Source organism: Mustela erminea, chromosome 7 (genome assembly GCF_009829155.1).
Source record: "Mustela erminea isolate mMusErm1 chromosome 7, mMusErm1.Pri, whole genome shotgun sequence".
Lineage (NCBI taxonomy): Eukaryota > Metazoa > Chordata > Mammalia > Carnivora > Mustelidae > Mustela > Mustela erminea.
In genome coordinates, this window is record NC_045620.1 from 30,520,904 (window position 1) to 30,592,232 (window position 71,329).

General features: G+C 47.3%; 2 protein-coding genes across 3 annotated transcripts; both read left to right on the plus strand.

Moving 5' to 3' along the window:
• Positions 1-2,711: 2,711 nt before the first annotated feature.
• Positions 2,712-19,045, plus strand: PRNP (prion protein). Of its 2 annotated transcripts, XM_032351330.1 has the most exons (3): positions 2,714-2,926; positions 5,209-5,304; positions 16,985-19,045. In XM_032351330.1, exon 3 carries the CDS (start codon positions 16,995-16,997, stop codon positions 17,766-17,768), a length of 774 nt encoding a protein of 257 aa, XP_032207221.1. In that variant the 5' UTR covers positions 2,714-2,926; positions 5,209-5,304; positions 16,985-16,994; the 3' UTR covers positions 17,769-19,045. The 2 variants fall into 2 exon arrangements, with proteins under 2 accessions (XP_032207223.1, XP_032207221.1); XM_032351332.1 differs by lacking the exon at positions 5,209-5,304 and having other exon boundaries at positions 2,712-2,926.
• A 17,570-nt stretch (positions 19,046-36,615) lies between these two features.
• PRND (prion like protein doppel) lies at positions 36,616-40,509 on the plus strand. Its single transcript, XM_032351333.1, has 2 exons — positions 36,616-36,710; positions 38,944-40,509. The coding sequence occupies exon 2, from the start codon at positions 38,955-38,957 to the stop codon at positions 39,489-39,491; it is 537 nt and encodes a 178-aa protein (XP_032207224.1). The 5' UTR covers positions 36,616-36,710; positions 38,944-38,954; the 3' UTR covers positions 39,492-40,509.
• Positions 40,510-71,329: the final 30,820 nt, after the last annotated feature.

Genomic DNA, 71,329 nt, shown 5'->3' on the forward strand with positions numbered 1-71,329 from the left:
AAGTATCTCTTCTGCTACCACACTAGATTCAGCACCACACCATTTTCTCTCCTCTGGACCATGGCAAAAGCCACCTGCCAGGACCCATTTCCACTTTTGCCCCATCAGGCCCCATGCAACAACCACAGTGGTCTTTTTGGAACTTAAATCAGGTCATGTCATTTCCCTGCTCCATCTCCAAGAGCTTCTATCGCATTTGATTAAAATCCAAACACCTTGTCATGGACTCTTTGGCCCTGCATGACCTGGTCATTTTCTATGTCGCTTCCTAAATTCCCTCTGGTGTCTGAGGTCAAAGACTCAAACTATATGATTCACACTACGCATTCTATAAATTATTTGCTGAATAAAATAATTCTCCTTTGCATATAAGTAAACTGAGGATTTGACTTCCTTAACTTCTCTGTATTTGCTGAGAAGGATCTACGTGACATTGACCAATACCTTCTAGCCAGCTCACAGGAGATGGGTGCAAAGGGAGATTCTCAAAGCACTTCGTGGTGCTGTGAACTTCAGCACAGCAGGTGCCCAAGAGGTCACAAGAGGAAGCCCCAGAGAACAAACCTTAAATTCCATTCCCCACCAGTCCAGAGAAGGACCTTCCCTGTTCATAATGGGGCGTGATAGTCGTGATGGGGGAGGCAATCCTGAATGAGGCTGGGATAGGAATGATGTCAGGCCATTTGCAAAAGCTTCTTCCTGTGGGCCCCCTACCCCCAGTGCTGTTCATGAGGTCAATGAAAGCCTCTAAGAATCTGTAAGCCAGACCACCAACCTCATTATGGCAGTTTTAAAAAATGGCCCTAAATTCTTGGACAACCTTTCCATTGAGAAGGGAGGGGGTCTATGTCCCCCAACCTTGAATCTGCTTGGATATACGACTACTTTGGTCAATAGCACACAGTGGAAGTGATGTTTGTGACTTGGAAGGCTAGGTGGGAAGTAGCTAGGCAGCTTCCATGTTGTTGCTGGAACTCTCACATCCTAAGAAGCCACGAGAGAAGTCCTTCACACCTGAGACCAGCAGGCTAGGGGAAAGCCAGGCCATGTGGTGAAGCCATGTGTAGGCATTCCAATAGGCACACGAGATCTTCAAGTTTCCTCTGCTCAGGTGCCAGGAATGCAAGTGAAAGACCCTTCCAGGGATTCCAACCTCCATCAGATTCTGAGTCTTCCCAACTGCGGCCCCAGAAGTCATGGGAGAAACCATGTCCCTGCTGTGCCCGTCCATGTCCCTGGGCATTAGTAAATGGTGATGGTTATAAACCACTACGTTTTAGGGGTAGTTGCTACATAGCAACAATAGTCAGATTAGGACATAAGGCAATTGCTTTGGCTCCCTAATCGCTCCAAGAAATGCTGTGGCTTTGAGTTCTCCTGCTGGGAGAACATTTGGTCAGTAAACATAGGATCTTTTTGAGGGAAAAAAAAAAAGGCTGAGTTTCAGGGTCTTCTAACCAAGCTTTATAGAGTCCCTCCTGCCAGAGGGAAGCCTGCCCTTTTCCGCATCTGATCTGGTCACCAACTCTTGGCTCCAGCCCAGTTTAAGACTCAGGGAGATGCTTCTCTGCCTCCCCCTCCCCCAGTTCACCTGGCAATAAGCAATCTCCAAGGAAAGAAATTAAGGCTTGTAAAGTACTGTCAACCTAATCATTATGTAAGACTGAATGGATAAAAAACAGCCACAGTATTGTTGCTTACCACTCCTTTCTAACTGGCCCAAATCTATCTCTCTTACTGAATCACCCCATGGGCTAGCCATCTATGTTTTCCAAACCTATCATTTCCCCTTCCCAGCTGACCTTTCAAATTGCCTACCCACATTCACATAAACATCACCCTACACTGTTTCACATTCTCTCTATTCTCTGGCCTTCCCCTTCCTGCCCACTAGTCTCCTCCCACGTAAGTGATCCACCCGGCAATATAGGTGAGCAATCTAAATCCCGTTTCCAACAGGTGTCTCAATATTTTTAAACCTCTTTTCTTACAAGCTTAGTGGACCCCCTTGCTCATAACAAGGGGACTAGTTGTCCCATTTTTCCCAGGACAATCTTGGTTTACGCCCACCTAATTCATACTGGTGCCTCTTTCACTTTACAAGTGTCCTGATTTGGGTAATAATTTAGACAGTTCCCCAAACCCCAGTTCCCATCCCTCTATCACTTCATCCCAGGCCAAACTTTATAAATGCCTACCTAATTTCTTCACAGGAATAACGGTCCAGAGCATACCATTCTGTTTTATACAAGGTACCTCAGGTAACGTGAGCGGACATTAAATGGAGGACATTTTCCTCATTTGTGAGGTCTAGTCTAAATAATCTCTTTTGCACAAAATAAGGAGCAGAAACTGAGTCAATGAACGAACAGTGATGGCCAACGTCCTTCCTAGGCCTCCACTTGTAAGAACTTACGTGAAAATTCACGAACCCTGGCTGGGCTCAATCCAAGGTAGAAAAAATTTTTTTCCTCTTCAGAAATTTCTGGCTACCAAAGTTCCAGAAATTGCCTTCTGATTCCCTAACGTCTCATTTTCTCCATTATGTAACGGGAGAGTTGGGGCTTCGGGCCGAATTTCTTTTTAAAGATGATTTTACAGTCAATGAGCAACGTCAGGGAGTGATGACACCAGGAGGCGGTATCAGCCGGTGCGATGTGGAAGCGAATCCCAACACGTTTCCACTAAGCGACTCAGACGCCCGGGCACGCTTGGGAGGGGTGCACCTTTCCGCGTGGGCCCGCGCCCGCAGGAGCGCACGAGCCGAGACCGCGCGGTCATTGGTCGGCGCGCAGACCTCAGCCGCGAGCTCCGCCACCTCCCTGCCCCGCCCACGACCCTCCCCCTGGGCGGGGCTTGTCGCTCGCCTCCGCGCCAGTCGCTGACAGCTCGGGCGCGGGGAGCTTCTCCTTTCCGAAGAAGGCAGGTAAACAGCCCGGTGGCCTTTTCAACTCCCAGCGCAGGGCGCGGGCGGGGGTCCGGAGGTCTGGGGGGCGGCGGGGGCGTCGCGGAACCCGAGGGCCCGACCCGGGGTCTCTGGGGTCGGGGGCCGACCTTGGCCGTGAGGAAAGGAGGGGGCTTCCCTGCGGGCGCGTGGCGCGTCCGGCCTGCCCCAGGGTGCGCGTTGGTTAAGGCGGGACGTCTCATGGTTTAGCTTTTCTGGTTGGGCCTGGGGGCGGGGGGAGCGGCTAGCCTGGCCCGTGGGGAGGGATGGCCGTGTGCCGCGTGGTCTGATCCTCCCCCACGCAGGTCCGCGGCGGGAGGGGCCGAAGGTCGGGGCAAGTAGGGGGCGATCGCCTCGTGCGAACGCGGCTGGGGAACCCTCGGAGGGCCGCGAGCGGCTCCGGGGAGACGAGCCGTGGGGTCGTGGGGCTCCCGGCCGCCGGCACGTTGGCCGCCCTACCAGCCAGCAGGCAGAAGACGGGGACGCCCCGAGAGTGTCGGAGTGGGGGTGGGAGAGCGGCCGCCCGCCCCGGGCCGGGGCCGCGGCAGGAGAGGAGTTCGCGGCGCGTGGGGGCCCACTCTGCCGGGGAACTCCTCCCGAGAGGCGGCCGCACCCGTCTAGCCCTCCGCGGAGCAGCCCCGGAGCGGACGGGCGTGGGCGGGGCCTCGGGCCTCTGCGGGCTGGGGCCTGGAGCCGCCGCCTTCTCCCTCTCGGGGGCCGGGGAGTGCCTGGCCCCCGGGGACACATGTCTCTTGCCCCGGATCATGATTACCTTCATGGCTGCGTATTTTTCTTTCACATAGAGCATCACGGCTTAATAAGCAGTTCCCCACATGCGAGCATTTGAGGTGCTTTCCTTTTCCTTGCGAAAAACTCCAGGTGAAATAGGAGTAAAGATTTTTATTAATTACCGGGAAAAAATAGGAACAGAAAGTTGAATACAGAAGGTCAGACTGCTGGAAAAATGAACAACTCTCTCAGACGTTGTTAAGAAGAAAAACAAAAATCACGGGTGAAAATGAACAATTTAACCTACGTGGTAGCTGGAAAGGGAAAAAAGCGGAGAGCTAGGATGCGATTTGTATCTTTTTGTATCTGACACAAATTTTTCGTACATGTAAAAGGAAAGTGAGAGATTATAATAGATAAATTGTATAATAGATAAATGGTGAAATGATGAACCATTTGCAGAATAGAATGCAAATGGAAGCAAGACGATTATCATTTCACATCTATTAAATGAACAAAAACGATCTCAATAGTAGTAACAACCCCTATGAGACAGTTGCCATGAAACTTGCATATTCAGTTATCTGGAGATGCTGTGGGGTGTTGGGCTCAGAAAGGTGGAGCTGCTACTGATTTTGTGACTTCCTGCAGGTCACCTAATTTCCTAATCCTGCTCATGTCAATTCATAAAATAGAGGAAGTGAAACCTACTTCCCAGTGTGTTGCCAAGATTAACTTTAGGTGAAACTGACCATTGGTGTGTATCCCTTTATTCTTTTACTGTTCACAACCCAAGAGGGATATTGTGAAGTGCCATGCACTTTTTTGTAAAGCAATCTGGCAATGCACTAAGAAGTTAGAAGTGGTGACCCAGAAAACCCTACCCCTGGGGATTTACCTGCAATAGAAGAAACATTTACCTGCGATGGAAGCAAACAAACCAACAAAAAGCCATATGCAGGCACACATTGGTGCAGAATGATCTAAAATTAGAACCAACTGGGAAGCAACCTAAATGTACAACAGCAGGGCAGTAGCTCAGAAAATCATGGCCTAGTAACTGGTAGGAGCAGTATGTGACCATTAAGAGTCATGATTTTGGAGCCTCTGATATCTGGGGAAAACTGACAAGTCAGAGTGCACTTATCTAAACTATTTACTCAAATGTGAATGCATGTATGGATAATCTAAATTTTTGGAAAAGCACCAAAAAATGGGCATTTTAATAGAAGTGAGAGGTGATTTTCACATTCCTTTTTTTTCTTGGTGTGTTGCTTTTACTGAATAATACGATTTTTAAAACAGGTCACATATCTCAATTTTTTAAATGTTACGGACCCACCATTTTCTCTGTGTCCTGTTTGCTGGGTTTTTTTTTTATATGACCTCATTTTTTTCAAATATTGTCTCATTTTCTTCTTGAACAGATTTATTAGTGTTTATTAATGTATATATTAGGTTTTTCTTTTAAGGAATCAGTTCTTAGATTTATTTATCCATTCTAGTTTTTTTCTTTTTTTGTGGCTGTTTTTAAGGGTTCCTGAGTATATTTGGAAACAGCTGTTTCAGCCACACCGAAGCAGTCTGTCTTCTCAGAGACACAACTCCAGCTCAGCGGAGCCACGACAGATGTACGTACCCTGTGGAATCTCTTTGGCCTTCTGATGGTTGAATAGTCTCCAACTGTCACAGAAAATAAGGCTCTGGAAAGGCTGCAATCACAGGCCCCTGCTTGGGAGGCCGCTGGGGTCTATGTATGTAACTTCTAGCCATTCCATCATTCTTGCAAAATCACCTTGATTTTGCCAGGAAATGGTCATAGCTTTCCCTACAATCAGGCTGAATTATGTAAGGAAGCAGCCATTTAAAAAATAATATAATAATAATCACATAACGTTTCTGTGCCAGATTAATGCCGAAGGTGACTGTTTACCGGATGACAAAAGGTTTTAGGAGGTGAAAGGTTTTTGAAGCTGTAGTTTTATCTTACCTGTTCTAGTCTGCCTTTAGGATCTTATTTCCTCTCCCAAGGCAACTGTATCAGCTGTGCATGGCTGTGTATTAAGCATTCACGTCGCACTGGCATCTGACCCAGGGATGGTGCTGTATATTGTAGAATAATCCTGGAGTGAATACCGTGCTTGCCAGCGTTTACAGTGGGGAGCATTTATTTTTCTCCCTTCAGTTTGTTAATCCTTTTTCTTTAGCTGTGTTCTACTTACTACTGCTAAACTATCGTGTGATCATTTCCAGGGAAGTGTGCTCTTTCATGAGAAGCATTGTAAATGTAGGTTCAGTGTTGTTTTCCTGAGGCCCTAGTTCTGAAGCCTGGTTAGGAGTGCGATCCCCTAGGAAGCTTTTATTGATCCCCAGATGCCATTGTTGGACACTGTTGGCCCAGGATAGGCTTCAGCAATGTTGCTTTTGAGAAAGCTCTTCTGGTCATTCTGATGACAGACCAGGTTGGCAGTCTTTTGCCCTGTTCAATCCAGGGCCTCAGGGTACCAGTGCAATCCCACATCCCAAAATGATCTGCAAAATGTTGTATGGCTTGCATTCTTTAAGGGGCAGTGTCCTCAAAAAGATTAAAACATGACAAGGTTCTACCTAGCCCTGGAAAGACAGGGAATTTTCCTGGGGTCTATGGGCAGTGGGAGAAGCTGGTGCCAGTTCCCAATTTAACCAGTTAAGTTTCAAGTTATAACATGTTCTAAGTATTAGAAGTTCAGCCCTTGGCACTCGACCATTAAGCTAGTTCCTGCCAGCTCATGTGTAAATGGGAATAGGATGAACAGGGTGATAATCTGTGGATCTTTCTGGTACCTTCTGTCAAGTTCCATTGCTCTGCCATTGTTCATACACCAATGCCATGTGATCCTTACAATGCCTCATGTAGCTTCCCAGTGTATCCTGATAGCTGACAGGCCGAGCATGCCCTAGGTTTTCTTCCTGTTCAGTGATTTTTTTTCTGACTTCTTTTTTTTTTTTCTGACTTCTTAATTGTGAGTATCATTTCATCATGTCCTTTAAAATCCCCTTTGAATTCTGACTGAAAGTGTGTTGATTTGATGGATTACTTGAAGATAAATTGGTATCTTTCAGTATTGGTTTTCCCAAACAAAAACATTGCGTGGCTTGGTTTGTTTTGGCTTTTTGTTTGTTTGCTTGTTTTCTAGTCTTCCTTTTTATGTCTCTCAGTAAAATTCCTTAGCTTTCCTCATATAAGTCCTATTTCTTTTTAGGTTAAATCCTAGATGCTATAAAAAAAATTTTATTGCCATTATAGATGGAATGGCAATATGGAACATTATGGATGGAATGTTTGCATCTGTGCTAAATCTTCTCACTAATTATAATTAATTTGGGGACTTGCTGGGTTTTTATATATGGATTGCAAAAACTGCCACCCTAATGAGCTCACTTATTTATTCTAAGATGTTTTGGGCCAATTTTCCAAATAGGAGATGTAATTGGCTGAAACTTCCATAACAATCAAAAATAAAAGGACCTACTTGCATTTTTGTCTTGTTCATTACACTGATGGGATGCCTTTCCTTCTTCCATTAAGATAGGATATAGGCCATGCATTTGTGGTGGCAATTCTTGATGGAAAGGGACTGCCTGCTAGTTCTAGAGAAACGTTAATAGCTTAAGCTTAAAAAATCAAGAATGGAGGTTGACTTTAATTGAAAATTTTTCAATATCTCCACAGAGTCTTAGCATTTTGTCATCTTAACCTATTCGGGGATTTCCAATTGAGGCCTCTTCACATTCCCAAAATAATCCTTATTGGTCACAGTGTATCCTTCTTTTACTAAACTGTTAAAATCAGTTTGGCGGTATTTTCTTTTGGATTTTGGCATCCTTACTGGTGGAGGCTGGGTGAGTAAGGACGCAATTGCTGGGGTTTCAATCCTGGCCCTTGGCCCCTTGGCTATAGACACTGCTTCTCGGGGAAGGATGCCCTCACATTTATCTCTGCTGAGTTCCAGACTCTTAAAACAATTGCCCAAGTTGATACTCCTACTTGAACATCTCCTAGGTGTAGCCAAGTTAACGTGTCCAAACCACAGCCCTGGGTCTTCTCTCCAAGTGGGACCCTCCACCTGTCTCTGTCATTTCAGGAGATGGCATCATCCCCTAAGCTAAATATCTTACTCGCCATTGTGTCCCCAGCACCCTAGCACACTAGCATAATGCTAGAACCTTAGAGAACACTTAATTATTTGTTGAATGAATCAATACTCTATTGTACTATAAATGTTACACTATAATATGGAATTTAAGACAACTTTTTCCTCCATTTCTTTTATGGTTATTGGTCAGTTCAAATTTTCTATTTATTTAAAAACTGGCATATACTGCTTATTCCATAAATACTTGTTGGCTGAATTAATTCTAAAGTCAATATTTATGATGTATATTTTAACAGAAAAGCAAACCATCCCACAGAGATTTTTTTTTTAAGATTTTATTTATTTATTTGACAGAGATCACAAGTAGTCAGAGAGAGAAGGGGTAGCAGGCTCCCCGCTGAGCTGAGAGCCGATGTGGGGCTTGATCCCAGAACCCTGAGATCATGACCTGAGCCAAAGGCAGAGGCCCAACCCACTGTGCCACCCAGGTGCCCCTCCCACACAGATTTTTAATTCATAAAACATTTGCATTTGAAAGGTTGTTACCCTTTTAAAGTCTTATCTTTCTAAGGTTTTTTGACCTTTCCCATTTCCCACGTGGAGCTCGGCAGTGGACCATGTTTGTATGTGTGTTGCCTTTTCAAGTCACTCGATTTTACTTAGAAATCCCTCGTTTTTCTGGGTTTTAAGTTCTACTTTCATCTCTATATTTCTTTATAATTATGATGCTTTATTTTGAAATTTTCTCTTTCTTCTTTTTTGAGTTGAATAATCATTCAATTTATTTTCATTTTTTCTGTTCAATTATACCACCCACACTCCTTTGATAGTCACGTGGGTTCCTTTATTTCCACACCCTGCCTTCTTGGCATCATCCAGCTCTTTTCTGGTTTTGGTTTGGTTATTATTATTTTTTTTTGACTAGACTGATAAGTGTAAGTGAAACACCTTCCTTTTTTGGTCCCATTTTATCTGATTCTTAATGATTTTGAATATATTCTCAAGCCCTTTTGGCTTTTCCTCTTCTATCAATTATCAGTTTTTGTATCTTCTGGCCCTTCTGTCTATTTTTTTCTATTACTGTGTCTTACTGCTTCTAAGATTTCCTTGTACATTCTGGAAATGAATTTTCTGTTGGCCATAAATACTAGAAATATTTTTTTAATATTTTATTTATTTATTTGAGAGAGAGAACAAGGAAGAAAGCATGAGAGGGGAGAAGTCAGATGGAGGAGCAGACTCCCCACCAAGCAGGGAGCCCGATGTAGGACTCCATCCTGGGACTCCGGGATCATGACCTGAGCCAAAGGCAGTCGCTTAACCAACTGAGCCACCCAGGCACCCCAATACTAGAAATATTTTTACCATTATGTACTCCTCTTAGTTTTGTCCACAATATCCTTCATAACATTAAATAAGAATCCTTATCTTTTATGTCATAAAACTTTTATTTGCCTCTTGGTTTGTACCCTTTGTTTAAAAATCTGTACCACTACCCCCTTGCCCCCACCGGTCATCTCCAGGTCACACAGGCATTCACCTGTGGCTTCTTCTTCTAACAATGTGCTTTTCCCTTTCTCAGGTAGGTTTGTATTCCACCTAGAGTGCGCTCTTGCATGTAGTGTTAGGGATCTAGTTTTATTTTTCTTTGGTTTCCTGGAAGCATCTGCTCAACAGCCTTCCTGTCTCCATTGATTTGTGGTGGCTGCTTTATCATATATCAAGTCCCCTACTAAAGTGTGTGTGGGGGCTTATCTCTGAATGTGCCCTTTTGCTCTCCTTGGTCCGTTGATCTGTTCCTAGACTTTGACTGTGTGGTCTTTATTGCTCTGGCTTTATAGTAGGATTTAAGGTCTGATCCAGTAGATTCCCTTGTCTTTTCTGTTCCTTTTTAAAGCTGAGTTTACTATTCATGGACATTCCTCTCACCTTGTAAGTTTATTGACCTCCTCAAAAAAACCCAGGTGGACTTCGGGTTGGCGTTTTATTGAAATTACAGGTTCACTGGTTGGAGGGGTGGGGTAATTGACAAATATCACCAAGTCATCCCAGTCAAAGCCGTGGAGTATCTTTCCATTTGTTCAGATCATCTTTAGTGTTCTTTATTGGAGTTTTTTATTTAGTTGACAGAGACACAGCAAGAGAAGGAACACAAGCAGGGGGAGTAGGAGAGGGAGAAGCAGGCTCCCCGCTGAGCAGAGAGCCCGATGTGGGGCTCGATCCCAGGACCCTGGAATCATGACCTGAGCTGAAGGCAGATGCTTAATGACTAAGCCACCCAGGCACCCCTACTGGAGTTATTTTTGCTCAAGTCTTATTTCTTCTCAGTTAAGTCAAGCCCTAGATACCTTACAGTTTGGTTTGATGCTGTGATTATCTTCTTTCTTGATTTTTTTTTCTAATTGATTATTGCTGATGTAGAGAAATGCTGTTGGTTTTTGTAGACCAGTCTTCTATCCCACAGCCTTGCTGAACTCTAGTATTGGGGTCTCTTGTCGTCTCTACAAATCTGTTGGGTTTTCTGTGTATGGTCACTTTAACTGCAAACAATGAAAGTCAGCTCTATCCTTGCAGTTCTGGCCCTGGTTACTTCTTTCTCTCTGCCTATGACATTGAACAGAATCTCCAGTCCTGTGGCGATGAACATCCTTGTCTTCTTTCTTTTTTTTTTTTAAGATTTTATTTATTAATTTGACAGAGAGAGAGATTACAAGTAGGCAAAGAGGCAGGCAGAGAGAGTGGGGGAAGCAGGCTTCTTGCCTAGCAGAGAGCCCGATGTGGGACTCGATCCCAGGACCCTGAGATCATGGCCTGAGCTGAAGGCAGAGGCTTAACCCACTGAGCCACCCAGGTGCCCCCATCCTTGTCTTATTTCTGGTCTTAAAGCATTCAGAGGTTATCCACTAAGTATGTTGGTTGGTTTTGTTATATAACCATTATCAAGTTAGGGGAGTTTCCTCCTATTCCTAGTCTGCTAAGAGGGGTTTTTGTTTGTTTGTTTGTTTGGGGGAGGCTTTTTAGTGTTAAACAGGTATTGAGTTTTGTCAAATACTTAATGTCTTTTTTGTTTGTTTTGTTTTTCACTATTTATTTTTTTATTTATGTCATGGTGGGTATGGGAGCTTGAAATCTGGAGCTGATGTGTCTTCCCCTTCTCACCCCCTTGACAAGCACAACTGAGATCAGTCCCAGAAACCTCCGAACTGGGACCATTCAGACGGGCAGAGCCCCTATGCCTGTCTCCTGGCAGCCGGGCCTCCCTCACAGGGCAGGGAGCGAGGGCTCCCAGACACCCACTCAGGGCCTGACTCAAGTACTGTAGCTTGCACTGGACCACCTGTGCCCCTCACGGGTCCCACAGCCCCTACCTTGCCAAGGTTTGGGGGTAGGAGGGGGAACAGTGGCCCCTGCAGGCTGATAAAGCCATTTAGCTTGACTGTGGTTGTGACTGGGCCCAGCATTTGAGGGATGGGTCTAAGGTGTGTCTCGAGGTAAGGTGCTGGGGTAAGCTTGTTAGGGAGGCCTCAAACGTCCACATCTGTGGGATAGAAAGACTTCTTTGCCCACAGCAGACATGGTATCTATACAGTGCATGAGGGAGAGGCATCCAGGGGCTTGACTGGAGGCAAGGAACCCCAGGGCTCCTTCCTATTCCCTGGAGTTCAGGGGCCGCTCTTGGGACCCTGTTGCTTCCTCCGTTGCCTGCCCCAGCTGGCAGAAGGACAGCCATTTGGGGTTGAGGCCAAAGGCCTGCAGTCTCTGGTGAGTAACTCATGTCTACCAGCTGTCACCTTTGGGCCCAGGAGTTGTGTCTCCTTGCCCCTCCTACGTCCCTGGGGGACTGGCTTCTGGTGGGGGTGGGACACAGAGCCCTTCCTTCCTGTGCTGGGCTGCTTCCTGCAGGGCCTGTCAGGTGCCAACAGCTGCCCTGTGGACTGGCTTCATCTCTCTGTAGCTTCCCTGTGGCTTCCGTGAGTGTCTCTGTCTCTTCTGGGCAGAGTGACTTGAAGACCTGCCTCTTCTTCCACGAGTTCTGGGCCTTCCGCTTCTGGCGTCTCATCCTGCAGCTGCTCTGGCTCTGACCTTGTATGTGCAAGTTTCCTTTAGGGAACGCCACCCGCCTTCCCCGGCTCTGGATTGTTCCAGCATTCCTCCAGGTGGGCAGTTCTCTCTGGTGTCAGGGCTATGATTGTCCTTCTGCCCTTCATCGTCTCCAGCCAGTTTGCATCCCCCCGGGCCTTCTCCGCCTGGTGTTCGCATGTGTCTGCCGCCACCTCAGAGCCACTGCGGGACACTGTCCTTGCCCTCACTGCCCTCCACCCTGCAGCAGGGCCCGAAAGCTTTCCTTGAGTGGTTTCTGTTCTACGTAACTTTATGAGATCTGCTGGAGTCTCCGACTGGAGGTCTCCACCATGTCCAAGTTCGCCTTCTTTCCAAGATAGCATTCCTTCTGCTTCCATGGCCCTTCAGGTACATAGGCCGCATCTTCTTTTGCTTCTCTTTAGCCATGGCTGCTTGCTTTCTCTCCGAGGACGGTGCTATTCTCTGACAGAAGGTGGCAGCTTTCTGATAAATGTGGGGGTCCTTCTTCAACGAGGGGAGAGTCCTATAGAAATCATGCCCCCACTGGGGGTCAGATTCCATGCACTTGTTGCTGTAGAGTCAGACTCAGAGCTGGAGGTGCCACCGCGGTCCAGGTCCCAGTCTCTGAAGCCATCTGGAAGCTGCTGCTCCTGGCACTTCTGGCGGGGGCCATACCGAATGGCCAAGGCCACATTTACCCGAAGGGGCGACCCGCTCGGTTCTGCCTGGCGGCTCTGCCCTTCAGGTCTCAAAATGTGCCAGAGGATCGGGGACAAGCCGATCACTTGCAGAGAGTATCTTACAAGAGCTCAGGAGTCCCGTTTCTGTCCCCAGCAATTACACCCACCAGCACTGTCATCCTAGGTGTGTCATTTGCCGTCTCTGAATCTTGGTAGCCGAACTCACAGAGAGTGACAGGTTTGCAGTCTATGATACCAGATCTTCCTCATTTCTTCACAGAGAGAGATTCTCCAAGGTCCCCTGTTAAGTTTTGTGTCCTTCTTACATTTAGAAATGATTCTCTACTTCAAAATGTAGTTGCTGGGTTTAATACTTTCCGTAACTAAATGTTGCTTTTGTGGTTCTCAACCAATTCTAAAATGATGCTGTCTTCCATCTGTTCTGTGGTGAGCCAAACTTCTCCAGCATTCAGCTTTACGGAAGTACAGAACAGCAGCGCGTGCGCACCATGGCTCTGATGCCCCCTTGCCTCCTGGTCTCTCTTGTCTCACATACATAGCTTGAGGAGAGTGACAAGTGAGAGCCGAGCCTTTCATTTATCTCCCTCCAGGCCTCCTTCTCTGTTCTGTGCCTGTCCATGCAGCTGCCCAGTCCCGAAATCCAGGTGCCACCCTGATTCTTCAGACACCAAGCCCTCCAGAAGCTACCTTCCAATCAGACCGTCCATGACCATCCTTCCCTGACAAGGACACCATCTCTAGCTTAGTTACTGCAGGAGCCTGGAAGCTAGTTTCCCCGCACATGTACACACCCTCCACAACATTCTTTCTCAGAGAGAGCCCAGAACTCTTCACTGGTTCCCTAGTACTTTGATAATCATGTCCGGACGACTTAACATGCCTTAGCATTGTCTACTTATAGTAACCCACGGGGATACTCTTGAGACCAAAAAGGGCATTATTAATATTAGCACCAGGCACAACAGGTGTAAACTGTCCCAGGGAAGACAACATGTCTGCTCACCTTGCTGGTGAGGACCTTTACTGCCTGGCCCTGCCTCCTGACCCACCGCGCACTGAGGCTCCTCTTCCAGGAAGCCCTCTGTGATTCCCCCCACCTGCTGGCATTCTCTCTCACCCCCACCGTTTCCACTCCAAATGCCTTGTGGCCCCTTCCACCTCCTACGCCCAGCTTCACAGGGACCAAGGCCCTCTTCTGTGCCTCCTTTCCTAGACAATGTCAGCATCTGCTCACATGTCTCCAGAACTTACAGAGCTGCGACTCTTATAGCCTTGGAGCAGGCGTGTTCAAAGCCAGCTTCCATATTCCTCCCCTTGCAACAGGGTCTTCTTCCTGCCCCGACGGTGTCAGCTCTCCTCTCCAGCCAGCCAGAGACGCCCGTGGCAGGTGGCACATGAGCTCAGTGTTCCTATAACCGGACTGGAGATGTTGGACAGTGGGCCAGTGCAGAGAAGAGGGCTTTGAAAATTCATAAAGAGTGGTTCACTTTTGTAACAGTTTAATTTTTAGTTTGGTTATTATGACTTATTACAGATGTTTCCACACTCATCCATTCATTCAACATTTAATCATATCAGGCTGTGGGCCAGGCACTCCATTTAGGCACTAAGGGCACTACAGTGAACAAAGAGAAACTCCCACCCCAGGGGGAGCCCACACTGCCATGGAGATGGCAAACAGGAAGTAAATAGTAAAATACAGGTGTCAGGTAGGCATCCCCACTCTGAAGGAAAATGAAACAGGATAAGGGGATAGGATGCAGGCTGCTGACTCCGGGAGAGAGACATGCGCAGCCCCACAGAGCTGACATCAGAGCAGACTGGAGCCAAATGAGTAACTGGAGGGGGAGCCTTCCAGGCCCCAGGAGCAGCAAGTGCAAAGGCCCTGAGATGGGAAAGTGCTTCTCAAGTGTGGGGAGCAGGAGGAGGCCAGAGAGAGGTGGGCAGCTGGAGGCAGGTCACATGGCACGGTCAGGACTTGGGGTCTTACCCTGAGCACAAAGGAGTGCCACTTGAGGGGGAAGAGAAGAGACATGGTGTGATCTACTTAAAAAAAGGTTGTCTGAGCCTCTGGGCTGCTGAAGAGAGAACATGGAGTGGGGGCTGGGGAATAGTAGGGAGGCGGGTTGGAGGCTGTTAAAAGACCCCCATGAGAAGCAACAGAGGCTTCACCCAGGATAGGAAGTGTGTTGGCAAATATGACGAGTTTCAGGATTTAGGATTTATTTTCAAGGTAAAGCTGATAACATTTGCTGGTAGATTCATTGTCTGCTATGAGAAAGAGGATATTCAAGAATAACTCTGGAGTGGGGGTTGGAGGGGTGTGCCTGGGTGGCTCGGTTGGTGGAGCATGTGGCTCTCTATCTTGGGGTCGTGAGTTGGAGCCCCACATTGGGCATGGAGTTTACTTTAAATAAATAAATAAACAAACAAACTCTTAAAAAAAAAAAGGATAGGGTGTTGGCTGGGTTTGGCTCATTGGGGTGAATGAAGTAGTTGTTGACGTGAAACCCCATTAGATTGGGAGCCATTGACCGGGGGTGGCACTCTCCCAGTCCAGTTCCCTGTGGTTGTGGGTGGAAATGTGGGCGGCAGGCAGGCGGAGAGCTGGAGCCCCTGAGCACGTGGCGGGGGCCTGCCGGAGACCAGTGCCAGGGGCTGGAGAGGGAGGATCAGGCCAAACGGCCCATCTTAGGACCCTGACCCTCCGACCCGACCCAGGAGAGCCTCCGGAAATCCCGATTGATTGGCCCACTCTGAGCAGTTGAACCTGCTTTCATACCTTTCAAATATATATCTATTTACCTATGGCCACCCGGGTTTTTCAGTAAGGATAGAAGCATAAATGGGAGGAGAATCATTCACTTATTTCATCATTCTCCTTCCCCTGAATGTCTGTGTGTCTTTGATCACGGCCCTGAGAACTGAGCAACAGGGTAGATGAGGCGTTTCATCTGAAAGGAGATTTTTCATTGGACAAGTGTACATTCTGCGAAGGATCATAAATTATTATCGGGGGCAACTTAATTTGTTCATGAATTCCCGAACTGCCAGCCTTTTTCTGTAAGACCTATGTTTCTTTTGTACCAAATATTAGGAGACAATAAGTCCCTCATAAGCCATTAAATGCTGAATTAAGGCTCATTCAGTGACTCGTGAACACAGGCATTTTTATCCCTCTTTAAGCAGCTCTTTTTATAGAAGATGAATTTACAAGAGGGCTTGCAAAATCCGGCATGTTTCCTGTTTCCAAAAAATCCTGTATTGAGAATTAGTTTGAGGAAATTCTTACAGGCACTTACACATTCAGAGAGCGTTCATCCCTTCACTTAACAAGTAACTGTTGTGTGCCCGCTGGGCCAGGCACCGCCCTAGCCCCTGAGGAGAGAGCAGCAGACCAGATGCCCCCCCTGCTGGCATTCATTCCCACAGATGAAGGAAGACAGGAGCCAGCAATTTTCTTCTTTCTTTTTTTTTTTTAAGATTTTTAAATTATTTGACAGAGAGAGAGACCACAAGCACAAGCAGACAGAAAGGCAGGCAGAGAGAGAGGGGGAAGCAAGCTCCCTGCTGAGCAGAGAGCCGGATGCGGGGCTTGATCCCAGGACCCTGAGATCATGACCCGAGCTGAAGGCAGATGCTTAACCCAGTGAGCCACCCAGGCGCCCCAGCAATTTTTTAAAGTTAATTCCTGCAGAGCTCAACTGGGGGACTTACTAACTCCCAGACTTCCATAGCCCCCCCCCACCAAGTTCTCAGAAGGTTCCAGAAAAAAAAAAAAGAAGGTTCCAGAAGGGGCTACACAGGGATCTTCATAGCAGTCCACCCAGCAGCAACCAGGGAATTGTCTCCACTCCCAGCCCCCACACATGGCTGCTCAAGTACAAGGGAATGAGACCCATATTGATGGATAAAGGGTTCCCCTGGGTGTAGAGTCCCCAGGCCCCACAGGAGCAAGTGTCCCTTGGGCACAGCTTCCAGGGTCCCCACAAGGATATACCTGGTTACAGTAACCACTGCCCCAAAGATGCACAAAGCTCTGGCAAACCCACCAGATGTTTTCAGTTTCACCCAGCCCAAACGCAGTTCATCAATCAAGTTATTTTTACCATAAGCAACATTGCTGACATTCCATCTCTTATCAGGTTTCTAGGAAGTAGAGCCAGAAATGATCTTAAGGTCACCTTTGTCCCTAGAGGAGAAAGAGTTGGGTTAATGCTTTCTTTGAAATTACTTTTGTCATAAGTGCCGCAAAGGAGAAGTAGGAGCGGGGAGCCTTGGTGACCAACATGCCGATGCCCTTGCTGGGCATTCATTCTTTATGCCTCAAACATAGGATGCTGACGGCCTCCTCGTTTGTTTTGTTTTGTTTTGTTTTGTTTTGTTTGCAGATAAGCCATCATGATGAAAAGCCACATAGGCAGCTGGCTCCTGGTTCTCTTTGTGGCCACATGGAGTGACATTGGCTTCTGCAAGAAGCGGCCGAAGCCTGGAGGAGGCTGGAACACTGGGGGGAGCCGATACCCAGGGCAGGGCAGTCCTGGAGGCAACCGCTACCCACCCCAGGGTGGTGGCGGCTGGGGCCAGCCCCACGGGGGTGGCTGGGGCCAGCCCCATGGGGGTGGCTGGGGTCAGCCCCACGGGGGCGGCTGGGGACAGCCGCATGGTGGCGGTGGCTGGGGTCAAGGTGGTGGGAGCCACGGTCAGTGGGGCAAGCCCAGTAAGCCCAAAACCAACATGAAGCATGTGGCGGGAGCCGCAGCAGCCGGGGCGGTTGTGGGGGGCCTGGGCGGCTACATGCTGGGGAGCGCCATGAGCAGGCCCCTCATTCATTTTGGCAACGACTATGAGGACCGCTACTACCGTGAGAACATGTACCGCTACCCCAACCAAGTGTACTACAAGCCGGTGGATCAGTACAGCAACCAGAACAACTTTGTGCACGACTGCGTCAACATCACGGTCAAGCAGCACACGGTGACCACCACCACCAAGGGCGAGAACTTCACGGAGACCGACATGAAGATCATGGAGCGCGTGGTGGAGCAGATGTGTGTCACCCAGTACCAGCGAGAGTCCGAGGCTTACTACCAGAGGGGGGCGAGCGCCATCCTCTTCTCGCCCCCTCCCGTGATCCTCCTCATCTCACTGCTCATTCTCCTGATAGTGGGATGAGGATGGCCTTCCTGTTCTCTCCATCATCTTCACCTTTTACGGGTTGGGGGAGGGGGTGTCTACCTACAGCCCTGTAGTGGTGGTGTCTCATTCCTGCTTCTCTTTATCACCCATAGGCTAATCCCCTTGGCCCTGATGGCCCTGGGAAATGTGGAGCAGACCCAGGATGCTATTTATTCGAGCCCCCATGTGTTGGAGTCCTTCAGGGGCCAATGCTAGTGCAGGGCTGAGAATAATAGCAAATCATCATTGGTTGACCTAGGGCTGCTTTTTTTGTTGTTGTTGTCTAGTGCAGCTGACCGAGGCTAAAACAATTCTCAAAACAGTCTTCAAATACCTTTGCCTGGAAACCTCTGGCTCCTGCCGCAGCTAGAGCTCAGTACACTAATGTTCCATCTTAGCCGTGTCTTCATAGCAACTTGGGGAAGTTTTTCTCACCCACTCTAAAAGAACGCGATTGCACTTCCCTGTGCAAAGAGCATTTCTGCCAAATTTGAAAGGAGGCCACATGATACTCATTCAAAAAGCAAAACTAGAAACCCTTTGCTCTTGGACGCAAGCCCGGCCTGCTAGGGAGCACCAATCTGGGGCGATGGTTTGCATTCTGCGGCAGCCGAGGTGTCCAGCGTAAATATTGATGCGACGCTAGACCTCGGCAGAGGATGTTTGCACAGGGAATGAACATAACCAACGTGCGAAAATGCTACAAAAAAATCCCACACTTGGGAGCAGTGTCCTTGGAGGCAAGTTTTCCTTCCTTTTGGGACATTTAAAGCCCCTATATGTGGCATTCCTTTCTTTCATAACCTAAACTATAGATAATTAAGGCAGTTAAAAATTGAACTTCCTTCCAGGCCCCAAGAGCAAATCTTTGTTCACTTACCTGGAAACCAGAATGATTTTGACACAGAGGAAGGTGCAGCTGTTAAAATAACCCTCATCCTAGAAGATTACATCATGGAGAAAACGATCAGTAGACAAAAATGATCACATTTCTTCATTGCTGTCTCGTAATTGACAGAAACCAGAATTATGTCAAGTCCTAGTTTCTATAATCAGCTTTTGAATCAAAGAATGGAAGGCCATCCAAAAAAAAAAAAAGAAATACCTTAGGTCACCCATGACAGAAATACCCATTCAGGTTGGAAAAAAGGAATTCTGTTAACTGTTATTTAAGTAAGGCGAAATTATTGTCCGGATTGTTCGATATCATCAGCTAGCAGATAAATTCGCATTCTGCAGTGTTCCCGGCTTGCACTGTGCGGGTATTTGATGTTTAAAAAAAAAATTATTATATATATTGTGTATGACAAACTTAGAAGTTTTCGCTAGAGGAGTTAACATCTGATATATCTAATGCACCACCAGTTTTGGAAGGTACTAAATACTTAATATGTAGAAACCCTTTTGCGTGGTCCTCAGGCTTACACGTGCACTGAATAGTTTTGTATGATAGAGCCCATGTGTCTTCGAAATATGCATGTACTTTATATTTTCTATATTTGTAACTGGGCATGTACTTGTATAAAAAATGTATAAACATTCGAACTCTTGACTAGAATTAAACAGGAACTGAGTGTGTCCCATGGTGTTTACAGTGACATTCACCGCCGCACCCTGTGTTGGCAAGGCCATGGGTGGGGGGTGACAGGAGCAAGGTGCCACTCGTGGTCCAAGCTCCTGCAGTGGCCTGCAGCCCATGCCCCTAGTCCCCGTCTTGCCTTTAGCGGGCTCCCAGTCACACACCAGCTGCTCCCAGCTGCCTTTTCATTTTTTCCACAAATATCTTACATGTGCTGGGCTCTGGGTAAATGGCAGAGGCACTTAATTGCGGCAGAGGAAGACAGTCCTTCCACCCTAGAAGCTCTTTTTCTGCCCTAGATTTTGAAATAGAGGATTTTCTTTTCTTATTTTAAGATTTTATTTATTTATTTGACAGAGAAAGACAGCAAGAGAGGGAACACAAGCATGGAGAGTGGGAGAGAGAGAAGCGTGTTTCCCACCAATCAGAAAGCCCAATGCAGGGCTCTATCACAGGACCCTGGGATCGTGACCTGAGCTGAAGGCAGACACTTAAGGACTGAGTCACCCAGGCACCCCTGAAATAGAGGGTTTTCTTAACTAAATGCAACTTAACCAGCTTTCAAGTACCAACTTGATTACCCCCTGCCCCACCCCAATATCAGACTATAAACTCTCCCAGACCGTGGGAGCCCCAGGGACAGTCACTTCCTTTGTACTGAAATTCAACACCTTAGGTCTAAAAGATCCATTTGTCAGAGTCCTTCAACTCCTGCTTCATCTCTTTCCTGCTGCTTTGAGAGTGTCAGGCACCAGCCCTAGGGGCACTCGTGATTTTCCTTGGTGGGTTTTCTTCTGCAGCTGAAATCTACCAACAGCAGGAAGTAGTCACAGAAGAGTGGTTGAAATCATACTTATTTGTTAATACCTCAGGAAATGCCAATATTCTGCAGCGATCAGAGCATCAACTCTGTGCTTAAAATGGGAAGATGGAGGTCGACCTATTGAAACCCTATCATTCACCAAACTGCTAGAATAAACAGCCACCAAGTGTCTGAAGTAGTCCTCATCCATAGTGAACCTCAGACTTCATTCTTAACATAAAAATTTCCAGAATGATTTTCATTTAGGGCCATTTATCTAATTATTTAAAAATAAGCTTCATTATCTGACCATCATAATTTCTGAAGAGTAGCCCACTGAGAAGACTTCAAATGTTCAAAGTGTAAGTACTCAGAGGCCAAAGTGAGTAACACCACCAAGCCCCACCGTTTCTTCCTGTTACTTCCAACTCATGTGAATTGTGCTGGAAGAATTTTCTCTTTTGAAAGAAAGGACCCTCTCCCTGCTTGCGTGCATGCTCTCTCTCTAAAATAAAACATTTTTAAAAATAAACCCCTTTTGGGAGGCCTGGGTGGCTCAGTTGGTTAAGCAGCTGCCTTCGGCTCAGGTCATGATCCCAGGGTCCTGGGATCGAGTCCCACATCGGGCTCCTTGCTTGGCAGGGAGCCTGCTTCTCCCTCTGCCTCTGCCTGCCTCTTTGTCTGTGCTCGCTCGCTCTCTCTCCCTCTGTCTCTGACAAAATAAATAAATAAAATCTTTTAAAAAAAAAAAATAAATAAACCCCTTTTATTGATGGTTGATATGAAAAATATTATTTTCTTGGCTCTCGTGCAAAACAGCAATTGATAGTCTTTATCATCTTACATAATGTTACTCATATTGTAATAAACCCAATCATTTTCTCAAGATTTTACCACTTGGGAAGAGTACCAAAGAGTCTTGCCCAGCCTGTCTAGAAGCTCAGAAATGTGCTGTCACCAAGTGTGGAAGGCAATATGACATCCTAGTTTTAGCACACAGGTTCGAAGAGAGACTATCTGAAATCAAATCCCAGTTCTGCCACTTATTAGCACTGTGACCTCAGGCACATTATTAATCTCTCTGTGCCATAGCTCTCTCATCAGTAAATGGCAATAACAAAAATATCCACGTAATAATGCTGTGATAAGTATACGAGTCAATATGTTACTAAAACTCTTAGTAATCAAAACAGTATCTATGGGCACAAAAAAAGACATTCAGATCAAGAGAATAGAATAGAGGGGTGCCTGGGTGGCTCAGTGAGTTAAACACTCTGCCTTCGGCCCAGGTCATGATCTCAGGGTCCTGGGATCGAGCCCCGAATCGGGCTCTCTGCTCAGCAGGAAGCCTGCTTCCTCTGCCTCTCTCTGCTTGCCTCTACTTGTGATCTTTGTCAAATAAATAAATAAAATCTTTAAAAGAAAGAGAGAATAGAATAGAAACCCAGAAATAAACCACACTTATATGGTCAATTAGTCTACAACAAAGGAGGCAAGAAAATACAATGATGAAAAGTTAGTCTATTGATTAAATGGTGCTGGGAAAACTGGACAGCTTCATGCACAAGAATGAAACTGGACCACTGCCTTACACTACACACAAAACTAAACTCAAAGTGGATTAAAAACCTAAATGTGAGACCTGAAACCATAAACTCCTTGAAGAAAACACAGGCAATAATTTCTTTGATACCAGCCATAGAAACATTTTTTCTGGATGTGTTTCCTCGGGCAAGAGAAGCAAAAGCAAAAATATTTTGGGAGGGACCACACCAAATTAAAAAGCTTTCACATAACAAAGGAAACCGTCAAAACAAAACAAGGCAACCTACTAAATGGGAGAAGACATTTGCAAATGTTATATCCAATAAAGGATTAATATCCAAAATATAGAGAGAACTCATACATGTGAACACCAAAAAACCCCAAATAATCTGATTAAAAATGAGCCAAGGACCTGAATAGACATTTTTCCAAAGAAGACATACAGATGTCTAGCAGGCATATGAAAAATGCTCAACATCACTCATCATCAGGGAAATGCAAATCAAAACCACAATGAGTTAGCACCTTAACACTTATCAGAATGGGTAGAATCAAAAAGACAACAAATAACAAGTGTTGGAGAGGATGTGGAGAAAATGGAACGCTGGTACACTGTTGGTGTATTTTGGGGCAGCCGCTGTGGAAAAAGGTACAAAGATTTCTCAAAAAATTAAAAATAGAATTACCTTATGATCCAGTAATCCCATGACTGTGTATTTACCAAAAGAAAACAAAAACACTAATTTGAAAAAATATATATATACCCCTATGTTTACTGAAGCATTATTTACAACAGCCAAGATACAGAACCTAAGTGTCCATCAATAGGTAGATGGATAAAGAAGATGTGGCAGATGTAATATACAATGGAATATTACTCAGCCATGAAAAAGAATTAATCTTACCATTTGCAACAACATGGATGGACCTAGAAGGTATAATGCTAAGTGAAATAAGTCAGACCAAGAAAGATAAATATCATATGATTTCACTCACATATGGAATTTAAGGAACAAAGCAAACAAAAAAGAGAAAAACAAAAAAACAAACTCTTAAATACAGAGAACAAACTGTTGGTTACCAGAGGGCAGGTGGGTGGGGGGATGGGTGAAATAGGTAAAGGGGATTGAGTGTACACTTATCACAATGAGCACTGAGCAATGTAAGAATTGCTGAATTATTATATTGTACACCTGAAACTAATGTAACACTGTATGTTAATTATATGTAAATAAAAAAGAAAATTCTTTAAAAAATAAAAATAAACAAAGCAAGAAAGGAAAAGGGGTGCCTGGGTTAAGCATCTGCCTCCAGCTCAGGTCATGATTCCAGGGTCCTGGGGTGAGTCCCAAGTCAGGTTCCCTGCTCCACAGGGAGTCTGTTTCTCCCTCTCCTTCCGACCCTCCTCCTGGCTTTTGTTCTCTCTCTAAAATAATCTTTAAAAAAAAAAAAAGGAAAATAAAAATTAATTTTAAACTGATTGACGTAAAGTAACTGAGTTGACTCCAGGAGAGGTTTCTGGAGAAGCATCAGGTGTCAGGTTCTATTTCCCCAGCCCTCTCTCTGGGGCTGAGACTGAGGAAGTGTCCTCTGCCTTTGGACAGGAGTGTGGGTCCGTGTCGCTTTCTACCCTCGTGGGAGCCTTCATCCCAGCCAGAACTGAGCTTCCCCAGACTCAGGCCTTGCCAAACAGGGCAGGGAGTAAGGCCTCTGAGGGCCCAACGTTGTCCCACGCACGCCCCAGGCCACCCGAGACACTGGCTTCCCAGAGCCCTCAGACTGGAGCTGTCGGACCCTGTCCTCACCTGTACTTTAAAGGATCCCCGTCTAGGCCTTCACTCAGATTTCATCTCCTACACTAGGTCCCAAGGATTGAGGGTATTGGAACTCTCTGCCAAATATTTGGCCCCGAGCCAACCCCTGAGGCTCATATGACCTCTTATCTGTGCCACCTTCCACAGGTGGCTCCCAGGTGTGCACACCTCCGCCTCACAGAGATAGCCAGGTTGGGGGAGGGAGCTCTGAAAGAACTGGGACACACACACCAGGGGGCCCATACCCATGAACCTGAAGCCTGCACAGGTGCCGGCTGGGTCTCGGTGGGGAGAGAAGAGGGCAGCCGTGAGCTAGAGGCTCCCCTTGTGGACTCTTGATTTCTCTAGGGCCTGTGAATTAGTGGGGGGGGGGGGGGGCAGTCCTGCCCTTGAGCTTCTAGGGAAAGGCACTGAAGGATTTTGCAAGGAAGTCATTAGTTTTTACAAATGTCCCTAAGCCATGAGGTGTTTTGAAGTTCTCAGTCCTGCCAGGACTGGTCTTGTGACGTTCTGAGTTCCCCCAAAAAGGACAGTCAGGAACTTTATTTCTGGTGCCTCGAGCCAAGTTACCTCCCCATCCCGGGGCAACTGTTCCTCATCTTCTTCCCAGGTCTCCACATACAAGTGGTCCAGGTACACTCAGGCTCCCACACCCCTTTCTGATGAGCCTCTAGAAGGTGACAAGTGCCACCAAAATGTCCTGTTAACAGGTACTCGAGTGTGTAGGACCCCACCGGTGAAATGACAGTAGTCTTTTTGCCTCTACCAGGGAATTTGCCAGCACTTGCTTCTAAGATCTGAACCTTAGAACCAATGATGGCCCATCAATTCGATTAAAAAATAATAGTGAGCCAGAATTAATTTTTTTTTAACATGGCTGTGCTTCTGTGCAGTAGAAGGCTGCCCCCAGCTCTTACCCTCAGAAGAACTGTGCCTTACGTGAGCATGTAGAATGCGATTTTAAGTGAAAATTGGAATACAAACTGCTAAGGGCAGTGTCTCCATTTTTTATAAAATATAGAAATAAACCAAAAAACACCTGAAATACACAGCCCTTAATGTTAAATTGCTTATCACTGGGTGGTAGAGGACAGGGGATTCTTTGCTTTTCTCTGTGTTGTTCTTGTATTTTCCAGAAAATTTACAGTGACCAAATATTTCTTTTATTTTTTTTAAGATTTTATTTATTTCTTTGACACAGAGAGAGAGAAGAGCAGAGGGAGAGGGAGAAGCAGGCTCCCCGCTGAGCCAAGAGCCCGAAGTGGGACTCGATCTCAGGACCCCGGGGATCATGCCCTGTGGTGAAGACAGACACTTAACCGACAGAGCCACCCAGGCGCCCCCAAATATTGCTTTTATAACAAGAAAGAGGTCTGCAACTGTTTTTTTTTTTTAAGATTTTATTTATTTATTTCACAGACAGAGATCACAAGTAGGCAGAGAGGCAGCAGAGAGAGAGGAGGAAGTAGGCTCCCTGCTGAGCAGAGAGCCTGATGTGGGGCTCAATCCCAGGACCCTGGGACCATGACCTGAGCCAAAGGCAGAGGCTTTAATCCACTGAGCCACCCAGGCGCCCCTGCAACTGTTATTTTTAATTCCTCTCTTGGCACGTACCAGCCTGGGTGGTGCGCCCTTGGGGAACTTGTCTGAAGCTCCAGCTTCAGGGCACTTAGCTGACCCCAAGCAGAACCTGGAAAAAGGGTCAGCAATCCAAAAAGCAAGCCAGGTCTAAAATGCTGTCCCAAGGGGCACCTTGGTGGCTCAATGGGTTAAAGCCTCTGCCTTCGGCTCAGATCATGATCCCAGGATCCTGGGATCGAGTCCTCCATTGGGCTCTCTGCTCGGCAGGGAGGCCTGCTTCCCCTCCCTTCTCTCTCTGCCTGCCTCTCTGCCCACTTGTGATCTCTGTCTGGCAAATAAATAAATTTTAAAAATCTTTTTTTAAAAAATAAATAAATAATGAAAAAAAGATTAAATGCCTCGTCCCTGAAACAGACCCTCTATTGCTGACTATCCCGTATGTGCCCCGCTTGCATTATTTCAGAGGGGCCAGACCCAAAGGTTGTGTACAGATGGTGTCCCCCTCCAATTAAACCGTGGTCCCCTAGAGGCCTAGAGCGTAGGTCCCCCAAAGCCAGAGGCCACCAGGGTGTTGATGGGCTGGGAGCCTTTTTCTCCTTAACTTTTTCTCCTAAAAAATCTGCCCCTTGCCTCCCTCCACCTGTCTCTAAAAACAAACAACAGACAAACAAAAACAAGTTCATTATCTTAACTTTTGTACTGGACAAAGATACCAATTTTCAGTACCTCCATGCCTTAGCACCCTCAAATGACCCAATTACACTCAGACCCCATTCTCATCGCCTTTCTTTAAAAAAAAAAAAAAAAAAAAGATTTTATTTATTTATTTGACAGAGAGCGATCAAAAGTAGGCAGAGGCAGGCAGAGAGAGAGGAGGAAGCAGGCTTCCTGCTGAGCAGAGAGCCCGATGTGGGACTCGATCCCAGGATCCTGAGATCATGACCTGAGCCAAAGGCAGAGGCTTAACCCACTGAGCCACCCAGGCACCCTCTCATTGCCTTTCTTGCTGGTTATACCATCGCTTTTAGTTTGTTAGAGCTGCCATAACAAATTACCACAGACTGGGTGACTTAAAAAGAAGATTAATTTCCTCAGAGTTCTGGAGGCCAGGAGTCTGAGATCCAGGTGTCAGAGGTGTTGGTCTCTCCTTAGGTCTCCTCAGCTTACACACGGCCATCTTCTCCCTGTGTCCTCATGTGGTCCTCCCTCTGCGTGTCTGCGTCCTGATCTCTTTCCATAAGGACACCAGTCATGGTGGATTAGAGTCTACCCTAATGGCTTCGTTTTAATTTAACTTTAAATTAACTCTGTAAAGGCCCTACCTCCAAATACAGTCATTCGGAGGTTTGAGGGACTAAGACTTCAACCTATAAATTTTGTGAGGACACAATTCAGCCCCTAATGCCGTCTTTCTAGAAACACAACCATGTATCCACGTCACCGTCAACATGGTTCAAAGGCATTCCTGGGACTGTGAGGGTCTTTCAAGGGCCCCACACTCACGTGCTCACTTCTCATAATGGAAATACCATCACCTGTGTGTCCTCAACAGACTGGGCCACTCAGGATTGCCAAGGTGCCCACCCCACAGTGCCCATTGCCAGGGACCTCAGAAATGCTTCTGTTCCAGAGACAGCCCCTAAAAGCCAGCCACTACACCCCCGGGACTGGCACAGAATGAAGACTTTCATGGTCACCCAAATTTGTTTATTTGGCTCCTACTTAAGGAAGATCTAAAAATCTAAGCCCAATAATGTTCCTCCCACACACCAGTACACTGTGAACACACCTGGCTTCGGGTTATGCTGATTACGAGTTAATTAACTGAGTCTGATACCTGGGATAGCTGGCAAGAGTTATCCCCTCATGCCGCCAAATTCAGAATGCGAGGCATGCCCATCGCTCTGCTCACAACGGCTGCCCACACATGGAATGCGTCCATTCGGGTTTGGCCCAAGTTCTTCCTCCCAGGGCCCTAACACAAGAGAATGCCACAGATTCCAGGCTCTCCCAGTTGAGTGCTGGTTGGCCTTGCATTGCTGGACTCACAGACCAAGAGAGCCCAGTGAGGAAGGAGACTGTGTTTCCTTTTTCTAGCCAATGTCACATTTCCCCCATTCCCCTCCATGTCTCTGGATCTCCTTTTATTTCAGCCCTCTGAGGAGGCCCTTCCTCTCCAGTCACTCTGCAGACCCATTTCTCTACATTGCTTCCAGGAGGCAAATCTCTCTCTCTCTTTCTCTCTCTCTCTCTCTCTCTCTCTCTCTCTCTCACACACACACACACACACACACTGGGTTTGTTATATCCACACTGTCACGCAGACACTGAGGCTATTGTAGAATGGCCCAGTAGGAGGGTTTGTGCTTCCCGTTTAGGGCCATTAGGCAGGACTAATATTTCTTCAAGAAACATCTCTGGACCTTTAAAGAATGAAGAAAATAATGAATGCGTGAATGATTACAGGAGAGTAAAGCCCAGACTTGTCCCCATAAAGTCTGTCAGAGATCTTTCTTGGCTTTGAGAATTTTAGGAGCAAGATTTTGCCCAGCCACCTGTGGAAGAAGTCCACTGTGGTTCTACTAAACGCCTGATTTCCACCAGATCATGCTGCCACATTCCCCACAGTCCACCAGAAGATGAACTCATGGAATACACCAGGATGGGCTATTGGGTCTGTCTGGGCAACTTATGGGAAAAGCTTAGTGAAAGCTGCCATCTTGTTTTTGACATACTCACCTGAAGAGTAACTGGACAACAGAAACATTGTTTTATCCCACACCTCCTAGTCTGCCCTAGTAAAACCACACTATCAAATGGGAAAGCATTTGTATCCTACAGGGTGAAGGGTATAGAACCTACCATGTTATTCACCATAAAAAGGCTACATGAAGTGCTGATCCATGCTACCATGTGGATGAACTTTGAAAACATGATGTCAAGGGAAAGATGATGATTCCATTTCTGTCTCTTTATTGTATGATTCTGGAATAGGCAAATCTATAGGGACAGAAAGTAGATTATTGGTTTCCGGGGGTTGGAGAGAGCTGGGGAATTGAGAAGGGAGAGCTGACAGGTACGGGTTTTCTCTCTGGTTTGACAGAAAATATTCTAGAATTAGATAGAGGTACTTGATGAACAGCTCTGTGCTGAATATCACTGAATCTACAACGTGAAATGACGAATTATATGGTATGTGAATTACATCTCAATGAAGCTGTTTATCTTTAGGTTTTTTTTTTTTTTAAGATTTTATTATTTATTTGACAGACAGAAATCACAAGTAGGCAGAGAGGCAGGCAGAGAGAGAGGAGGAAGCAGGCTCCCCGCCGAGCAGAGAGCCTGATGCAGGGCTTGATCCCAGTACCCTGGGATCATGACCTGAGCCAAAGGCAAAGGCTTTAACCCATTGAGCCACCCAGGCGCCCCTAGGTTTGTTTTTTAAGCACAAATTACTTGCCTAAGAAGTAGTTTGGGCAACCCTTTCGGGTCTCCTCCCTCTTTGGGAGCTTTGTACTATCGCTCAATAAACTTTAACACACACACACACACTAAAAAATGCAGTGAGAGGGTAGGGGGCAGGTTAGGCACTTTTTTGAGATTTAATCTAATAACATTTCAGCCCACTCAGTTTTCTCACAGGTGTTCCGGAAAACAGTCTGTACAGAAGCACTAATGGCCTTGGGTCCACCATGCTTATAAATACTTGGCCTGAAGCCTTTTCTGGCCATGAAATCAAAGCCTTCAATATCGAAAGCTGAAAAATGTCATATAATCTTCTTGACCTTCACCAAGGGGAGCACAGAGGCCAGTGTTCTGCATACAGCTTCGTTACCAGTGGCCTGAAAACAACCTTGGGGTGTTTTGTTTGGGAATTATTTGGCCAAGACCTTTTGAACAGTAGAGTCCTAATGAAGAACCAGAGAGTGTTCACGGAAGAAGGAGCTTTTTTATTTAAAAAAAAAAAAAAAAAAAAAAAGGTCTACCTTTCCAAAATTAAAAAAAAAAAAAAAAAGTGAGCCCAGCAATATTTAGCCACAGAGTGCTTGAGTTTATAACCTGTTTTCCTCTCCTTGATATATTACCCTATAAGACCTGCTGATACCATGCATGGACAAAAATCAACTCAAACCCTCTACTTAGTGGCAAATACTAAATTTTCCTCAAGAAAAAGCCATGGTCTTTGATGAATGAATGAATGAATGAATGAATGAATGAATGAATCAGTTAGTCAGTGAGTAAAGAACCTGGGGAATTGCTTCACACACCGGTTTTTGCAATGAGCCTAGTGACTGCCTTTTCTACCAGATTACAGATGACTCCCCATACAGACTATTTTAAAACCTTGCTTCCACCAAATGGAAACTTTTCTCCTGACTTTTCCATCTGCCCTGTGGAGACAGCCCCCACTAATCCTTCTCCACTTCAAAGGGAAGTTATGCAGGTGAATAAGGATGTGCCTTTCCATGCTGTGTGCTCACTCTTTGGCAAGACTAGGTTTTGAGAAATGAAAGCCCTCATGTGAACCTTAGCTTCTGAACGTCCACATTACATCCCTGTCTTACTTACGCTGACCTGCGTGGCCCGTTCAGAGGCCTCTCTGGAGCCTTTATGAACCAGATAGTCCATCTGAATCACACATGTGATGTTTTGGTTTTCCCTCCTTTGGCTCCCCTTCCATTTGGTTTTCCCTCCCACATGTCCACCGGATTCTTCTTTTCTGTGAGTCATTGCACACCTATGTGTCACTTCCACTTGGGGTCAAGAAATCAGAAAAGATGGAAGAGGGACATTGGTTTGTGTCCATTTGGAAAATCTGAAATCCTTCCCTATGGCAGCTAAAGTGAAGGGACAAGAGGACCCAGCCATTTCTTGACATCAAGGACATCCATGCATTGTTCAGGAAGTATTAGCCCTTCCTCTGAACCATAAAAACTGAGTCAAGTGGGAAAACCTGCAGGGCAGAAAAGGTTGTGAAAGAAATCCAACAGAACACCAGAGATGTCAACTGTCCCCGCTTGACCCCTTCCCCCATCCCAACCCTCTTGATGGCAAGCCAGTCTTCCATTTGTGTACCTCTAATAGGATGCTACCCCCAGCCACCTTCATGTCCCTTCAAGAACTGGGATCATGCTCTTCCTCCCAGGAAGTCATCCCTACAGACTTCCAGCTCGAGATCACTACCTCCTCTATACTCTGATAACCCCTGCCTTGTACATACCACCGCAAACACTGAGGCAACAGACTGTTTCATGATCACAAACACCAGCAATCACAACTTAACAACCATCATTTTCCCAAGCCTAATTTTACAAGGTGTATTCAAATGCAGCACAAATCCTTGCCTTATTGTCCCCTTTTCTCACGCTGCTCCCCCCACCTAGAATGTCTTTCCTTCCCTCTCTCCACTCTTCACACAAATTCCTATTTATACATGAAGACCCAACTGAAACCTTTATTCTTCCCATGGATCCTTCTGTGAGTCTGGCAAAACCTATGGACCCTGCATGGAATAATGTTTTTAAATACATCAGATAAATACAGAGGTCACAGAGGAAACCAATGATGCTGAAGTATAATCCTGATTAAATTAAAACTTTTTTCAAACTTGCTAAATAAAATCTACTGGTGGACCTAATAACGACCAAAATTTCATGATGGTAAGTGTAAGGGATATTTCAAGATCTGCTATCCCTACACATCTGAAGGAGGGTGACCCCTTTATCCTGGCTCGGCCCATACTTCCCCAGTTAGCACTGAAAAATCCTATGCGCTGGGAGCCCCTTAATCCTTGGCAAACTGAGACACCTGGTCACCCAACTGTCGTCACAGTTTATTTAAAAATTAAAAGAAATGTCCAAGAGAAGGGCCACCATGCAGCAGGTGCCTGGGGAACACCAGAGCCCTCTTCCACAGCTGAGTCTACATTGGTTGAACAACTCTGGGGAACTGCCAGTTTCTACTAAAGCTGAGCGGACACCTAGCCCATGGCACAGCATCTCCACTCCTGAGCATCTGCCCAACAGAAATGAGAGCTTATGCTCACCACCAGAGGTAAAGGAGAATTTTTAGAGCAACTGCATTCATAATAGTCTCAAACAGAGAATACCCCAGTGTCCATCGAGAGGTAAATAGGTAAATAAATTATGGTCTATTTATACAACCATCTATCATGCAGGAATGAGAAGTGAAAAATAATGCCTCCAGGCAACAGTACTGAGAAATCTCACAAACACAATGGGGAACGAAAGAAGACAACCACAAACAACCACACATGGCATGATTTCATTAGTATAAAATACAGAAGTGGGTGAAACCAGCCTGGTCATTAGAAGTCAAGACAAGTCAAGACTCCTCCGCTTCGGGCAGGGGGAGCCATGAGGGTTTGGAATATCCTGCTGGTTACATAACATTGTTCAGTTTGTGAACATTTATTGAGTTGTGCACTTTTTTGCACGTATGTTTTACTCCAATAATAGCATTTTTTAAAAATGTTAGCTCTTGCATTCCTATTTCCTGCCAGATATACAGGCATTGGTACCAAGAAGTGACTTCAGCCTGCATCTTCCGGTTTGGTTGGCTCCGTGGCTCAGACACTCCTTTTCTCCATCCAGTACGACCTATCTTGACGGTGCTCCAATCCTTCTCCTTTCTCTGTCACAGACCCCGGCTCTGGCGTGAACCTTTTCAGCCCCTGCTAGTGGCCTTCACAATAGTAAATGCTTCATTAGTATTTCTGGCAGGCCAGTAGCGAACATGTTAACACATGCTCAGATGTCAACAAAGCTTTTAGATCTTAGCTTACTGCCCTTTATACTATTTCAAGGCAAAGGATTTTTATTGGGTTCTGTGCTTCCAACACTGGCAAGCAACGTGTGTTAAGCGTGAACAGTGGTGGTGGTGGGGAGGCGTGATACCTCTTACACAAACCTGGAAACATGGAAACCCTTTCTCAGCTGGACTTCTACCTGCCTGAATGATGTCTGATAAATACACCGTTTATCCTCATAAAGGCAGCTTATGTGACAGCAGACTCTATGCTGAACACAGAGCCCGACTCAGGGCTCGATCCCACCACCCTGAGATCAAGACCTGAACCAAAACCAAGAGACAGACACTCAGCCGACTCTGCCACCCAGGGACCCCCACAATAGCTAACCCCTTTCACCTGGAGCAGGCCTTTCTCCTTTGGGACATTTTCTTGCATACTGTGGAGAGAGGACAAGCGGCACATCATATTATTCGGTTAATTATTCTTCTAAAAAACCATCAAAGACAAGTGAGAAAAGTGGTGGGTGGCCAAGTGAGGAACTTCGACATGGTGGCCAAGGCTGGCACTCTCTGCCATCCTTGGGGTCTCCACGCTGGAGTTTCTCCCTTTTCCTTGGGTGCCCCTTTCTGGACCACCTTAAAACACAGACTTCACCCTATTCCCTGTGCCCTAAAGCTTTGGTGGCACTCTCTCTTCTCATTTACAAACATCCTACTCCACGAACATTTGGGGACACAAGATGAGTAACCAACCCCCTTCAGGGGTCCCCAGTATGCCACGAGATTCCCCATCTCCCAAGCCTTACGCATTCCCTCCCGTTCCATCTCCCTCCCCCGCATCAGCTCCACACAGCCCAGCACCTGGCACCTGCTGTGGTCTGAGCAGGAAAGGGCAGCAAACTGCAGGGGAAATGGCCCTTCGATGAGAGAAGTATTTGCTTCCTCTAGGGCCTCCTGTTCCACTTTTAGACAATTTGACCCCAGAGGACTTTCAATGACCATGATAGGTCTTCACATGCTGCCCTTGATTTTTTAAAAAATGAATTCTAAAACTGTTGCCTTTATGCCTATTAGCTTTCCTCTTGCTTCCTCTATATATCATGACCTGCTGTGACTTGGAGGGTTGGTCCTGCCACCTGGCACACAGCCCACCCTGGCAGCTGTGATCCTTGCGCAACCAAGTCACAGATAAGAAGGGATAAAGGGAACTCAGTTCCTTTAGATTCCAGGCACCATGCTATGTGTGGGGCAATTGGAACATGGTCCTTTGACTTCAGTGAGCTCAAATGAACACATGAACAGCGAGGGTGCCCTGTGCAACTATTCAACTACATGTCCAGTGCTCTGGGACCCCCAAAGGAAGAGCCCCCTACTGCACTTAAGAAAATAGTGGGCAAGCTATAGAGGAAGGTGCTATTTAAAATTTATTCAAAGTCATAATCCAAATTCTAAGAATACAAAAGCTGAACATAGTCTATGACCCAGCAAGTCCCCCCTGAGAGTGTACAGCCAACAGAAAAGTGATTCCACCGAGAGGCACATGTCTGAATGTTCACAGCAACCCAAACTGGAAACCCCCCAAACAGGAAACCACCCACACGCCCGCCATGAGGGGAACCAAGAAGATACTGTGGAGTTGTCTCATGATGGAATGAACCATCGGCAGACACAAAAGATTAGCTTCTCCATAATTCTGTTTCTGTGAAATACCAACAGGCAAAGGTAAGCGAGGGTGTCCTGAGTCAGGCAAGAGGGCAGTGATACAATGGGGAGACAGAGAGGCTTTGAGCATGCTGTCATTGTTCGACTTCTCATTACAAGGGTGTGTTCAGCTTTTAAAAAAAATGCATAATGCTGTACCATCAGGATAGCGCTTCATGTGAACAGAAGGCTTCACTAAACAACTGAGTACAGCTGTTTAGACTTCTACGCAACTATCTTGTTAGTATTATTTTCCAAAACACAGTTCAATTATTTCTCTAAGCTAAGGGGAGCCGTGAGCTGCCTTCGCTGCCTTCCCCAAGTTGATGCTGTCCCTCCTTTGACACAGCATGGTCCAAGCACAGGACTGGCACTCGATAAATCTTCAGGAAGCCAAGAAACAGTGGGTGATCTTCCTACACACTAGCCCTTCTGGGAACAGTTCAGCCTGGCGTCTTGTCTCTTAATACCCACTGTATTTATAAATATCTGAAGTTCCCAGATCTCATCAAAGTAGGAACTGATAGAATAACGACCCACTCAGCCATGCTAGACCTCAGCTTTTCCCAACCATTTTTTTTTTTTAATTCACATAATTTTCTACCACTCATTCATTCTAGAAAAATCCTCCGGAGCCCCTTCCCTTGCATCACGGAGCACCCAGCCCAGTGGGATCCGTCTCAGACTCTCTGTTTGATCAAGGATGATCCATAATCAGTGATATTCCTCGAGTAACTGTTGACACCAGAAGACATGATTCACCCGGCCCTGGTGTCTCAGCTCCTGGAGAGACTGGGGCTCTCTCACTGATTCGTTGGCTGTTTGTTTGTTCATGTTTGTAGGTGGGGAGCCGGCGCCAGGCAGAATTGGGGAGCTCTGGACTCTCTGCAGCTGTCTTGCCTTGTTTGCAGCTTTCAGAGTTCCTCCCATCTTCTCGAACACTTCCGTCGTCTTCCATGCTCCTCTGTGCCTCTTTGTTTGCTGCCAAGAGGAATCTGCAGTCTCATCAGCTCTGCACCAACCTCCTACCGCCTTCTGCGCCAAGTCCTCCTCTGCAAGAGAATAGAAAGAAGAAGGGTGGAGGGGCCTGGTGGTGCTCACACCAGATGTGGACGGGCAGGGTGGACGGTACACAGAGTTCAGGACAGGGCAATGGGTCCGCACTGTTGTGGGGGGGGGGCGGGCAGCACAGCCTGCCTGGCGGGGTGACCTTGAGCCTATCTGGCCCCATGACTTCATGGTGTGAAGGAGCTCCTAGAGGATTCTGAGCCCTTTCCAGCTCTAAACACCCCCAACCCTAATTAAGAACCTTGTACTGATGCTTGTCTCTGGATAGTGAAATAGGAAGGTGGTTTTTGTTTTTTGTTTTGTTTCTTTTCTTCTGCATTTTGCAAATAGTTTATAGGGAGCTTGCACTGCTGAAGTGTGTGTGTGTGTGTGTTATGTGTTCACAGGACAAAAAGACTCTGATTCTAGGAAGAAAATAAAACTTAAAAAAAAAAAAAAGGAAATACAATACATTTTAAAAGTAAAGGCAGAGACAGACCCAACTGGAGGCCCCAAATCCCTGCAGGGGTTAGCGGTGGGGGTAGAGGGGGGAAGTGCCCACCTCCGGCATGAGAGGTCTTTGTGAACCCCTGGCGCCATCTGCTGGTCATTATGGGAGAGAACACTTCAGCTTGGTTTGCAAAAGGGCTTTGAAGCGAATCCAGCCAACATCGATGGTTCACAATCAGGATAAAGATCACATTTACTTACATGCTAATCTCACTCCGTACTTTCCTCCGGAATTCACTTTTGATTTCGCATTGCAGTAATAACTGAAATAGAGACACCTGAGTAGGTCCATTCTGTACAAGGAGTAATTATGCACAGCCCCTCCTGCCAGGAGAGCCTGGTTCTCTAGCTGCCTCCTCCACCCCAACACCCCATCCCCAGACCCTCCACCACGGCACCCCCACCTGTCCGAGGAAACTTGCTCCCAGGCCCCCCCCCGTGTTTGAATTGGGTCAGTTTCATCTCCATCTGCGTCTGTCCTGTGGGTGTCCATAGATCTAAACTTCCTGAACTTGGACTAATTCAACATCTCAAGCATTCCTGCGTGACCCAACAGCCTAAAGTGCCAGCCAAGCCTGTCCCTCTAGACAACATGTGTCCCTCTAGACAACATGTGTACCTCTAGACAACATGAACCTGCTTTTCCACCTCCCCAAAGAACGTGGGTACCTTGTTCTCTGAGGGTCCCTGCTGGGAGGGGGCCCCCCCCTAGGGCTCAGCCGCTGTCTCACCCTCTTCTGGACCAAATCCTTCCCACAGAGGCTGCCTGGCCAAAGCCTCTTTGCTGGTGGAGGCTAGTCTGTGGGTGCCAGTCGGCACACATACCAGCAACACCCTCTGTTGTGGATACGGATGGGAAAGCGTTTTCCTTCTAACACTGTTCATTTCCGTTCTACAAGGCACTTCTCAAAACACCAGTCTTAAAAACAGACTTAACCAGACTCTGGACAGATGCCTCCATCCATCTGTCCAGCTGTGACATTGTGGTATAATAATGTCCCCAGTGTCCGGCACCCAGCTTCTAAAACCTTGCAAATTCCTGAGTGTTAGGGGTGATAGGAGTATCTTTGGTTAGAGTATTTGGTCCTTGTCCCCAGTTACTGGCAACAGAGGGGTCTGGAGAGCTTCTAAGACGCTGGTGAACTCATGAGCAATGAGGCAGGTTGTGCCCCCAGACTCTCTGAGCACTCCTGCAGCTGGAACCCTCCAGACCTTCCCCTAATGTACTTCTTCATCTGGCTGTTCCTTGTTTCCTTTGTCATGCCCTTTTTGATAAACTGATCAGTAGGAAGTAAATAAGTAAATGCACACGTCTATACATAAAAGAAAAAAAAGTGAAATCAAAGGCAACTCTCTGAACTTCGTCAAGATCTCCACACAGTGTTTATTTGTGAAGAGGGATGAGGTCTCTCCTCAAGGCAGAGGAGTGTCTGGGAACCCGTGATTGGTCCTGCCCAGCGAGGAGGGATGCCCTATTTGGAGAGCAGCAGGAAAGCCCCCTCCCCCGCAGCTCCTACATAGGTGGGAGGGCAGTGCTGGCGGACAGTGCTGCTGAATCTCCAGAGGCAAGCTTCCAGAGAGAGCCCAAGGTACGTGGGGAGGCTGAGTTTGCGCTGGATTCTGTTTCTGTGGTCAGGGTCGCTCATTTCTAATCAGACTGCAAACCATGCAGCGGTTTCCTGTCTCGCATCTCCTGGAGTGGGTCCCGAGTCAGGGGACACGGACCTGGTGTTGCACCACTGGCTTTGGTGCTTGCAATAAAATGCTACTTTAGGGTTAGCTGGTTGGGATTTTCTTCTTGTTTTCAAGCCCTTGACTATGAAGATGACTTTCCAAGATCACTATGCTTTTATGTTTTTCTTTTAACTTGACACACCTATAGTTTGTGTTGTTATTCTTATTTAACATTTCCCCTACTAAAAGAGTATGGGTTGATGGCATGGAGAGGTGGCCCCCTATTTAAGAGACAAATGAACATTGGCTTCATGCTTGGATCTCTTTAGTGAAAACTGGTCTGAGGTCACTGAGGGGTGGTGGTAGGGTAAGGTGGGTGCTCAGGGTGCTGCCGGACACACTCATGGCCTCCCTGAGCAAGAGGCTAGACCATGCCTGCAGGTAAAGAAAGGTCGGCCAGAAGCCGCTTTGCAGACATCCAGAGGTCACTGGACATGCACGGAGGTTGTGTTTTGCTTTTTTTCCTACATAAGGACCAGAGTCACACCGCATTTGAACATATTAACAGAGGTGGACCTATCACTTTGGGAATTCTGCAGGGAAGGGGTGTTAGGGGCTAAGCAAGCTGACTTTTGAACCCCTTCAATCCTGGCACTGATGGGCTCACAGTGGAACTTCATCTAGGACCGTGGTTCTGGGGTTTCTCATCCATGCTGACCGAGGTCCAGGTGCCGGAACGCCCTGAACAGTTGACCTTGGGAAATATATTTCCACAATAGCTATTGTGATTTCAGGAGACAGATGTGACAATCAGACTGGGGGGCTGGGGGAAGGGAGGGATATCCCTGATGTCATCAGCAGCCCTTCGAGTGCCCAGGCACCACCTTGACCCGGGAGCCTCTGTGCTCCCCCGACCCTCCAATCCTCCCCAGCATTCCGTCTCCTCATGGAGCCTGCTCTTTGCTCAGCTTAGAGCCTGTCGGTGCTGCCCCTCATGGCCAGAGAGTCAAAAGCAAAAAACTTGGGCACCATCCCTTCCTGAAGAACAGAGGGCCTTGGGATATAGCGAGTAGGCATATGGGAACAAGTCGGACAGACTGGTTTCAAATTTGCCAGCCGCTATTGTGCAGCCTTGGGCAAATCTCTTCCCCACTCTGAATCCCAGGACACCTTTTTTTTTTTTTTTTTTTAAGATTTTATTTATTTTTTGAGAGTGAGCAGGGAGGAGGGGCAGAGGGAGAAGCAGATCCTCACTGAGCTAGCATCCCTATGCGGGATTCTATGCCAGGACCCTGGGATCATGACCTGAGGCAAAGGCACCAACTGAGCCATCCAGGCACCACCACCCCGGGACAACTTTCATCTGAGGGAAATAATAATGTACCCACCCTGTGTGAGAATTAAGGCAGTCAATGTTAGTGGCTGATCATAGTAAGTGCTGGGTGAGGGAGACGGTGGGGTCACTCTGTCCCTAGGGTGAGACTGGGAGCCACCTCTCTAGCACATCTTGACTCCTGACACAGAAGGAGGCAGGGGTCTCCTGACCACGTTTCCACCTCTCTCCATCATTACCCTAAAGCCCTTCGGGACTTTCTTAGAATGGATTGCAGAATGTGCCAGAGACAGAGCCAGTTTAGAGCTACAGAATAAAGAGGGAAGATTAACAATACAGTCTGTGCTCAGAAGCCTGTGGTTTCAACTCTTCTGCGTATTTTCCTCCAGAGATCCTCTGATTGGAAAGACTTGGGTGCACCAAAGAAAACCTATATGTATTATGTCATTACTCGCTCATTTTCCCATGCATATTCAAGGCTTTGTAATTGCCAGCTGGAGAATCTTATCTATCGGAGAAAATCAGATCTCCACCCTGAATGCACGTAATTCCAGGCAAAAGTAAGAACCTGGGTATTGACCTAGCCTATGCAACGTGAGGACGGTGAAACTATTCCGCTTTTGGAAAAATGTGAATGGTGCAAGGATGCATTCCTTGCTTAAAATTGCCTGCATGGGAGAGGGAGGCAGGGGAGCCCGCGAATCCTCCCCACCAACCTCCACACCCCCATCCCCACCCGCCCCCCACCCCCCACCCCCCACCCCCCACCCCCCACCCCCCGGGGAAGGTAACCGCCTGGGTTTTTGCTCCTGCAGATCCTGGCACAATGAGGAAGCATCTGGGCGGATGCTGGTTGGCCATTGTCTGTGTCCTGCTGTTCAGCCAGCTCTCAGCAGTCAAGGCCAGAGGCATCAAGCACCGAATCAAGTGGAACCGGAAGGCCGTGCCCAGTACCTCGCAGGTCACCGAGGCGCGCACGGCGGAGACCCGCCCGGGAGCCTTCATCAAGCAAGGCCGGAAGTTGGATGTCGACCTGGGAGCGGAGGGCAACAGGTACTACGAGGCCAACTACTGGCAGTTCCCCGACGGGATCCACTACAATGGCTGCTCAGAGGCCAACGTGACCAGGGAGAAGTTCGTGAGCGGCTGCATCAATGCCACCCAGGTGGCGAACCAGGAGGAGCTGTCCCGAGAGAAACAGGACAATAAGCTTTACCAGCGGGTCCTGTGGCGGCTGATCAGGGAGCTCTGCTCCATCAAGCACTGTGATTTTTGGTTGGAGAGGGGAGCGGGACTTCGGGTCAGCGTGGACCAGCCCGTGCTGCTCTGCCTGCTGGTTTTCATTTGGTTTATTGTGAAATAAGCTTGCAGGCCGGCCGGCTGGCCATGGGGATGAGATGGGGAGCCATCGCTGGGGTATCCCAGTTCTCCTCTAAGCCCCAAACCCTGCGTGCCCCAAAGGTACCCAAGAGCTGTGATTCTTCAGTCCCTCAAGGCGCACTGGCAAGTCTCCCCTGGGGAATCTGTCTGTATCAGGTAAATGTGTGTGTACCGAGCCCCTGCGGACTCTCCCGAGGGTGACCTGGCAGTCCCTGCCTCTTCAGCTCCCCAGGGAGTGTCTGGCATGTCGCATTCTGCAGTAGAAAAATGTTCGCTGAACAGAGAAGAGAAGGTGCCAGGGACGGGGCCATACACTTCTCCGCATCCCCAACCCCTCCTAGAGACAGAGGTTCTTCCCACTGTGTAGAGAAGGAAACTGAGGCTCCAAAAGTTGAAGAGGCTAGAAAGTAGCAGAGCCAGAATGCGACCCTGGTTTGTCCAACCCCAGATCTTCCACTGGGTGCAATCCCAGAGCTGCCCTGTGATTCCTTTAAGGCTCACCCAACCCAAACCCAAACCCAAACCCAGATTTCCACCTGAGCTGATGGCCGTGGATTCTGCTACCTTGCTCCAGGCAGGTTGTATTTAATTCTTCTAATTAAACTAAGACACAGTAAAGGGATGAGATGAACATAGAGGTAAAGAGAGAGAAAAGGCCAGAAATCATGGTGTAAGGTGATCTTGCCTGGCTAAATTCTCAGAGCAGAGCATTTCCACAGCGGGATGTGTCTACTCAAAGATTTCTTTCACAAGAAGGATAAGTGTTTGCTGTTCCTCTCTCTGAAATAGCACCTGGATTTGAGAAAATATTTTTAAATGACACATTTGCTTTGTAACATTCCCCTAGCGCTAGGTGCCTCTTTTTCTGTACCTGTGTGGGAGAATCCTGAACTCTACTCCCTTTACATGGGTCTGCTGGCCAATCGCCAACTGTTCTTTTAACAGCTGTTGGGGGTGGGGCGGTCATTTCTGTGAGCCACTTGTCACTATAAAAAAATAATTCCTTGCCAAAAAGTTTCAAGAGAAACCGTATCTTTAGGGAGACCTAGCAAAGAATTCACTCTTGCCATCAGCAAGAGATGTGGTCCTTGGTATCTACCTCTTATTAGTTAAATATATAGTGCAAAATATGAATATGGCTTAAATACAAATAATGAGTCTAATGCTCTAAGATGTCCCCACAGGCCCTCTGGGGTGAGGACCTCTTGGGGTCCCTCTTGGGGACCCCCAGGAATTGTTGAACCATATTTGGACTCACCAGTTACTGACTATTATCAATTCTCCTTTAAAGAGAGTCTAAAAAAAATAAAAATAAATTTTAAAAAATTAAAAAATAAAAAGAGTCTGCGGAGGGGGGCAGGGATGTGCTTTCTCAGACAGTGTATCCTAAGTATTTTAAACCATGAATGTTGATAATGGTACCTCTCGTTCTGAGCCTCCACTGCTATCAGTGTTCTTCTCAAGGATACTTGTGGAAGGTTTTAACAGAGAAAGTCAGTGGAGGACTTGGGGGCGGGGAAGCCAAGGATAGCAAGTAGCCTTACCCAAGGGGACTGGAGGAGGATCAGTGCTGGAGGAGAGGGGATGGAGGATGCCAGGAGGCCTGAGTCCTCAAGCTGCAGCAGTGCCCTCACCGTCCGCTTCTACAGCCCTGATGAATTCTCGAGCAGAGCGCAGGATAAAAGTACAGACCATGTACAGGCTATTTCTTGCATGTCCGTTTTTTATTTTTAATTTTTAAACAATAGCCAGAAAAACAGGGGTAAAGAAAGAAAGAAAGAAAGAGAAAGGAAGGAAGGGAGGAAGAAAAGAAAGAAAAGCGGCTTACTCGTAGGCCGGTGTTGAAATTTTCAGTCCAGCTCTGCTGAGTTTAACCAAAAGGACACGCAGAGCCACAGAAGCCAAATGACTTCGTTTCTTCAGCAAACACAGGCCAAGATATAATACATGTTCCGTAATTGCTGTCTTTTCTCATCTCATTAACATTTCCAGAAACCAGACTTAAATGGCGAGTGAAGGGCATTTGTGTATGGTGATTCAAATGCCAAGTTTATTCAGGAAGCTTTTAACACGTGCTTGAACATCCTTGCTGCTGTTTATGAACGATGAGGTCCAGGGAAGGCTTTGCGGGCCGGTTTTTCACTTTAGCCAAGGTTGTTGCGTGCCTGCCATGTGTAGGACATTGTGAGGGACGCCTGAATTTAAACGGTCGTTTCAAAGGTGAATAACTTCACCAACTACCGCTTTCTTTTCCCCTCCAAGTGCTGACTTTTGAAAATGCAATTGTTGTAAAAGTGACATTCAAATTACAATAGAAATCCAGAACACCACACCACCCCCCCCTCCCGCCCACAACCCAGTATCTGATCAAGTCAGTGTTTCCAATCTGCCCTCTTATCTCCTAGGCCTTCTCCATTTGCATATATAAATGTACATATCAGCAATGATACTATAGATCAGCTTTCATATTTCAAATATTCTCTTTATTTTACAGAACTTTATTCGATGCTTTTTTCCATTTTTCTATGATGTTTTAATTCTTGCCTCCCCCAACCCACCTCCTCCTTCCTGCCTGATCTGTAGTCTCCACGTTTTCCCTGTGCTTAGGTATATAAGGGAGGGTTGGTTGGTTGGTTGGTTGGTTTAGTTTGATTGCTCCTTTTAAAAATACCATAATTGTTGTACATATCACAATTATCCCTCAGCAATTTGCTTCTGTGGCTTAATGCTGCATCATAAAACTCTTTCCAGCTCAACAGCTAGCTGGTTAGCAAACTTGTCCTTTTCGATTGCTGTGTAATGACTACTCCGCAGTCCAGACAGACCCTGGTTGATTTCATCACTTCTGTTGATGCACCTTCAGGGGGCCTCAGTTTTTCACCACTGCAAACAATAAACATCCACATATATACAGCCTTGCAATGTGTGTCTTTTGTTTCTGTGGACTGGTTTAAATTTAAATAACTTAAAATTTTCTAGATGGGACTATATTACCTTTCCGCATCGCTGGAGCCATGCGCGTTCCCGCCTGCCATGGGGGGTGCTAACCTGTAAGGGGTTTTATTATGTCTTTTGAGTGTAAGAAGCCGCCTCTTCTGTAAATGCTGCTCGAACACCTTCTCCCCTTTACACACAGCACACCCAAATCCTCCCCAGTAATTTCTGACCACAGGACCATTTGAAAAATCCCCAAACTGTTAGTAATTCCCATCCTAAACCTGGCTTGGGGTCCCAGAAGATCCAGGTGAGAAGCCTGGAAAGTGTATGTTGGGGCTTCGGAGGGTGGTTATGTGCACAACTCCGCACTTCCCAAGGGTCAGGGAGGCATGGGGTGAGGTACAGTCCTCTCCTTTTTACCCATCTTTATCAAGCCATAGTAAATGCCCCGCATTCCACTGCGCATGCACTCCAGGAGGGCAAGCCCCAGGGCAGGCGCATCAGGTGCAGCGTTCAAGTAGCCCCTGGCTCTTCCCTTCAGGGCTCCGGCGGCCAGCCAGCCTCTCCCGGACCCTTCACACCCCTTCTTACTTAGGATGCGCTTGGCAACATTTAGAACCCCATCCTGTGGTCCTAGCGACGTTTGTCCCGGTGATTCAAATGCCCTGAGCTTGTCCTGAACTACTTACACTCTCTACCTCACGCTTCCCAATAACAAGTGATGGTCTTGGGGCGCTGGCCCACGGGGTCAGGCACTCCCCGGAACTACTTCCTACCTTGCGGTTTGGTCAGGTCTTGCATTTCCACCCACCATGTTTTTTTCATGTGTTGTATATGGCTGGTCAGGGACACCCTAAGGTGCCTGACAAGTTCTAGCCGCCCTAGCTGGAAGCTCAGACAGCGCTCCGTTGACGAGCAGAAGCGCCTGGGAGACCTAACTGGGTGCCAGTGGCGGGGTGTCTCTCATTCTGCCTCGAGACCATGCCCTCGCACCCAGCCCATGACTCCTTCTCCTATCCTCAGGCTGGCAGCAGACCCCTTACAGCTGGGCACCCAGCTTCCCCAGTGGAAGGGAAGGGAACCAACCTCCCATGTTCCTGAGAATGGCCGACACCAGCACGATGAGAATAAATATTGCCAGCAAAATGGGAATAAGGTACTCTGTCTTCAGGACATCTCCAAGCCCATCCCAGACCTCTCAAAACCAACTCAACAGACTCGGCGGTCTCCCTTGGCAAGTGGGAGACTTCAGACGGAAAGATATCCCATGTACGTGACCATTCGCCTTTTAAAGGGACCTCCCTGGTGACTGCACCCAGTCCAGAGCTGACCGCCCACCCCCCTCCGCACCCCCACCACAAAGAGCTTGTCTTTGAATGCTTAAGTGTCACTGCCTCCTCAAGATGCTTCCCCTACTCTGGTCTGAATTTCTTATCGCCAGCCCCACCTGGACAGCCCTTGGAATTTCCAGATCTTATTTTAATGGAAACCTTTTTGTGGGAAAGCACTGCTTTCTTAAACAATACATATTGCTTTAACTCCAGAGGGCTTAGCTTTCAAGAGTGGAAGGAAGTTGGCAAAAAGCCAGAGAGGAACTTGAGGAAGCTAGAAACAAGTGAGGGTCAGACCTAACACAGCTGGTTTCCTGGGATGGAGGGAAGGGGCGGGAGAGGAGGTTAGGCGGGAGAGGGCAGGGGCCTGGGAGAGAGAATTACACACGGGTTCATCAGAGATGCCATCAGCATTCAACAGGGTGAGGTGTTTTCCCCAGGCCTCCAGGCTCAAGAAACAACCTTCAAATAAAAAGAAAAAAGAAAAAAGAAACAACCTTCAACATCAAAGGGAGTGAGTGTCAAGGACTAAGCAGAAGGAAGGGTCCAGGGTAGGGTCCTGGTTAGCCAATTCCCATATCAGCTGTGTTGTACTTGAATTTCCAAATCCATAAATAGGGTTTCTAATTGTTTTAACTGGTGTTTTGACTCAGGGCTACTTAGTGATCAAGAACAAAATGATGAAGTTACAGCATCCACAACATGGTGATTTCTTTTCTTTTTTATTTTTTTTAACATGGTGATTTCTAAGAAATACATATTTAGTTATCTAGATGAGCAAAATACATTTCTTTTATGTGTTTGATCTTCATCCATGGTTCTTAACTCACAACTCCGCAAACTCTGGAATTTGCTGAGCAATAAGATGAGTGGAAGCGTCTTTTGTCCTAACACTTGATCTCTTGCCCTCAGCTCCTGAAATCGGTTCACAGCCATAAAGATAAAATGGGTGTCTTGTTATTCATCACCAGTCCCTTCATGAGTTTATGTTAATGAGGTGGCTTGGAGCACACCTAAGGATGGGGGCTGGTTGCCGGGGGAATCAACAAAGACTAGAGGGTTGGAGCTTTCAGCACACTCCCACCCCCCCACCCCCCGATTTCTGGGGAGAGGAGAGAGACTGGAAGTTGAACCAATCACCAATGGCCAATGAGTCATCAGTTGCACCCAGATAATGAAGCCTCCATAAAAAACAAAAAAAGCTTCCAGAAGCGTCCACATTGGTGAACACGTGGAGATTTGGGGAGAGTTGTCCATTCCAAGAGGATGGAGGCTCCGTGTCCTTTTCCCATACCTTGTCCTATGCATCTTTTCTCTCTGTCTGTTCCTGAATTATGTTCTTTTATGATAAACCAACAATCTATTAAATAAAATGTTTCTGTGAGTTTTGTGAGCTACTCTAATAAATTAATTGAGCCCAAGAAGGCGTTACTGGAACCTCCTGTCTATAGCCAGCCAGTCAGAAACACAGGTGACACCCTAGCCTGGGATGTGTGTCTGAGTGGGGGTGTGGGGCAGTTTCAGAGGACTGAGCCCTTAGCCTATGGGGTCTGATATTACTAGTATCAGAATTGAGTTGAATTATAGGACATCAAGAATTTAAATAAAAACTTGGGAAGAAAGAGAATTATAGGACACCCAGCTGGTGTTGGAGAATTGCTTGGAGGTGCAGGGAAAAAATACACACACACACACAGTGGAATTGTGTCCACAACCCTTTTAGTATCTCTTAAATGTCTTTTATCTCTCCCTGTGCCTAAGCAAAACCCCACCATCAATTCTGCTCCCCATCATCAAAAAAAACAAAGGGGAGCAGGAGGCAAAGGATTGGTGGGTTTTCCTCAGATCTTTACCCACATGGCACAGCCAAAGGGTGGAAGGACCTCCACCCACCCAAAGTTAAAGGACTTTCCAGGTTCCCTGTCACAAGAACAGATTCTAAAAATTTCCTCCCAGATTTCAAACTTAGTGGAGCACTGACCTGTGCAGTTGGATGTTTCCAGAAGTCCAGCTGCCAGACTTACTCAGGGCAGGACCTGACCCTGTCTCGGGAGTCTTCCCATCTATATTTCAAGGCCATTGGCCCTTTGTAGATGGCTTTTACCTAGAATTACAGATACTTTTTCCTCTGGGCCTATCTTGGCTCCTAACTTACATTCCAAATTGTAGCTAATGTGCCTCATCTTGGGTGTTTTGTGGTTGAATCCAAGTCTTCATCTTACCAACATTTTTTGAGTTCCTACTATGTGTCGATCTACTCTGTGCTGGATCTCTACTGCTGGGCAAGAAAGCCCTGCTGTTGGGGTGTTGAAGCACACACACTCACACACACACACACACACACACAGAGGCCTGCTGGTATACCAGCTCTCTGGGAACTGGAGCGAGATCTGATGTGTTTTGTTTGCCCACTTCCGGTACTCTGTGCCCTGGTCTTAATTTATAAAGGTGACTGAATGACAACATGAAGTGGTCAATGCCATTGAAAGACAAGTATAATGTGACACAATCCCCCTAGAAGTGAGACGCATGGCTCATCGTCCAGGGCAACAGGAGGAACCCCAAGCTTGGGTCAAGAGGCAGAGGCAGGAACAAGGGAGAGCCTAGGTCAGAAGTCTTGCCTTCAGTTTCCTCAGGAAAGGCAAGGCAGAGTGAAGTTAGAGTGAATCATTTCACTGGGCTTTGGGCTATCGTGGTGGTGTCTGGTCTCTGGTCTCTGGACTGGCAGGTGGAATTAGAGGAGCACTGCTTCCAGTGGTGCCTGGACAGAGGAGCATGGCTCTGGATGGATTACCTCGCTTCTTGATGGCAAGCTCCCAGCTGAGCCCTTTGCTGTATCTAAGAATTGGCTGGCCCTGGGACGGCAGTCTCTCCCCATCAGAAAGGTTTTTTTGTTGTTGTTGTTGTTGTTTTCAAATATCAAAACATCACGATATCCAGAAAATAAACATGATTAACGCACCTTGCTAATTCTGAGCAGCTTGTGCAGCATAGTTGCTGCTAGAAGCGGAAGAGATGTGGGCAGTCGCTTCTGGGGAGCCTGTGTGACTGAGTCCCCACACAGCAAACTCAGTTGTATCCCATGTCCTTTTACACGATTCATTCATTCCCCCCGACAGTGTTGATAGCCCTGCCAAATCACAGCTAAGATCATTTCAAGTGGCAGGGGGAGGGGGCTCTAGATGTGTTGAAGATTGCCCTCTGGATCTCTTTTCCCACCGTGGCCCCTGGGGCGGCTGCTGGAGTGCAAGATCATGTGGCAGTAAATCATCACTGACGTGCTATCACGTGTGTGTGACCATGCACGCGACTTGCAGAGACACAATGAGTGAACGAGCCACCGTCGTTCCTTCAGGTTGCAGGAGCCCCAGCAAGACAGTTTTCCAGAGAGGGTGAGTCTGAAAGGATGGATATGGGTCCCCAGGGGAGAAGAGTGGGAAGGGGCAATGTTATGGAAGGCAGGAAGACTTTAGCGTATTCCAGGGGCTTCAAGTCATTCAGTCTGCAGGGATGTTTGTTGGGGGGGTGGTGTGGTGATGCCAGGCTGGAGAGCTTCAGGGGCAAGATCAGCAGCAGTTTCTCCTTGTGTCTCATGTCCTGTCTTGTGTCCTATAGGATAGCACGTCTCAAGCTGGTGCACGAGTTTCTCGGAGATCTTGGGCAAGTGCAGATGTTTCTTCAGCAGTTTTGGGGTGGCCGGAGACGGTGCCGTTGAAACGAGCTCACAGGTGATACCAGCACTGCTCGCCGGTGGAGCACTCTTGAAGGGCAAGCACTCTTGAGAGATCTCCGACTGACTGAAAGGCGTTGGGAAGGTGACTGCCACAGCGGGCCAGTCTTTAGAAAGCCGGCTGTAGCTGCAGGGTGGGGAGCAGGCACAGACAGCCAGAGCTGCGGGAACCCCCCACCCCCAGGGGCACGAAGAGGTTAATTCTGGCGCGGAATGAGTTTGAGGTAACCCATGTGAATCTTGCTTCATGTCTGGCTCCCTGGTCTTCACCCCCTGCCTCACCCAATTCTCCTCCCCAGGGAGGTGCTGGAACCCCCAGAATGTCTTCCACTCCAGCAAACATCGTGGCTCTGGGATGCCTGCGGTGTCTCTCCGTTGTAAAGAATCAAGCCCATGGATGCCTAATGTCACTCACCTATTACACAGTAGAATCATTTAGTTTAAGGGCAAAATTTATTTCAGTAGCTGTCCCCAGAGTATATAAAGGGTGATAAAGGGTGATCATTCATGTGTTCTAACAAAACTTTACTGAACGCTATGAGGGAAATCTGTACAATGTAATGAAATTTGTCAAAATCTTAGTATCTATCACTTTGGGGTACGCACCATCCACAGTGATGGGGAAGCATCAGAAGCTAGAAGCGGCCTGTGAGGCTGCTATGGGAGCTTGCAAGAGGGACAATTAGCTGTTCCCAGGGACGCTGGAGATGACACTTAGGCAGAATCAATAAAAAGTGAGAGAAGAGGGCCAGGAAGAAGAAACCCAAAGACTTCGAGGTCTAGAAAGAAGTGGAAAGTGTGGGCACTGCACACAGCCGCAGGTAACACTAGACTAGACTGTGAGTAGCACAACAGCAGTGAGGAATGAAACAGGGTGATCCCCAGAGAACAGGACACAGCAAACCCTCCAATCCGAGCACAGCTGAGCTCCCAGGCCACCAGGCTCCGCCCACTGGCCCGTCTGCTAGGGAACCCCCTTACAGAGTGGCTTCTGTGTGCGGGGTATCGGTGCCAGGCCTCGGGGTGTGGTGATGGGACCCACAATAGAGGAGATTAGAACACGTCAATGGTGGATAGCCTTGAACTAAGAGTATGATTCTTTAATCAATCTCACGTGTGGGGGCCCTGGGTAGCTCAGTCAGTTAAGTGTCTGACTCTTAGTTTTAGTTCAGGTTAAGATCTCATGGGTTGGGAGATCAAGCCCCACATCAGGCTCTGTGCTCAACAGAGTCTGCTAGAGATTCTCTCCCTCTGCCTCTTTCCTGACTCACACATGCTCGCTCTCTCTCTCTCTCTTTTTTTCTAAAATAAATAAATAAATCTTTTTTTTGATTTAAATTTCATGTATGATCTGCATACATAAGTAAAGGGGATCTGGGTATTAAAATTGGGAGTTGATGTTTGAGACCTAAAAACTAAATGGGATTGAGGCACATCCAAACACACTTCTAGGGGTTCCTGGGTGGCTCATTCAGTTAAGCATCTCTTAGTTTTGGCTCAGGTCATGATCTCACAAATTACTGGAACACAGAGCAACATGGATGATCTCACAGACACTACATTATTAAGGGAAAGAAGCCAAATGCAATAGAGTGCACACCACTGTATGATTCTATTTATAGGAGGTTCAGAAACAGACAAAACTAGTTTATGGCAATAAAGGACAAAATAGTGATTCTCCTTAGAGTAGGGAAGACTGTGAACCGGGAAGGAAGGGAGAGGGGGGAACTGTGTCAGGCATGGAAGTTTCTGTATTTCATTCTTGGTAGTAGTTATGTGGGCACACATACATATGTACATTTTTTCACATAGTACACTTAAATACTTTGCTGTATATAAATTAAACCAGTTTTCTAGAAAGCTCTACAAGCCCAACATTCACTAAAGCGGGTAGACTAACCATTCTGAGTCCTCTCTCCATTCTTCAGTTGGCTACTCCCACTTGTCTGCACCAAGGCTGCCCAGAGCCACCAGGATTCCAGTCACATGTAAGCAGGATGAGTTAAGCCACAGTCCCTGAGGGCAGGGAGTTCTCTGCTGGTTACACATGTGACACCTGCGGCCAGTGGCCAGACTAGGCACCACCTGGGTATCTCAGGGCTGCTGACCAAGCCAGGGGACAAAAGATGAACAAGTCCCTGTCCCTGGGCCACTGGGAAGGCCCAGGCTCTTTGTTGGCTCTGACCAGACACGAGTGGCTGAACAGAGTCTCTGCCTTTGTTCCAAGGTATTGTTAGAATCCGTTTGATGTGGGGCATGAGGGGGACCGCACCTGAGAGAAGGGTGTGGAAGATCTCTGAGCACCAGTCACGGCAGCAAGGCAAACAGCTCTCTAGGCCTTCAGCTGACCTGCAGGGCGGGTAGCGGGGGTCAAGGGCCCCTGGACAGCAGAGTTGCAAAGGTCAAAGGAAGCATGCAAGAAGCAGACCTTTGAGCTGGCTGGGGTCTGCTAGACTCATGCAAGCAGATAGAGCAGGTGTGGGAGCGCAGAGCGATCAGGCTGAAACCGTCTTTGAGTCTTATTCTGCCTTGAAGAGCTCTAGACCAATAGCACCTAACCCAGTCTTGGCACACAGATGGCGCTGAAGTAATACCTTTTTTTTTTTTTTTTTAAACAAGCAGCTCTTCTCAAGTCTCAGGGTCCTCCTTCTGCTGTCTCCAAAGTGTTGCTACAGAATATCCTGAGCTTCACAGCTCTGCCCTGCCCTGCCTGGGGAGGGGGGCAGTGGAAGGGGAGGGTTTGGCGCTTAGTCCAGCTAAGTTAATCAGGTAAATTAATCTTACCTGAAAAAAATACAACACTTGAGAGCAAAGATTCTGGAACCAGAGACCCTGACTTCAAAATCTAGCTCTTCCACATCTGCTGTGTGACCTTGAGGAAACACAGTAACCTCTCAGATCCTCAGGTTTTTGGTATTTTTTTTTAAATCTGTGAAATGGGAACAATTTCTGCCTCACAGGTTTGTTATGAATATGTTCATCTATAAGATAATACATGTAGAATGCTTAGCAAGGTGGCTGACACATAGAAAATCCTTTATAAATGTTCGCTTTTGTCTCAGGTCAGTTTCCTAGGAAGTGGAAAGTGAGAAGGAAATTCTAGCACATGTGATTTATTGGGAAAAGCTTCTTAGGAGAAACCAGAAAGGGAGTAAGGGAAGGAAGGAAACAATAGGGAAGAGATGATGCCAAGCAAAGATATGGGCTCAGCTGGAGTCAGTCCTCAGCCCCATCCTGCAGGAGGCTCTGGAGTGTGAACTTGCATCCCAAGGAGAATGGGCTGCAAGCCTTCCTAGAATGAAGGAGAGTGTGGCCGGAGAGGCCATGAATGCTGCCCAGGGCTGGTTTTCTGGAGAACACTGCGGATAGGTGGGGGACATTGGCAACAGCCAGTCAAAGGGACCCACAGGGATCTGGCCTGGGGATCTGCTACAGCAATTGAACCGCAAGTAATCCTGTGTGTTGCTTCTTGACTTCCGCTGTGTTCCCACGTAGAAGGAAGGTCAAGTATGCCACAATCCTTTGGAAGATCTACTTTCCCCTTGGCTGGGCCTAAACCCAGCTTCATGCCCTGAGGGTCTTGATTTCTGCCATTTGCCCACACTCTTACCCCCTGCCAGGGTAGTACCACCAAAGCATCTCAGTACTTCCCAGCCCCAAGACAAGGGGAGAAAGAAGAGGTCAAGACTCTGGGCTGCTTTCCTGGAGGTTTTCCAGAGTGAACTGGAGCCCGTCTTAGTCATTGTGTTGCTGTGCTTGAGAAGAAATCAGTTTCTCAATAAGACAAAATTTCTCCATCTGAATGGCCAACTGAGCTCCACTCTGGCGGTTTCTTCGCTAGCCCAGGAAGGGCTCAGGATGACATGGAGATCCTTGGGGCACTTCTGCAAAATGAAGAAGTTGGAGAAGCAGAAGACCTGAGCTCCAGCACTGTGCCATGCTTGGGGTCTTTGGGCAAATCATTTCACCTCTTTGAACTTCAGGGTTTTTAGTCCATAATGGTGGGCAGAATACCACCTACCTCATGGAAGTCAAATAAGAGGCTGCATTTGGAAATAACTGGCACAAAATGAAGGTCACTGGCCTCAGAACTCATGAATATATCACTATAACAAGACAAAAAGGTAAGATCTAAAATCGAGATCGTAAATACACTTGATCAAGTCCAAGGGGAGCAGGCTTCTTTCATTCCGCTTACATTTAGGAAACTGTGTCGCTCTGTAGGTTAATTGCTGTCTTGGGCTGGGCTCCCCCAGAAGTCGGTCCTGAGACAAGGATACATATACAAGTACTATATTAGAGAAGCGAACCCCCAAACACTGGAAGTGAGGAAGTAGAGGGGGCATTAGCAGATTTACTCTGCGCGTAACTGGAATTCATTCTGCTCAGACGCTCTGGGAGGTGACGTGTGCTCAGAGAGGCACTTGGGATATTCAGTCAGTTAAGCGTCTTTCTTCCATTCAGGTCATGATCCCAGGATCCTGGAATCAAGGCTGCTTTGGGCTCCTTGCTCAGTGGAGAGCCTATTTCTCCCTCTTCCTTTGCCCAACCCCCAGTCATTCTCTCCCTCTCTCTCTCTCTCAAATAAATAAATAAAAATCTTTAGGGCTGCTTGGGAGGCTCAGTGGGTTAAAGCCTCTGCCTTCGGCTTAGGTCATGATCCCAGGGTCCTAGGATCGAGCCCCACATCAGGCTCTCTGCTTAGCAGGGAGCCTGCTTCCCTTCCTCTCTCTCTCTGCCTGCCTCTTTGCCTACTTGTGATCTCTATCAAATAAATAAATAAATTTTTTTAAAATAAATAAATAAATAAATATCTTTTAAAAAATCAAAGAAAGAAAATGTGCTCAGAGTCATCCCACCTGAGGGCGGGGGAGCTGGGGAATTTATACACCAGCACTCTCATCATTGGTTGAGGACCACTCCCAAAAGGCACTGATTCCTAATATTTCCAGCCTGCCCTTTGCATGGTTGGAGTGGGCTTCAGACAATGCCGGCTGTCTCTTAATGATGAGAGTTGAAGTCAGGAGAAGAAAGAAACACAAGACAAAGACACTTTAGCACTGAGAAAATGAGCCCAATCCAACTTTCAAATTTCTGGGTGCCCACCCATCCCTACTAAGCACAATAGGCCATTCCACCTGCTTTCATAAGGACAGACCATTCTGCAAAGCCAAGCCTGACAAGTAGCTCACCTTAACCTGTGAATCCCAAGTGCTGGTGGCCTTCCCACTGCCAGTCAAAACCAGGAAATAAAGAAATACCTCTAAACTTGCTTCAAGTATTCATTTTTTCTAATTATAAATAGCACACCACAGCTTAGTTGGAAGGTCTGGTAAAAAATATGCTAGAAAACTAGGGCAATCGTTTAAAAAAAAAAAAAAAAGTTCTCTTGTTTAGCCAAAGAGTGTGCATCTGAGCATCAAAAGATGAGATGAGAGTAGCTTTGACTTATAATTATAGCGATCTTTCAGGAAAAATGTGCTTTATCAGCTCATCTTGAGCGAGTGTTAAAGATAATGAAGACGCAGCTAACTATTAGCTTCAGAAACTCCTGTCTCAGATATACAGCCCAAATTGACAAGACCTGAGGAGCCTGGAGGTAGGGAATGACATGTGCTAGAGTCTGAATGTTTGTGTCTTCCCAAAATTCTTCTGCTGAAATCCTCACCCCCAATGTAACAGTATTAGGAGGAGGGGCTTCTGGGAGATGATTAGGTCATGAGGGCGGAGACTTCATGAATGGAATTAGTGCCCTTCTAGAAGAGACCCTGGAGAGCTCCTTCCCCTCCTCTGCCCTATGAGAACACAAAGAGCCAACGGTTTAGTTAGTGTGGTAGCTGACACTACCACACCCCAAATCTGCCAGCCCCTTCTCTTGGACTCTCAGACTCCAGAACTCTGAGAAATAAATATCTGTTGTTTAGAAACCACCCAGTGGATAGTACTTTGTTAGAGCAGCTCAGGCTGAGACAAGATGCAACAGATTTTTTTTTAAAGATTTTATTTACTTATTTGACAGACAGAGATCACAAGCAGGTAGAGAGGCAGGCAGAGAGAGAGAGAGGAGGAAGCAGGCTCCCTGCTGAGCAGAGAGCCAGATGTGGGACTCGATCCCAGGACCCTGAGATCATGACCTGAGCCACCCAGGCACCCAGATGCAACAGATTTTTAATGCTTGTTCTGCAAGTCCTAAACCAGTAGAGGTTCTCTGTCCAAGGTCTCAGGGTTCCTGGATTTGGGGTGCTTATCCTGCGAGCTTCCTACAGAGGGCCATCCACCTGCCCTTGACCCCATCTGAGGATCCCTGATGCCACAAAGATCTCCTGTATCCCATTGTAATGGCTTTAACACCTGTCCATAGATCACACTGAACTATCTTCGTTGGTTGCCATAGCCTCCTTCAATGGATTCCCAAACAGAATATAGATTCCTTAGTGGTAAGAGCTGGGATTTCTGCCTCTTTTGTGTGGCACATGGTGTCTAGTGCAGAGCTGAGTGCATCAGCCCAAGGAATGACTAACTGAATGAATGTCACTATCGTGCCCTAGGAAACCCAGTTTACTCCCTCCGAACTACTCCTACTCCCACCTGGGAGACTGTCATGTCTTAGCAGAACTTAATATATCTTCATCACTGTCGTAGCAACATTTGATAAGTGGCTCATTGTGATCTGGGATGACTTTCTTCGTGTTCCCTCTTGTACAAAAGCCCAAGTACTCCGGAATTTACCTGCACCATAAAAAAGGCAAAGTACAAAATCACTGAAAAGAGATCGGGCTGGTTTATGAGAATACCCTTCAGATGTATCAGAAACAACGCAGTTTGGAAACACGTCTGATTCTCCAAAGAAAGCAGAATGACGTGATCTCTACCATTTGTTTGGATCTACGGTTCCTCATTTATGAGGGCCCTCCAGATCTATTTAAAATCCTCTAAAGATGTTCCACCTTGTCCAGAAGAAGGTCACGGCACCTCTGCCAAGTGCATGAGGTCTCTCATAAGCCGGTCCAGCCTGGTTCTCCAAGCTCACCTTCCATAATCCCAGCACGTGTCTAGAGTCCCACCATATCACCAAACCGTCTCAAGTACTTCCCCCTCCTCACTCCCCCCTGCAGAATTCTTACCCTGCAATTCCTACTCACCTACTGTGAGCAGGTCAGACATGACCTCCAGGAGACCTGTCTTAAGATTCTAGGGGAGATAACTGGCCTCCTTGTCACTTTGTGACACAATTATTCACGTGCTCGTGTCTACGAGTGCACCGTGTCTCCAAACCCAGCCATGATTTTAGTCACCTGGCGTTCCTTTACACAGCTCCTGTCCCCATCCCGCCAGACGGCCTGCAAGGACGAGAGCCCGCAGATGGGGTCTTCAATCTCTCTCTACCTGCCTGAATCCCACTGCCGCTGAGCCTCTTTCCTTCCACTAAGATGTTATCCTTTTGTCTTAAACACCAGCACTTACTCTGATACGCTTGGGGGAAGTGGTTCTCCTGCTGCTCTTCACGCCCACTTCCCAGGCCTGGTCTTCCCTGATACAGGGCCAGCTCAGTACTTGCTCTGAGGAGACCCCTGAGGTCTTCCTAGAGACCAGCCGCAGGAGGAATTACTGTTCCATGATCAGCCAGCAGGGGGCAGTGCAGAAACACACAAACTAAGCTGTTTCGTTTTCAGGTCATCTTCCCTTACAGAGCCCATCTCCCTGGTCTGTGAAGATAGCTTGAGCCACTCCTCAGCTTCCGTGTTTACCTAGATTCTTCTCTGACCCCTAATTTCTATTAAACTATAAAATCCCAAATGACTTTCTGGGTTGCTTGGAAAGGCTGCAAGCCCTTACCAGTCCGTTCCGGATACATGAATTAAATGTGGGCTAGAAATTGTGGAGCCTGGTACTATGTTATCAGATGTGAGTCAGCAAGACTTCTTTTTTTTTTTGCCTGTTACATGCAAAAGTAGAAACGCTAAATAGTTTAAGCTGGGACATAAAGACAAGCGGGTTACTCCCCACCCAGCCCCAGCTTTATCGAGGTATAACAGACATATAAAATTGTAAGTTATTTAAAGCATGTACAGTAGTGATTTGATATACATATTCACTGGGAAAGGACTTTCTGCATCTAGTTAACTAACACATCCATCACCTCACGTATCTATCTTTTTTTGGTGAAAAGACTTAAGTTCAACTCTCTTTATTACACAATACGGTGTCCTCAGCTATTGTCACCATGTTTTATATTATAGCCTCAGACCCTATTCATCTGACAGGTGAAAGTTTGTACCCTTTCCCAACCTCCCTAGTCCCAGAAATGGGTGGGTTTCTAATCCTCTCTGATGCCTTGAGTTCTAGAAAGTACCTGTTTGTATTCTGTTGGAGTGTCTGGATGTGTCCTTTATTTCTTATTTCTTTTAAGATTTTATTTATCTATTGGAGAGAGAGAGCATAAGCGGGGAAGGGGAAGGGGCAGAGGCAGAGGGAGAAGCAGACTCTCCCCTGAGCAAAGAGCCCTACATAGGGCTGGATCTCAGAACCCCGAGATCATGAGCAGAGCCGAAGGCAGACATTCACCCAACTAAGCCACTCAGGCCCCCTGGAGGTATTTTTTAAATATGCTTTTAAATGTACTGTAGATTTCTTTCTCTGATGAATTATCTTTTTCTGAAAAGAATTCTCTAGTGTTGGGAAAACATCAAATCCTCCACGTTTAACCATTTGCACCATAGGACAGGTGTCTTAAGGTATGCTGTCATGGATCTCCCAGAATTTTAAATCATGTCATTTTGACCCTGAAGTTGCAGATTCAAGCTTTTCTGGCTACTGAATGTGTGGCCAAGATCATCTCAGCAAGCTGTCTGAAGCACATTCCCTACTGCGTTATCAGCACCATGAAAAAATGTTTCTATCTCATCCTTTCTTTCAAAAACACGTGAGCACTTTCTTCTTAATACCTGTGGGACACCCTGGTCTTGCGGAACCAAGGCACAGGCTGACCGGTCTTTTACAACTACTGGTCTCATAGTTAAAGTCATGCTGGATAATCAATGAAAACCAAATGCACACCATTGCTGTCTGCCTTTTGAAGTAATAATGTAGACATCCCAGTACAGGAGGGTTTCAAGGGAGTTTTGGACTTTAAAAAAACACTTTGTAAATCGCCAGTAAGAATGATTAACCCACATCTTGGTCAAGGATATTCAGTAGTCTCTCAGACACGCCTGGAGTTGAGCACCCCACCTCCGTGGATAGCTGCAAGATAACCCCATCCTTCCTTAAACACCAAGGACTCCTCTGTTATATACGTTGGGCATTTTACTCTGGCTGATATATTGTCTCCCACAGGGATGCGGGTTAGCAGTTCTGATACAAAAACCCTGGAATTGAATAAATGGCTAAATGGATAGTGCAGAGCGTGTTCCAGGCTCCTCACTGTTTGGAGTGGGAATTCGCAGAGAAGCAAGAGAAGGAGGCTAGAATGACCCATGGGGTAATGGAGCAGAGTTAGAGACACTGGTATGAACTCATGTGTAGCTCAATGTGGACACAGAAGGTTACGTGCAGAAACTTTTATAGATATGTGTCTGTGCTCTGGTTAGTGTACACACATGTATTTTCTTTCTTTGCAGCTAAAAAGGCCTGAAAGAAACAAAACCCCAGTACTAACAAATGGACCAGGCACCCAGGGCTTGGTTTCTGATACCATTTTCCAGTGAGAGGAACCAGGGCTCCTTGGAGAAAGGACTGATTGTATGACAGGAGCAGAAATATACAAGAAGGGCATGGCACCTTGTAGTGCCAGAAAAGAAGGAAGGGCTACAAAACAAACAAAAATCAAGCAAACCCCCAAGCATGGGGCTATATCAAAGGGACACAGGAGCACTGGAAGAGCGTGAGAGGTGAAAACAGTGACAATTTGAGAAACGAAATAAAGTTGTATTGGATTATAATCCAAATAAAATAAAATAAATACCCATAAGGCCATGCTGCTCTTGTGGGTAGAAGAATTCCAAATAATATCTGTAGATACTCTGCCCTCAAAGGGGCGGGGCCTACTCCCTTCTCCTTCTGTGTGGCTGTGCATAGAGACCTCCTTCCAAGGAGGACAGTGTGGGAAGTGGGGCAAGCCTAATTTTACAGTGGAGGAGCTAGGTGATCAAGGTCAACAGCAACAGTGATAAATCACATTGAGAGTGTGAACTGATATCAAGTGAGGGAAATGGTACTTTACCATTGTGGTCTTTCCTCTCCAAAACTCATAACTCAAAATAAATCATGAGAAAACCATCAGACAAATCCAGTAAAGGGAGAGTCTACAGCCCTCCTTAAATCTGTCAAGGCCATCAAAAGCCAGAAAAGTCTCAGAAATTGTCACAGCCAAGAGCAGCCTAAGGAGACATGACCAAAATATAGTGTACAATCATTAATTGTAACAAAAGAACCATACTAATGTAAGGTGTTAATAATCGAGGACACAGGGTGTGTGGGGCCTATGGGAACATTCTGTACCGTCTTCTGAATTTTTCTGTAAATCTAAAACTGTTCTAAATAATAAGGTCTTGTTTAAAAACACAAGAAGCAGAAGAAGAGAAAGTATTTGTGGTATGTAACAGATAACAGATTATTACATAGACTATATAAATAACTTCTATTATCAATGAAGGAAAGATAAACAAGCCAACAGAAAAAACAATGACAAAGAATATGAGAAGGCAACAAAGAGAAGAAATGCAAGTGACCGGAAGCATAAGGGGGAAAAAATGCTTGTTCTCACTAACAATCACAGGAATGCACATTACATTAAAATATCATTCGGACTGTTTTCCCTTATCAACTCAAAAGACGGGTGATCTGCAGTCCGAGCAAGAGGATGAAAAAGAAACAATACTAACATGTTTGAATAAAACTTACGTATTTAAATATAAGTTGACATGATGCATTTTTTTTTTCCAAAAAACTCAGAGATAAGGAAAAGCATTATCCCTTTGCCAGACTCTTGGGGTAATTTTGACTCAAAATGATGGGTAGGTATCCAGTGGCCAATGAGAATGCGGGTCTCGGTCAGTCTCAGGCAAAAGCAAATGGGAACTCCCAGGAAGCACTACTACACACCGGAGTAGCCAACCTTGGGAAATGCTGATGAGGATGTAGACCAATCAGACCTTCGAACCCATAGGGTGGGATTGGCTCCACCCACTTTGAAAAGTACGCTTGAGCAGGATCCTCTCAAGCTAGCCATGCACCTGCTGTTGAGTCCCAGCAAATCCACTTTTCAGCAAATACCCCACAAACGTGAGAGCTTCTGGCCACCAAATGACACACGCCAAAGTGTTTGTAATGTTTTAGCCATGAGAGCTAGACACTGGGAACAACCCAAATGTCTGTGCGTGGGAGAAGGGCTAAAGGGTAGGACAGTCACACCCTGGAATTCGGCCCTGCAACCAAAGAGGACCGACTGTTGACACATACGCGAGGAAAGAGTCTCACAGACATTGCTGCGCAGGAGAAGTCAGGCGCAAAAAACCGAAACAAAACAAAGCAAAACAAAAAACACATATGGTATGGCTCCATTTTTTTGAAGTTCAAGGATAGGCAAAGTTAATCTAAGGTGATAGAAATGATAACAGCCCTTTCCTTTGGGGGGAAATTGGGTGGCATCGAGATTATTCAGGTAGAGATGTAGGTAAGGTGTGTGCACTTTCTTATGTCTTAGTAAACACATAAGGGAAAAGGAAGAGACAGATGAGTCTTTGGAAATGGGGTAATTTACTGCCAAATGAGAATCACTTGGCTGTACCCACTGTATGATGTGGAGGTCAGATTTCAAGAGGATCCTTAAAACAGAGGAATGATAAATACAATGTGGTCCTTCCACATAAGGGAGTATTATTCAGCCACAGCCATAAGGCAACATGAAGATGGGGTGACTCTTGAAAACATGCTGCTGAGTGAAACAAACCAGACACCAAAGACGATATGCTGTATGATTCCATTTAGCAGAAATGTCCAGAACAGGCAATTCCATGAAGACAGGAAGTAGATTCATGGTTATGGGGAGGGAGGAATGGGGAGTGACTCTTACAGACATGGGGGTTCTTTTCGGAGTGATGAAAATGTTCTGGAGTTAGATAGTAGTTGTACTTGGACATCTTTATCAATGTACTAAAAACCACTGAACCGTACACTGGAAAAGGGTGAATTTGACAGTATGGGAATCATATCTCCAAGAAAACCGCAGGGCAGAGGCGGGTGTCTGTCCTGATAGGGGGAGACACATAAGGACTCTGTCTGGGCCGAAGCCCTTGGATCCTGGGACATGGGCTCCCGTGGCCGCCTTTTCACTCCTGGGGCAGCCAAGGACCCCAAACAGAAGAACCAAAGAAGTTGGTTTGGTCTCTGTGCAGCCTCGGGGGCACAGCTGGAATCCGCTGGGGGTCGGAGAAAAGAAGGAGTTCCAGCATGGAAGGAGGTGGGGTGGCAGGGAGTCACCCCCAAACCTGGGGCTCTCATCGTGGAACATCCATGCCTCTGTCAGGTGTTACAGAGGGAGTGCCAGCAGCAGTGAGCCAGGGAACCCCCAATGAACCGCAAGTCCCTCCAACTGCAAGATCTATGAAGACAGAAGTACTGAGGGCTGAGATGGAGATGTTAATTAACTCCTTCTGGTGAGTTTCAAGTCAGCAATCAAACCCCGGAGGGCTCCCCAGGGCCTCAGCAGCTCCAGACAGCTCCTTTGTGACGCGTGTCTCCTTCTTGGGTAATGCTCTAGAGGCCGATGAGGGTAAGGCAGCAGGATCCAGAAGAAGGGATGTTTCCCCAAAGTGCCCAAACAGTCTGCTGTTTCTCAAGGGCAAGGACAGGGCCTGGCATGTGGTTCCAGCCTGGTCCACTTGGGAGCTTAAGGAGGTAGACATACAGAAGACTATTTTTTTTGTTTCAAGTTTTAATTCAATTACACAATCTCTCTTGTATCCACCCATTCTCTTTGCACTTTACTTGCTTCTGCTGATCTACGAGGATTTTAATTAAAAGCTTAAAATGGAAAATGAAAACTCATACAAATAAAATTATTTAACCACTAGAGATGCTGACTATTTTCAAGCTTCAAAAATGCCAGGTAACATTTCTTTTTTTTTTTTTTTAAGATTTTATTTATTTATTTGACAGAGAGAGATCACAAGTAGGCAGAGTGGCAGGCAGAGAGAGAGAGGAGGAAGCAGGCTCCCCGCTGAGCAGAGAGCCCGATGCGGGACTCGATCCCAGGACCCTGAGATCATGACCTGAGCCGAAGGCAGCGGCTTAACCCACTGAGCCACCCAGGCGCCCCGCCAGGTAACATTTCTTGAGTGCTCAGTATTCGCTGAGCCCTGTTCTAAGAAGTCACTGCTGCTTGCTTAACCTGCATCGGGCGGGCACTCTAATTATTCTCATTTCACAAAGGGAAGACTGAGGCTTAGGGACTAGGCAGGACTGGTAGTAAGCAGGTGACCCAGGCTTCAAAGGCCACACTTTAATCTCCATATCTTGTTGCCTCCTTTTAATAAACTTTTCTAGGGGCACCTGGGTGGCTCAGTGGGTTAAAGCCTCTGCCTTCGGCTCAGGTCATGATCCCAGGGTCCTGGGATGGAGCCCCACATCAGGCTCTGTGCTCAGCAGGGAGCCTGCTTCCCTTCCCCCTCTCTCTGCCTACTTGTGATCTCCGCCTGTCAGGTGAATAAATAAAATCTTTAAACTAAATAAATAAACTTTTCTAATTTTCATCAATAAAGTTGGAAGTTCATCTCTTGCTGCTGGGGTCTTCAGCTGAAGGTCATGGCCCTCTTGCAGGGGCAGTGAGGAGCAGATAGATGCCTCCACCTGACTCTACAGTTTCCCACTCCCTACCCGCAGCAAGACCATGTAGGTTGGCATTCCTGGTCCCAGGTGCCCTGCCAGAGGTTAGGGAAGCCTGGGATCCACAATCCTGCTTTCAGCTTACAGGTCACATAGGCAGTCCCTGCTTGGTCCCAACGGTTTTCTCATCTGTTTCCATTGCTTGCACCCTCGCAGGGAAGAATGGCCAGAGCCCCCGCCTCTTTCACATAGGCACTTGGGGTTCACAGGAGACCTGGGCCAAGTGGCCGAGGGGTGGACTGGGCCATCTCTCCGTGAAAGGATTGCTGCAACTCCGATGGGGGCACCTGCCGAAGTCCAAGAGTCTATGTGTCCAAGGCCGGTTCACTCTCTGCCTTCACCTGTGGCGTGGCTGATCAAGCCTGCAAATTCGGCAGACCCTCATTTACCAGTCTCTTTTTTTTTTTTTTTTTAAGATTTTTGATTATATGACAGGGAGAGCACACAAGACGGGGGAGCGGCAGGCAGAGAAGGAGAGGGAGAAGCAAACTCTCACTGAGCAGGCATCCCAATGCGGGGCTCCATCCCAGGACCCCAGGATCATGACCTGAGCCGTAGGCAGACGCTTCACCGATGGAGCCCCCCATCTAATTTACCAGTCCTTAGATACGGACTCTCTGTTCCAGTTCCAGCTACAGACATAAGAGAAAGGAGTGTCAGATCCCCCAAGAGACAAACCAGAATGTCCATGGCCTCCTAAGGCACAACTTCCAACAGGCAACGATCCACAGGGTTGAAGCAGGCCAGCCAATAAGGATGAAGATGAACCAGAGGGAGCAGCCCCAAAGGTCCCCCTGACCCATGAGGGCTCCTTTGTTCTCCTCGAGGCTAGAGGCTAGGACGTGTTCATGCAGGACACGGTGAAGGCCAGCTAAAGGAAGCCTTGGCTCCGGGTTTCGTCACCTCTTCCTGCTGAGGGAAGAATGGGAGCTGGCAGGAAGGGAAACCGAACAAAGAGAAAAAATCAGAGGTTCCCTGGGGAGAAGTGACAGCTGGCCCAGGTGCTCATTGTGAGCGCGCGCGGGGTGGGGGGGGGGGTACCTGTGTGAGAACAAGCTGCTGCCCAGGAATCTGCCTCAAGCCCTAGGAGAGGCGCATGCCCTCCACAACTAAACCAGGGTCCAGCCCCCCAATCTGACTTTCAGGATCTCAAAAGGGACCTAAAACTGACTTTGAAAAACTTGACTTTTTCCATATACATTTAAAACAGAACTCCCATTAAAAAGCAAACATTAACTCTGGGGAACGATGTATGGTCACTTTATTGGCCAAGAAGAAGCTTCTCGAGTCAATTAGCCACCATCCAGGGATGGGGGCAAAGCCGGCTTTGCAGCTCGGCTCAAAGGTGGGTAGACAACGATCCAGAGAGGTTTCTGCCACCAAACAACATGTGAGAGGTGCTCCGGGGCTTCCAGCACCCAGGCGCCCAGCTCTGATGCCTCAGAGTTGGGAGGCATTGCTTGGATCTGAAGAGGGGACCTCCGACAAGCCTCACAAAGGCAAGCCCCACACAGAGACTGCGCAGAACCCCAGATTACTCTGCTCCTCCTACCAGCTGTATGGGGCTGACCTTGAGGCGGTTCCCCACCTGCGGGGTGTCGCCATCTCCTTCGCCATCTCCTCCTCTGCAAGGGGATGATAATGACCTACTTCTTGGGGTCGGCAAGAGACTTGAGTGCTTCGTGCGGGGTCTAGAACATAGGAAGCGCTCAGCAAATAGGAGCAAGCACCCTGCCTTGTGCCCTCTGCCCTCTCAGTCACGTGCGGCACACATACCCGCCGTCTACCCACCCTCGTTCTCTCTGCCTTTCCAGGAATGGTTCTAGGGGAGGGGAATCCGTAGCTGGGGGTAGTTTTCCATCACACCCAAACCAGAAGCTGTGGTCTACTCTGGAATACGTTATTAAGTCACTGGCTTCCCCACAAGGCCATGGTCACCGCCTGGGGTGGCTCCCGTCGCCTCCTCTGTACATGGCGCTCTGCAGTGGCCTCCTAACCGACACTGGCTTCCCCACAAGACCATGGTCACCGCCTGGTGTGGCTCCCGTCGCCTCCTGTGTACGTGGCGCTCTGCAGTGGCCTCCTAACCGACACTGGCTTCCCCACAAGGCCATGGTCACCGCCTGGTGTGGCTCCCGTCGCCTCCTGTGTACGTGGCGCTCTGCAGTGGCCTCCTAACCGACATTCTTGCTCCCTCTCACACGGGAACGAGGAGGGCCTATTAAATACAGAAAGCCTCGTTTCTCTCTGTCTCTCTGTCTCTCTCTCCTTAAGACCTTTTAAAAGCTTCCTACTATGGGGCACCTGGGCGGCTTAGTGGGTTAAAGCCTGTGCCTTCCGCTCAAGCCCTGATCTCAGGGTCCTGGGATCAAGCCCCACATCAGGCTCTCTGCTCAGCAAGGAGCCTGCTTTTTCCTCTCTCTCTGCCTGCCTTTCTGTCTACTTGTGATCTCTATCAAATAAATAAATAAAATCTTTAAAAAAAAAAAAAAAAAAAAAAAAAAAACTTCCCACTGTGTTGAGAATAAAGTCCAAACTCCTTACACTGGCTTCAAAAGCTCTGTGCCTCTCTCTCACTGCCTCGTCGGCCCTTTTCCCTCACTAACTCTGCTTCAGACCCCCAGGCCTTCTGTCAGGTCCTGAAACTCAAGTTCTTTCCAGCCTCAGGACCTTGTCTGTTGTTTCTCCACTCTCTTCCCTGTGTAGAAAGGTCCTTCTTAACCTTCAGGCCTCAGCCTAAGCAGCAATCCCTCACCAGACCTTGCCAGGCCATTCCACCAGGAGCAGCTTCCTTTTGCTGTATCCTCAACTATCTCAGCTCCCTGTTCCCTTCAAAGCACCTGTATCAGCCAGCTACTGCTGCGTAACAAGCCGCCTCTAAACTCCATGGCTTCAAGGCAGGCTCCTGCAGGTTGGCTGGGGTTCAACCACAAGGCTGGGCTCCGCTGGACAGCTGTGCTCCTCCCAGGAGGACCGTGAGTCAGCTGCCGGGGAGGGGGGTGCTGCAGCTCATGTTTCTCATCCTCCCACTGGGATTAGACTGGGCAGATTTTCTCGTGGCAGCATCACGGGGACAACAAAGCAAGCAGAAAGGTGGGACATCTCTTCAGACCTCAACTCAACACGGACACGCTCTCACTTCTACCCACATTCCATGGGGCAGAGAAAGTCTTGTGGTTAATCCCCACATCAAGGAGTGGAGAAGTGTCCTCCATCCGTAAGGCAGCCAAGCAGGCACACAGAGGCAGGGAGAGACAAGAAACTGGGCCAAGCAGTCAACTGTCACCATCGGGGATTTGTGATTGGTATCCTTGTTCCTCCCTTCTCTACTGGAGTGTAAGCTCGGAGCAAGCAAGGAACTTGTCTATCTCAGGCATCTTTACCTGGTCTCTACAACACCTGGAACAGTGTCTGGCATGTGACAGATGGTCAACCAGTCCTTTATTAGCTAGCATCTGAATAAGCCCTGAACCACAAGTCCATGTTGAAGTCCAAGCAACATTCTGCAAAGGCATCCTGACGGGTGGATTTCCAGAAATGGCTTCTGTGGGAGATTGCCTCGAACACAAACACATTTTTTGCTTAACAATGGAGACTTTTATTAATCACATGCAGTTTCATACCAAATTGTTAGCAATTGTTTTGGACATGGCTTAAGAATTACAACAGCCATGTTATGGTCTAGAATGGCAGAAAAAGCCCAAGAGAATGGCCTTGATCAAGGCAAAAACTATGCAAGGCCTTCTCTGCCCTGGACAGGGCAGAACTGAAAAGATCAGTGCAGGACCTGGCCCCAAACTCTTCCGGCCTCAAACCTGTTTATCCTTCAGAGAAGGGAGTGAGCAGAGGTAGCCAGAGAGTAAGTTACAAAGGTTGACGGTGCTCCCCTTGTGCCTCGAAGGAGAGTGGGGCAGACAAGTAGTTAAACTGTTGTGGAAAGCACCTAGGAGCATGAAAACCAGCGGCCTTGGCCATGAGGAGGCCCAACTCAGCCAGTGAGCACAGTGAGTAACTCTGGCTTCAGGGTCTGGAGTGCCTACTGCTGTACCATCAAACTACCAGATACCACGTAACTCCGAACAGGGCTGCTAAGCAAATGGAGGAAGATGTGCGGGGCAAAGCCCACACCTCTGTGGGGTGTCTCTATCCAGGTTTGCAAGCAGTGGTAGTCAAGCTTTTCACAGGGGACACCCCCCAGGGAGAATTCATAATATGCTTAATACTCTTATTTATAAAGTATATCCACACACTTTTAAGTATCTTTCATTCTAATGGCCCATCTTCTGGACTTCCTGCATTTACATTCCTCATATTATCTTTTTAAAAAAGATTTATTTATTGGAGCACCTGGGTGGCTCAGTCGGTTAAGTGTCTGCCTTTGGCTCAGGTCGTGATCCCAGGGTCCTGGGATGGAGGCCCGCGTCTGTCTCCCTGCTCGGCGGGGAGTCTGCTTCTCCCCCTCTTCCCAGCTTGTGCTCTCTCTGCCTTGCTATCTCTCTTACAAATAAATAAATAAATCTAAAATTTTGTTGTTTATTTATTTTAGAGAGGCGGAGGGGGGGTGGGAAGAGCAGAGGGAGAGGGAAAGAGATTCTCAAGCAGACTCCACGCTGAGCACAGAGACCCCTCAGGGCTCGATCCCACGATCCTGAGATAATGACTTGAGCCAAAACCAAGAGTCGGACACTCAACCGACTGAGCCACCCCGGCAACCCGTTCGTATTATCTTTGATCTACATTTTTTGCCCCTTAGGATTTTTTGAGCACTTTAGTCTAAGAAAAACTAAAAAGTTGTAGTTGTTGCCACTTATACAGTCCCTACCGAGGCGTTCCATCCCTACAGCCGCCCCATTAAATAGATGAAGACATGGAGGTGCTCAGAGAGCAGTCAAGGGCTCACCACAGTGGAACAAGGGTTTGAACCAGAGCCACCTGGTGCAGAAAGCGTCAAAATGCACCAGGCATGTGTCAAATCTTTATGTCCCAGACACTGAGCCCGGGGAGGGCTCACAAGCGGCCTTCCTAGGTATGGGGGCCCTCCTGTGCCCACAGGGTACTCCTTCCCCTTTTATTTTACGCAACGGGATACAAGGCGGACACACAAGCTACGTAAGGGCGCCAAGGTCAAAATGTTGCTATTTGTAAGATTTTAAAAATTCAATTACTGCAGTTAAAATAGAGGTTGTAGTCTTTTCTTTCCGGGCCCCACTTTGGCCACCCCTGCTCCGAAGCGGTGAGAGAGGGAGAGTAGTGCAGCATCTAGACCACGAGGGGGCGCTCCAAAACCACTGACCCCGATGGGCGCGGTGGACCTTGCCGGCAGCGCAGGCAACCTGAGGATGGAGGCTTTCAGCAGAGTTCACTTTCCATACACTCCTCGGCCCTCAGGCTCACCCAGTCTAACAAATGGGCCTGCTGTTCTTAGCCCCAGATCCTTCGCAGGGCTGAGCTGAGGAGAGGGAGCTGGGCCGCGACACTGCTAATAACCAGATAGGGCAATGACCATGAAATTCGCAGGGAGTTGCAGAGCGAGAAGGTACCCCCTGGAGATGTCGCCCTTCTCTTCTGCCGCCACGTGTTTTGTTTTGTTTTGTTTTTTTACCACGTCCTGAGACATGTTTTTGAAGATCTTCTTCCTGATTTTAGGGGGAAGCTCCAGCAGGACATTCTTCCTAAACAGAAATGGATTTTGAAGGGCGCCTCTCACTAGGCGAACTCTTACTCACTCACTCATGTGTCATCCAAATGTTCCAAGGTTAACATGACAGGACTCTGTCTCATCACCCTGACCATGACGTTCCAAGATGGCACTCTCAGACCAGGCAGATGTGGGATGTGGAAATGGTGAGGCAGAGCACAAGGGAGAAGAAAGAGTTCACACCCACAAGACCAGGAACTAAGAGTGTTGCCCACACTAGGGAACCTGCATCTTGAATTCAGTTCCAACAAGGGAAGGGCCATGCCCAACCCCACAGAGTACTACGGTCTACAACATTAGGAGCCAGGGATTATCTGCTCAGAGAAAAGGCAAAGGCAGGGGCACCTGGGTGGCTCAATGGGTTAAGCCTCTGCCTTTACCTCAGGGTCTTGGAATCGAGTTCCCAATCGGGCTCTCTGCTCAGTGGGGAGCCTGCTTCCCTCTCTCTCTCTCTCTCTCTCTCTCTCTCTGCCTGCCTCTCTGCCTTCTTGTGATCTCTGTCTCTCTGTCAAATAAATAAATAAAATCTTGAAGAAAAAAAAAAAAAAAGGCAAAGACCATTCATTTGTTCGGTGCAAGCCAGAAAGATGTCTTGAACCTGGGGAATACAGCAGTGAACCAACCAGATGGATGAGACCTGTTTCTGGGAGTTTCCTTTGAAGGGGTGGAAACAGTTAAATAAGAGAGACAATATCCTCCACCAGCTGAGTGAAGTAATGAAACAAGGCAACAAGGTAACAAGGCCCTGGGGAGAGTTGGTATTTTGGATGGGATATTGATACACAGATGTAAACAACTGTCAAAACTCTCCAAACTCTCCACTCAAGATAAACTAGATTCATCTCATTATAGGTAGATTTTATCTCAATTAAAAACCTTTAGAAATAATGAAAAGAGTGATGGAAAGGAAGACATTAGCTAGAGTGATCAAGATGTCCTCTGTGCAAGGTGAACATTGGAGCTGAGACTTGAACACTAAGAATGAGCTAGAGTTAAGTTTTCCACGCCAACATCTGGTGTCTCTTCCTGCCAAGATGCTTCAAGAAGAGGAGCCAGTGCATTCAAAAGGCCCAAGTAGAGAATTGTGGAAGGCACAGGGAGCCAGGTGTGAGCAAAGGAAGCAAAATGGCAGGTGTGTGAGATGAGGTTGAGGAGAGCTGGTGATGAGGGCCATGAAGACTGTGTAGGAGTTCATTCTAAGTGCAGTTGGAAGCCCCTGGGGGACCAGATAGAGAAAAGATAGAATTTCCCAATCTGATTGGCCCTAGGCAGAGCGTAAGGAAGGGCAGGAGAAAGCAGCCAAGTTGAGCAGCTACCTGAGGACCAGTGGTCGGCATGACCTGGGCAGCAGGTGGGCAACTGGACCCCAAGATGTCCAGCGAGGGCATTGTGGCCACAGGTGGAAGGTACAGCAGGGAATGGGCAGGACCTAGAAGACTCAGGAAGATCTAGGGACACTTGAGAGAACCCCAAGGCCTGGGGTGATACACAAGGAGACACCAATGCATGCTCCCAAAATAAGGCCAGGAACACAGCCAAAAAGTGAGTCAGAAGAAAAGGGACAAGGCCGAATGCCATCAGCAGGAAGGGCACTCCTCAGCTACTGGCCTGAGCTCCATGAATACCCCCTTTACAGGAGTGCACAGGCCAACCTCTGGTCACAGCCCAAGGAAGATCGCTTCTCCAGGAAACAGATGCCTGGTTGGCTCACACGGTGTATTTATCCCTGAGTCTGTGGGGCAAAGGGTTTCTGTAATGTGGGCAGGTGGCTGGAAACTCATCAGTATGTCCCCCAAAAATCCTCAGTCGCTATTTCTGTCGGGCAGATACCTTTGTCTTGACAGCTGTGAGCTCTGAGGTGAATAAAGCAAATGAGCTCAAAGTTGCTCTTACAATACCCAGTGGGCTAGACTTCTTAGGAAAGGAAAAGCCAAGTTGAGCATCTGAGATGGGGTTATCTGCTGTCACTTGAGAATGGAGACGACCTCACCCAAGGTGAGACAAGTTGGAGCAAATCCCTAGGGCAGGGAGCAAGGTAACAGAGGGGCAATTTCAGCACATCATTCAGGCTGACACAGAGGAGGGCTTGGCCTTCTGAATTACCAGCAACCCCTCCCCAGGAAGGACTGTCTGCTGAGACATGAAAACGCCCTGTTTCTTGGCTCTCTGTGTCATAATGGGATCTTAATGGTTTCCAGTGTTCAGTGGGGGGAAAGAACCGAAGCTTCCCAGGGTCATTCAGTGCTTTGGGAATTTCCCATAAGTATGTGACAGCCTTGAGGTGGATTACAAGAAGAGAGTGATCCCCTAGAAGCAGGGTGTTAGGGGCTGGGGGACTGAGGTTAGCCCTGCCTTGGCCCCATTTCACTTATCTTTGTTTTTCATCCCAGGACAATGTTCCAGGCTTCCACTGGTATGCATTCTCTTGTCTCCTAAACAGGGTCATCCAAGGACCTTCTTGTCTCACTTCATTTTTCCCGAACTAATTCCAGTTTACCATAATAGGGGTAGGCTGGAAAATGGCCCCCAAAGATACCAAGAACCTGCTAATGTTACCTTATATGAAAAGGGGCTCTTTGCTGATGTGATTAACTTAAGGCTCTTGAGAAAGGGAAATTATCATGGATTATTTAGGTAGGCCATAAATAAATTTCTGGAGTGTCACATAGGGCAGAGGAGAGAAGCCTTTCTTTGGGGGGCATCCAGAAAATGACAGGCTGAAGAAATGCAGAAGCAAGTTTACTAAAGTGTGGAATAGTTTAAAAATAGTTTATATATCCACATCTAACACATTGCTACTTTTAACACATACGGATACACCAAGTTCATGTAGCAGACCTTGTCCATATCCACTTGCCGTTTCTGTGCACATACACTTGACCTCTAAAGGCCAGCCCTTGTGTCCCTTGGCCTGTGAACTTTTCTTTGGCCACCATAGCTTCCTCTGCCCGTGGACCCTGAAAGCCAGAGATGCCAGGGAATTAATGCCTCCCCAGCCTCCAAGGGCAGCCCTCTCTCCCTGCCACCGATGCCTGATGGAAGTTGGTGTGTAAGTACCCCGGCTCTCTCACCCCTCGGTGGGAGGACTCTGAACTGTGCTCTATCCTGACTTTCAGAAGTCTCAGGTGGGATGGAGCTCCAGTTGCCCAGAGAAGTAACTTAATTTATATGCAAAGTCTGTGTGTGAGTGTATGTGTGTGTGTGTGTGTGTGTGTGTGTGTGTGTGCATGGGATCCACAAGGATCAGGATGGGATACCATCCTGTCTCTGTCTCTTACCAGCCAGTTGTTCTCACCAACTCTCTGTTTTGGCATCTACTTTCAGAGAGTGAAATTGGTCTTATGGTACATCATAGACTTTAACATACTTTCTCTACAAATTCTGAATAAGGAAAGTATTACACACAGTGAAACACAACCTGATCGCCTGGACGTAAAGCTCTTTCATGCAGTTCACTGAAACCAAATTGTTACCTTTCAGCATATCCTCCAAGAAAGACAGTATTACAGATCTTGATCTTGGGGGGATACATTTTTGAAGTCTCTTCCTTTTGGGGGAGAAAGTAGGTTAAGCCATGACCTCTCAGCAGGGTCCTTTTATAATATCCTGTATGGAATCTTTGGGTGGCTTATCCTTTAAGTCGGGGCTCCTGGGATTCTGGTTTTGGATATGTATATATACAGGGTTAAAAGTAGGTGGTTCAGTGGGTTAAAGCCGCTGCCTTCAGCTCATGTCATGGTCCCGGGGTCCTGGGATCGATTCCCACATCGGGCTCTCTGCTCTCTCTCCCTCACCATGCCGAATGTCACAGTGGCCTTGAAAAGCAAATTCATGACTTTAAGGGCAGCTTAAAGTTAGTATTATAAAGCCTAAAATCTGCACTACTTTCATCTTAACTCAGGGTAAATTTCAGTGATTACATTGAGAAGAACATGGTTGTATGATCCCCAGAGGGATTTTTGGGTCCTCGCTCAAAAGCTGGATAAACTTCTAAAAAGTATTATTTCATCGTTTTTAACTAGATCCTTAGGTGACGGGTGTGCACATGGAACTCAGGGTAAGGAGTGTTATGTTATCTGACCTTCCAGATCAGGAATACCAGCTGGTGCTGCAGGCTATCTTAACTCTGCTTTCTCATTTTTCAGTGTTTAGGGCTTAAGGTCAGTGTTGTTAGGGTTTACGGTTCTGGATATCAAAGGCAAAGTCATGTTTAGGTCCAGGTAAGCCTCAGGGTAACCTCT

Excerpts from the sequence above, each read along its gene's own strand:
- PRNP (XM_032351332.1), top strand. The coding sequence starts at position 16,995 with ATGATGAAAAGCCACATAGGCAGCTGGCTCCTGGTTCTCTTTGTGGCC.
- PRND (XM_032351333.1), top strand. The coding sequence starts at position 38,955 with ATGAGGAAGCATCTGGGCGGATGCTGGTTGGCCATTGTCTGTGTCCTG.